Here is a 72,089-nt window from a genome sequence, read left to right as displayed (position 1 = left end):
TGTATGTATTATTATTGTTACCAGTTATGTATGTAGAGCACACATATTCCGCAGCACTTTACAGAGAATATTTGGCCACTCACATCTGTCCCTGCCCCAGTGGAGCTTACACTCTATATTCCCTACCACATGCTCACACACATATACACACACTAGGGTTCATTTTGTTGGGAGCCAATTGACCTACCAGTATACGTTTGGAGAGTGGGAGGAAACCGGAGTACCCGAAGGAAACCTAACCAGGCATAGGGAGAATATACAAACTCCACACAGTTAGGGCCGTGGTGGATATCGAACCGACGATTATGTGTATGTGTTAGTGTGTATATATGGATATATAATCCGAACCCCCCCGAGCCCCCCCGATCCGAGTCCGATCCGAGTCAGGCTCGACTTTTCCCGCCTGACTCGGATCTGAAATCGAGGCAAAACGTCATCATCCCGCCTTCCGAGTCTCGCGGGTTTTGGATCCTATATAAGGTACCCGCGTCGGCGCCATTTTCTCACTCGGCTGTGGACAGTGAAGAGGGAGGGTGGGAGTTAGGGCTGTGTAGTGTAGTGTAGTGTAGTGTAGTGTAGTGCTGCTGTTGTCCACTACTTCAAAGTCCATAGGGGCTGGCTGTGTTGTGCTGTGCTGCTGTTGCTAATAGGGGCTGTGTCCACTACTTCAAAGTCCATAGGGGCTGGCTGGACTGTGTTGTGCAGTCAGTTCTCCATAGGGGCTGTGTCCACTCCAAAGTCCTGTGCAGTGTCCCAGTCCTAAAGGAGTGCTGTAGTGTTGTCCAGGGGGTGCTCTGTCCATCAGGGGTGCTCCCCCCAAGTGCTAAAAAAATAATATATTTTCTGTGTTTGTGAATTGTGTGCGCACGCAGTAGCCGCACGTGCATCAACAAAGTAGTGCCAAGCGTGCGCCTGTGTCATAAGTAAAGGGCCGGCTGGCTTGACCGTTAAGGGTGCTGTAACCCCCGAAAGTACACTCCAGTCCAAACCAAAAAAAAAATTATTTTCTGTGTTTGTGAATTGTGTGCGCAGTAGCCGCAGGTGCATCAACAAAGTAGTGCCAAGCGTGCACCTGTGTCATAAGTAAAGGGCCGGCTGGCTTGACCGTTAAGGGTGCTGTAACCCCCGAAAGTACACTCCAGTCCAAACCCAAAAAAAAATTATTTTCTGTGTTTGTGAATTGTGTGCGCAGTAGCCGCACGTGCATCAACAAAGTAGTGCCAAGCGTGCGCCTGTGTCATAAGTAAAGGGCCGGCTGGCTTGACCGTTAAAGGGTGCTGTAACCCCCAAAGTACACTCCAGTCCAAACCCAAAAAAAAATTATTTTCTGTGTTTGTGAATTGTGTGCGCAGTAGCCGCACGTGCATCAACAAAGTAGTGCCAAGCGTGCGCCTGTGTCATAAGTAAAGGGCCGGCTGGCTTGACCGTTAAAGGGTGCTGTAACCCCCGAAAGTACACTCCAGTCCAAACCAAAAAAAAATTATTTTCTGTGTTTGTGAATTGTGTGCGCAGTAGCCGCACGTGCATCAACAAAGTAGTGCCAAGCGTGCACCTGTGTCATAAGTAAAGGGCCGGCTGGCTTGACCGTTAAGGGTGCTGTAACCCCCGAAAGTACACTCCAGTCCAAACCAAAAAAAAAATTATTTTCTGTGTTTGTGAATTGTGTGCGCAGTAGCCGCACGTGCATCAACAAAGTAGTGCCAAGCGTGCACCTGTGTCATAAGTAAAGGGCCAGCTGGCTTGACCGTTAAAGGGTGCTGTAACCCCCAAAGTACACTCCAGTCCAAACCCAAAAAAAAATTATTTTCTGTGTTTGTGAATTGTGTGCGCACGCAGTAGCCGCACGTGCATCAACAAAGTAGTGCCAAGCGTGCGCCTGTGTCATAAGTAAAGGGCCGGCTGGCTTGACCGTTAAAGGGTGCTGTAACCCCCGAAAGTACACTCCAGTCCAAACCAAAAAAAAATTATTTTCTGTGTTTGTGAATTGTGTGCGCAGTAGCCGCACGTGCATCAACAAAGTAGTGCCAAGCGTGCGCCTGTGTCATAAGTAAAGGGCCGGCTGGCTTGACCGTTAAGGGTGCTGTAACCCCCAAAAGTACACTCCAGTCCAAACCAAAAAAAAAATTATTTTCTGTGTTTGTGAATTGTGTGCGCAGTAGCCGCACGTGCATCAACAAAGTAGTGCCAAGCGTGCGCCTGTGTCATAAGTAAAGGGCCGGCTGGCTTGACCGTTAAGGGTGCTGTAACCCCCGAAAGTACACTCCAGTCCAAACCAAAAAAAAAATTATTTTCTGTGTTTGTGAATTGTGTGCGCAGTAGCCGCACGTGCATCAACAAAGTAGTGCCAAGCGTGCACCTGTGTCATAAGTAAAGGGCCGGCTGGCTTGACCGTTAAGGGTGCTGTAACCCCCGAAAGTACACTCCAGTCCAAACCCCAAAAAAAATTATTTTCTGTGTTTGTGAATTGTGTGCGCAGTAGCCGCACGTGCATCAACAAAGTAGTGCCAAGCGTGCGCCTGTGTCATAAGTAAAGGGCCGGCTGGCTTGACCGTTAAAGGGTGCTGTAACCCCCAAAGTACACTCCAGTCCAAACCCCCCAAAAAATTATTTTCTGTGTTTGTGAATTGTGTGCGCAGTAGCCGCACGTGCATCAACAAAGTAGTGCTAAGCGTGCGCCTGTGTCATAAGTAAAGGGCCGGCTGGCTTGACCGTTAAAGGGTGCTGTAACCCCCGAAAGTACACTCCAGTCCAAACCAAAAAAAAATTATTTTCTGTGTTTGTGAATTGTGTGCGCAGTAGCCGCACGTGCATCAACAAAGTAGTGCCAAGCGTGCACCTGTGTCATAAGTAAAGGGCCGGCTGGCTTGACCGTTAAGGGTGCTGTAACCCCCGAAAGTACACTCCAGTCCAAACCAAAAAAAAAATTATTTTCTGTGTTTGTGAATTGTGTGCGCAGTAGCCGCACGTGCATCAACAAAGTAGTGCCAAGCGTGCGCCTGTGTCATAAGTAAAGGGCCGGCTGGCTTGACCATTAAAGGGTGCTGTAACCCCCAAAGTACACTCCAGTCCAAACCCAAAAAAAAATTATTTTCTGTGTTTGTGAATTGTGTGCGCAGTAGCCGCACGTGCATCAACAAAGTAGTGCCAAGCGTGCGCCTGTGTCATAAGTAAAGGGCCGGCTGGCTTGACCGTTAAGGGTGCTGTAACCCCCGAAAGTACACTCCAGTCCAAACCAAAAAAAAAATTATTTTCTGTGTTTGTGAATTGTGTGCGCAGTAGCCGCACGTGCATCAACAAAGTAGTGCCAAGCGTGCGCCTGTGTCATAAGTAAAGGGCCGGCTGGCTTGACCGTTAAGGGTGCTGTAACCCCCGAAAGTACACTCCAGTCCAAACCCCAAAAAAAATTATTTTCTGTGTTTGTGAATTGTGTGCGCAGTAGCCGCACGTGCATCAACAAAGTAGTGCCAAGCGTGCACCTGTGTCATAAGTAAAGGGCCGGCTGGCTTGACCGTTAAGGGTGCTGTAACCCCCGAAAGTACACTCCAGTCCAAACCAAAAAAAAATTATTTTCTGTGTTTGTGAATTGTGTGCGCAGTAGCCGCACGTGCATCAACAAAGTAGTGCCAAGCGTGCGCCTGTGTCATAAGTAAAGGGCCGGCTGGCTTGACCGTTAAAGGGTGCTGTAACCCCCAAAGTACACTCCAGTCCAAACCCAAAAAAAAATTATTTTCTGTGTTTGTGAATTGTGTGCGCAGTAGCCGCACGTGCATCAACAAAGTAGTGCCAAGCGTGCGCCTGTGTCATAAGTAAAGGGCCGGGTGGCTTGACCGTTAAAGGGTGCTGTAACCCCCGAAAGTACACTCCAGTCCAAACCAAAAAAAAATTATTTTCTGTGTTTGTGAATTGTGTGCGCAGTAGCCGCACGTGCATCAACAAAGTAGTGCCAAGCGTGCACCTGTGTCATAAGTAAAGGGCCGGCTGGCTTGACCGTTAAGGGTGCTGTAACCCCCGAAAGTACACTCCAGTCCAAACCAAAAAAAAAATTATTTTCTGTGTTTGTGAATTGTGTGCGCAGTAGCCGCACGTGCATCAACAAAGTAGTGCCAAGCGTGCGCCTGTGTCATAAGTAAAGGGCCGGCTGGCTTGACCGTTAAAGGGTGCTGTAACCCCCAAAGTACACTCCAGTCCAAACCCAAAAAAAAATTATTTTCTGTGTTTGTGAATTGTGTGCGCAGTAGCCGCACGTGCATCAACAAAGTAGTGCCAAGCGTGCGCCTGTGTCATAAGTAAAGGGCCGGCTGGCTTGACCGTTAAGGGTGCTGTAACCCCCGAAAGTACACTCCAGTCCAAACCAAAAAAAAAATTATTTTCTGTGTTTGTGAATTGTGTGCGCAGTAGCCGCACGTGCATCAACAAAGTAGTGCCAAGCGTGCGCCTGTGTCATAAGTAAAGGGCCGGCTGGCTTGACCGTTAAGGGTGCTGTAACCCCCGAAAGTACACTCCAGTCCAAACCCCAAAAAAAATTATTTTCTGTGTTTGTGAATTGTGTGCGCAGTAGCCGCACGTGCATCAACAAAGTAGTGCCAAGCGTGCACCTGTGTCATAAGTAAAGGGCCGGCTGGCTTGACCGTTAAGGGTGCTGTAACCCCCGAAAGTACACTCCAGTCCAAACCAAAAAAAAATTATTTTCTGTGTTTGTGAATTGTGTGCGCAGTAGCCGCACGTGCATCAACAAAGTAGTGCCAAGCGTGCGCCTGTGTCATAAGTAAAGGGCCGGCTGGCTTGACCGTTAAAGGGTGCTGTAACCCCCAAAGTACACTCCAGTCCAAACCCAAAAAAAAATTATTTTCTGTGTTTGTGAATTGTGTGCGCAGTAGCCGCACGTGCATCAACAAAGTAGTGCCAAGCGTGCGCCTGTGTCATAAGTAAAGGGCCGGGTGGCTTGACCGTTAAAGGGTGCTGTAACCCCCGAAAGTACACTCCAGTCCAAACCAAAAAAAAATTATTTTCTGTGTTTGTGAATTGTGTGCGCAGTAGCCGCACGTGCATCAACAAAGTAGTGCCAAGCGTGCACCTGTGTCATAAGTAAAGGGCCGGCTGGCTTGACCGTTAAGGGTGCTGTAACCCCCGAAAGTACACTCCAGTCCAAACCAAAAAAAAAATTATTTTCTGTGTTTGTGAATTGTGTGCGCAGTAGCCGCACGTGCATCAACAAAGTAGTGCCAAGCGTGCGCCTGTGTCATAAGTAAAGGGCCGGCTGGCTTGACCGTTAAAGGGTGCTGTAACCCCCAAAGTACACTCCAGTCCAAACCAAAAAAAAAATTATTTTCTGTGTTTGTGAATTGTGTGCGCAGTAGCCGCACGTGCATCAACAAAGTAGTGCCAAGCGTGCGCCTGTGTCATAAGTAAAGGGCCGGCTGGCTTGACCGTTAAAGGGTGCTGTAACCCCCGAAAGTACACTCCAGTCCAAACCAAAAAAAAATTATTTTCTGTGTTTGTGAATTGTGTGCGCAGTAGCCGCACGTGCATCAACAAAGTAGTGCCAAGCGTGCGCCTGTGTCATAAGTAAAGGGCCGGCTGGCTTGACCGTTAAAGGGTGCTGTAACCCCCGAAAGTACACTCCAGTCCAAACCAAAAAAAAATTATTTTCTGTGTTTGTGAATTGTGTGCGCAGTAGCCGCACGTGCATCAACAAAGTAGTGCCAAGCGTGCGCCTGTGTCATAAGTAAAGGGCCGGCTGGCTTGACCGTTAAGGGTGCTGTAACCCCCGAAAGTACACTCCAGTCCAAACCAAAAAAAAAATTATTTTCTGTGTTTGTGAATTGTGTGCGCAGTAGCCGCACGTGCATCAACAAAGTAGTGCCAAGCGTGCGCCTGTGTCATAAGTAAAGGGCCGGCTGGCTTGACCGTTAAAGGGTGCTGTAACCCCCAAAGTACACTCCAGTCCAAACCAAAAAAAAAATTATTTTCTGTGTTTGTGAATTGTGTGCGCAGTAGCCGCACGTGCATCAACAAAGTAGTGCCAAGCGTGCGCCTGTGTCATAAGTAAAGGGCCGGCTGGCTTGACCGTTAAAGGGTGCTGTAACCCCCGAAAGTACACTCCAGTCCAAACCAAAAAAAAATTATTTTCTGTGTTTGTGAATTGTGTGCGCAGTAGCCGCACGTGCATCAACAAAGTAGTGCCAAGCGTGCGCCTGTGTCATAAGTAAAGGGCCGGCTGGCTTGACCGTTAAAGGGTGCTGTAACCCCCGAAAGTACACTCCAGTCCAAACCAAAAAAAAATTATTTTCTGTGTTTGTGAATTGTGTGCGCAGTAGCCGCACGTGCATCAACAAAGTAGTGCCAAGCGTGCGCCTGTGTCATAAGTAAAGGGCCGGCTGGCTTGACCGTTAAGGGTGCTGTAACCCCCGAAAGTACACTCCAGTCCAAACCAAAAAAAAATTATTTTCTGTGTTTGTGAATTGTGTGCGCAGTAGCCGCACGTGCATCAACAAAGTAGTGCCAAGCATGCGCCTGTGTCATAAGTAAAGGGCCGGCTGGCTTGACCGTTAAAGGGTGCTGTAACCCCCGAAAGTACACTCCAGTCCAAACCAAAAAAAAATTATTTTCTGTGTTTGTGAATTGTGTGCGCAGTAGCCGCACGTGCATCAACAAAGTAGTGCCAAGCGTGCGCCTGTGTCATAAGTAAAGGGCCGGCTGGCTTGACCGTTAAAGGGTGCTGTAACCCCCGAAAGTACACTCCAGTCCAAACCAAAAAAAAATTATTTTCTGTGTTTGTGAATTGTGTGCGCAGTAGCCGCACGTGCATCAACAAAGTAGTGCCAAGCGTGCGCCTGTGTCATAAGTAAAGGGCCGGCTGGCTTGACCGTTAAGGGTGCTGTAACCCCCGAAAGTACACTCCAGTCCAAACCAAAAAAAAATTATTTTCTGTGTTTGTGAATTGTGTGCGCAGTAGCCGCACGTGCATCAACAAAGTAGTGCCAAGCGTGCGCCTGTGTCATAAGTAAAGGGCCGGCTGGCTTGACCGTTAAAGGGTGCTGTAACCCCCGAAAGTACACTCCAGTCCAAACCAAAAAAAAATTATTTTCTGTGTTTGTGAATTGTGTGCGCAGTAGCCGCACGTGCATCAACAAAGTAGTGCCAAGCGTGCGCCTGTGTCATAAGTAAAGGGCCGGCTGGCTTGACCGTTAAAGGGTGCTGTAACCCACAAAGTACACTCCAGTCCAAACCAAAAAAAAAATTATTTTCTGTGTTTAGCCGCACGTATATATCAAATCGATATAACATAAATGGAGGACCAAACTTTCTCCGATAAAAATAAAATAGAGAAAGATCAAGAACCACTTCCTCCTAGTGCTGAAGCTGCTGCCACTAGTCATGACATAGACGATAACATGCCATCAACGTCATCTGCCAAGGCCGATGCCCAATGTCATAGTAGAGGGCACATACAATCCCAAATGACAAAGTTCAGGAAAATGACCTTAAAAAAAACATTTAAATCAGCTGAAGAGAAACGTAAACTTGCCAATATGCCATTTACGACACGGAGTGGCAAGGAACGGCTAAGGTCGATCCCTAGTATGTTCATGACTAGTGGTTCAGCTTCACATGACGATGGAAGCCCTCCTCCCACTAAAAAAATCAAAAGAGTTAAGCTGGCAAAAGCACAGCGAAGAACTGTGCTTTCTAAGAAGATATCACAAATCCCCAAGGAGAGTCCAAGTGTGGTGGTGGTTGTGATGCCTGACCTTCCCAGCACTGGACGGGAAGAGGTGGCTCTTTCCACCATTTGCACGCCCCCTGCAAGTGCTGAAAGGAGCACCCACAGTCCACTTGCTGATATGCAAATTGAAGATGTCACTGTTGAAGTACAACAGGATGAGGATACTGGTGTAGCTGGCGCTGAGGAGGAAGTTGGCGAGGAGGATTCTGATGGTGATGTGGTTTGTTTAAATCAGGCTCCGGGGGAGACAGTTGTTGTCCGTGGGATGAAAAAGCCCATCACGGTCATGCCTGGGCAGAAGACCAAACATTCCACCTCTTTGGTCTGGCAATATTTCTATCCAAATCCGGACAACAACTGTCTTGCCATATGAACCATATGTAAAGGTGAAATAAGTAGGGGTAGGGACGTCAACCACCTAGGAACATCCTCCCTTATACGGCACCTGCAGCGCGTTCATAAAAAGTTACTGTCAAGTTCAGAAACTTTGGCTAAGACCGTAAGCAGTCCAGGGACACCTAAATCCCGTTGTCCTGTTGTATCCAAGCGCCTGCAAACCACACCGTCAACTCCCTCCTCGTCAATTTCCTCCTTAGTCAGGATCGGAAGTAGTCCTGCAGGCCATGTCACTGGCATGACTGACTCTCCTATCCGGGATTCCTCTGGAGGATCCTGCATTGCTACGCCTACTGCTGCCGCTGCTGCTGTTGCTGCTGCTGGGAGTCGTTCATCATCCCAGAGAGGAAGTAGGAACACCACTACTTTTACTAAACAATTGACCCTCCAACAGTCCTTAGCGAGGAGGATGAAGTATGACAGCAGTCATCCTGAAGCAAAACGTATAACTGAGGCCTTGACTGCTATGTTGGTGTTAGACGTGCGTCCGGTATCCGCCATTAGTGCAGTGGGATTTAGACAATTGATGGAGGTAGTGTGTCCCCGGTTCCAAATCCCGTCTAGATTCCACTTCACTAGGCAGGCGATACCGAGACTGTACAGAAACGTCAGAAAAAGTGTCCTCAGTGTCCTGAAAAATGCCGTTGTACACAATGTCCACTTAATGTGGACAAGTGGAACAGGGCAGACTAAGGACTATATGACTGTGACAGCCCACTGGGTAGATGTATCACCTTACGCAGCAACAGCAGCAGCGTCACCAGTAGCAGCATCTCAGAAATGCCAGCTCGTTACAAGGCAGGCTACGCTGTGTATCACCGGTTTCAGTAAGAGGCACACCGCCGACAACCTCTTAGAGAAACTGAGGGAAATCATCGCCCAGTGGCTTACCCCACTTAGACTCTCCTGGGGATTTGTGATATCTGACAACGCCACCAATATTGTGCGGGCATTACATCTGGGCAAATTCCAGCACGTCCCATGTTTTGCTCACACAATAAACTTGGTGGTGCAGAATTTTCTGAAAAGCGACAGGGGCGTGCAGGAGACGCTTTGGGTGGCCCGAAAAATTTCTGGCCACTTTCGCCATTCAGCGACTGCGTGCCGAAGACTGGAGCGCCAGCAAACACTCTTGAACCTGCCCCGCCATCACCTGAAGCAAGAGGTTGTGACGCGGTGGAACTCAACCCTCTATATGCTTCAGAGGATGGAGGAGCAGCAAAAGGCCATACAAGCCTATACATCCACCTATGACATAGGCAAAGGAGGGGGTATGCACCTGACTCAAGCGCAGTGGAGAATGATTTCCGTGTTGTGCAAGGTTCTCCAGCCCTTCGAACTTGCCACACGTGAAGTCAGTTCAGACACTGCCAGCTTGAGTCAGGTCATTCCCCTCATCAGGCTTTTGCAGAAGCAGCTGGAGAAAGTGAAGGAGGAGCTAAGACGGAGCGATTCCGCTCGGCATGTGGGACTTGTGGATGAAGCCCTTCATTCGCTTTGCCAGGATTCCAGGGTGGTCAATCTGTTGAAATCAGACCACTACGTTTTGGCCACCGTGCTCGATCCTAGGTTTAAAGCCTATGTGGTGTCTCTCTTTCCGGCCGACACAAGCCTGCAGAGGTGCAAAGACCTGCTGGTGAACACACTGTCAGCTGAAGCGGAACGTGACACGTCAACGGCTCCTTCTTCATTTTCTCCTGCAACTGGGGCTGCCAGGAAAAAACTTAGGTATCCTAAGCAACCCGCTGGCGGTGATGCAGGGCAGGCAGGACCAAGTTTGGACATCTGGTCCGGACTGAAGGACCTGGCAACAATTTCTGACATGTCTACTGTCACTGCATATGATACTGTCACCATTGACAGAATGGTGGAGGATTACATCGGTGACAGCATCCAAGTAGGCATGGCAGACAGTCCATACCTGTACTGGCAGGAAAAAGAGGCAATTTGGAGGCCCCTGTACAAACTGGCTCTATTTTACCTGAGTTGCCCCCCCTCCAGTGTGTACTCCGAAAGAGTGTTTAGTGCAGCCGGGAACCTTGTCAGCGAAAGGCGTAGGAGGTTGCTTCCACAGAATGTGGAGAAGATGATGTTCATCAAAATGAATTATCAGCTCTTCCAGGGAGACCAGCCTCCAGAAGGTACAGAGGGACCTGTGGTGGTGGATTCAAGTGGGGACGAGTTAATACTTTGTGAGGATGAGGATGTACACACTGAAGAGGGTGAGGAATCGGTGGATGAGGAGGATGAGGATGACATCTTGCCTCCATAGAGCCAGTTTGTGCAGGGACACATTAATTGCCAGCTTGTTTTGTGGGGGCCCAAACGAACCAATCATTTCAGCCACAGTTGTGTGGCAGACCCTGGCGCTGAAATGATTGGTTTGTTAAAGTGTGCATGTCCTGTTTATACAACATAAGGGTGGGTGGGAGGGCCCAAGGACAATTCCATCTTGCACCTCTTTTTTTTCTTTGCATTATGTACAGTTTGGGGCCTAGTTTTTCAAACTGCCATCCTGTCTGCCACTGCAGTTTCACGCCTAGATGGGTCACGTGTTTGTGCCGCCCACTCGTGTCGCTTAGCATAGTCATCCAGCTACCTCGGTGCAACCTTTTGGACATAAAAACACTATTGTGAGGTGTGAGGTGTTCAGAATAGACTGGAAATGAGTGGAAATTAAGGTTATTGAGGTTAATAATAGCATAGGAGCAGAAAAACCTACAAATTCTGTGATTTTAGCTGTTTTTATGCTTTTTTAAAAAAAAATACAGATCCAAAACACAAAACCCAGAACCCAAAACACGGAAGGGTGGTTTTGGCAAAACCAATCCAGATCCAAAACACGAAGAAAGATCCAGATCCAAAACCAAAACACAAAACACGAAAAGTGGCCGGTGCACACCCCTAATATATATATATACAGGGCTGGATTATAGGGAGGTCCACACCTAGGACCGAAACGTTGATCCGGTTAATATTGTAATTTTTTTACCTATGGAATAAAGAATACCTTTTGTGAAGACTGGTGAGTGCACCCCTATTTTTCATTTTTATACATGCCAGCACCGAAGAACGAAGGCAGGGGGGGCGCGGCGCAGCGCCATGCTTCATTCGACAGCATGGCATCATTAACGATATTCTTGGATTGAGCTGCATGTACAGACGACTGGGAATATTGTTAACGATCCGTGGGAGCGTGTACCATTCATCGTTAAGTTCATACATACTGGACGATTTGAACGATGTATCGTTCAACAATATCAATATCATTCATAAATATCGGCCAGTGTGTATGTAATATGTAATATATACGTTTGCTACATACAGTATATACTGTATATATATATATATATATATATATATATATAAGCAGAAAACTGAGCACTCGCCATTTTTAAATCACTCACAATAATACATGAATAATCTCGTTTTGGTTGACAGATCATTGCATATAAGCCTGCAGCCCGCATCACGGGACCCCATTTCTCTGCAGGTCCTACGGTATCCGTCATACTGATGGGAACCTGATAGCTGCTGTCACAGAGTTTACACTGAAAACATGTTACCTGTGCAGTGGATTTTTTACTTTATTTGGTTAAGTTCTAATTAGCCTTTTTGTGATCACAGCTTCCTCATGCGCCCCTGTGCAACCTCATTTATACTAACCTGTGTCAGCTGCCTTTTTGGTAATATGATAGAAGCTATGTTTGGTGACTGTCTTGCCTGTAAAAGCCATAAGTTAGTTGACAGGTGAGCTTTCAACCAGTTAACATGTTTTCAGTTTAAACTCTGTGATAGCAGCTAGGACCTGCAGAGAGATGGAGTCCCGTGATGCGGGCTGCAGGCTTATATGCATTGATCAATCCATGAACCAAAACCCCATTATTTATGTATTATACCCCTTTTACACCGGAGCTAAAACCCGGGTTTTTGAAGGGTTAACCCGGGCAGTTCCCTGGTGTAAAAGGGCAGAGGGTTGGATCGCCGGGTCGAGTGACCCGGCAATCCAACCCAGGTAACTAGCAGGATTTAACACGGGCTATGGGGACAGCGCACTCCAGGTCACGAAGACCTGGAGTGCGCTGCTAGCCGGCCGATTGGTCCGGCTTCAGTGGCGCTTGGAGATGACGTCATCTCCAAGCGTCCACTTTCACTCCGCAAAAGCCGGGTCTATGCAGACCCGACTGCGGTGTGAGCGGCGCTGACTCGGGAATATCCCGAGTCTGCGCCGGCAAAATTCCGGGTCTGATCTGGATAGGAACTTTGGGCCTGATTCAGAGCCGGACGCAATTAGCGCTCGCTCGTCCCGAAAATAGGGGTGGCTATTCAAATGAACCGTTTGCTGTTTGCGGTCTGTTCACGCCTCTAGGTCTGAACGAGCGTACAAAACTTGCGGTCGTTTTTTAGGAAACTACGCCCCCTGGCCGCTCGCATCCTACGTCATGTCCGCTATTTATTAGATTAATCGAGTACATCGAACAGGGTATGAACTGCTCGCTATTCTTGTGGTTGGTTTTTGCTACCACAATTTTGCGAGCAGTTCTGGCTATAAAATAACCCAGTGACGTGGTCAATGACGCTGCTGTTTTAAATATGCACACCCATAAAACGCCCGTTTTGACCTTTTGGCACGCCTGCGTTCGGATGTCCACTCCCCGTTTTCAAGCACCTTCCCCTGTTACCACCCACATACGCCTCTTTCTGTCACTCAAATTAGCAGGCATTCGCAATTTTGCGAGCACATGAATTTCGGCCGCACTGACTGGTTCACGCATGCGTATAACGATCCGTACGCATGCGCAGTTGGGCAAACATCGCTCAGAGCGAACGAGCTGCCGCTTACGAGTGGCTCTGAATCAGGCCCTTTGTTCCAACTCCGGGTCAGACCCGGAATTTAGGTGGAAAAGGGGTATTATTGAGAGTGATTTAACAATGGTGAGTGCTGAGTTTTCTGTTTTTATTTATTTAAGCAATGTGGTCACAGGCCTGGGAATGGTGAGTGCTGTGGATTTTTGACTATATAGTATGTGTGTGTGTATGCATGTTTAACACACATGTATGTGTAATGTGTGTATGTATATATATATATATATATATATATATATATATCTCTACCCTCCAACATGACCCGTTCCATTAGGTACAAAACACTCTGCTACTGGACTTCCCACCTAATGTATGACTGCAGCCACCTGTGTTGAACTAGGTAATTGGTGACACAGGTGGCTGCAATCATACATTAAGAGGGAGCAGAGCATTTTTTACCTAATGGAACGGGTATTGTTGGAGGGTCTGATATATATTCTCACCAGAACAGAAAATACCTACATTTGCCTCTGCCCACATAGGGTCGGTGTGACCTTGATGAGGCTATGTGTGGCTTGGTGGGGGCCCTCCATAACATAGTTGCCCCAGGGCCCCAATAAGTCTTAATCCGGCCCTGCTTAGTATAATGTTATATAATATACTATAATGTAATGCAGTGTACTATAATATACCTTACTATAATGTTATATAATGTACTATAGCTATAATGTAATGCAGCGTACTATAATATACCTTACTATAATGTTATATAATGTACTATAGCTATAATGTAATGCAGTGTACTATAATATACCTTACTATAATGTTATATAATGTACTATAGCTATAATGTAATGCAGGGACCTCCAAATTGCTTCTTTTTCCTGCCAGTACAGGTACGGACTGTCTGACATGCCTACTTGGATGTTGTCACCGATGTAATCCTTTAACAGACAGACGCACGCTTGTCGCTGCTGCTTTGAGGATGCAGGTGCGGCTACAGCCCACACATTTCACAAAGACAGAAAAAAAAAATAATAATTTTTTTATTGTTTGTGGAGCGCACTTTGAGGGTTACACCACCCTTTAACAGACGGACGCACGCTTGTTGCTGCTGCTTTGAGGATGCAGGTGGAATCTAGACGGGATTTGGAACCGGGGACACACTACCTCCATCAATTGTCTAAATCCCACTGCACTAATGGCGGATACCGGACGCACGTCTAACACCAACATAGCAGTCAAGGCCTCAGTTATACGTTTTGCTTCAGGATGACTGCTGTCGTACTTCATCCTCCTCGCTAAGGACTGTTGGAGGGTCAATTGTTTAGTAAAAGTAGTGGTGTTCCTACTTCCTCTCTGGGATGATGAACGACTCCCAGCAGCAGCAGCAGCAGCGGCAGCAGTAGACGTAGCAATGCAGGATCCTCCAGAGGAATCCCGGATAGGAGAGTCAGTCATGCCAGTGACATGGCCTGCAGGACTACTTCCGATCCTGACAAAGGAGGAAATTGACGAGGAGGGAGCTGACGGTGTGGTTTGCAGGTGCTTGGATACAACAGGACAACGGGATTTAGGTGTCCCTGGACTGCTTACGGTCTTAGCCAAAGTTTCTGAACTTGACAGTAACTTTTTATGAACGCGCTGCAGGTGCCGTATAAGGGAGGATGTTCCTAGGTGGTTAACGTCCCTACCCCTACTTATTTCACCTTTACATATGGTACATATGGCAAGACAGTTGTTGTCCGGATTTGGATAGAAATATTGCCAGACCAAAGAGGTGGAATGTTTGGTCTTCTGCCCAGGCATGACCGTGATGGGCTTTTTCATCCCATGGACAACAACTGTCTCCCCCGGAGCCTGATTTAAACAAACCACATCACCATCAGAATCCTCCTCGCCAACTTCCTCCTCAGCGCCAGCTACACCAGTATCCTCATCCTGTTGTACTTCAACAGTGACATCTTCAATTTGCATATCAGCAAGTGGACTGTGGGTGCTCCTCTCAGCACTTGCCGTCCAGTGCTGGGAAGGTCAGGCATCGCAACCACCACCACACTTGGACTCTCCTTGGGGATTTGTGATATCTTCTTAGAACGCACAGTTCTTCGCTGTGCTTTTGCCAGCTTAACTCGTTTGATTTGTTTAGCGGGAGGAGGGCTTCCATCGTCATGTGAAGCTGAACCACTAGTCATGAACATAGGGAAAGACCTTAGCCGTTCCTTGCCACTCCGTGTCATAAATGGCGTATTGGCAAGTTTACGTTTCTCTTCAGATGATTTAAATGTTTTCTTCAAGGTCATTTTCCTGAACTTTGTCATTTGGGATTGTATGTGGCCTCTACTATGACATTGGGCATCGACCTTGGCAGACGACGTTGATGGCATGTTATCGTCTATGTCATGACTAGTGGCAGCAGCTTCAGCACTAGGAGGAAGTGGTTCTTGATCTTTCGCTATTTTATTTTAATCGGAGAAAGTTTGGTCCTCCATTTATGTTATATATATACGTGCGGCTAAGGCGCACACAAACACAGAAAATAATTTTTTATTTTTGTTGGAGACTAGTGCACTTTGTGGGTTACACCACCCTTTAAGAAATGAGCCAGCCAGCCCTTTAATGTAATGCAGCGTACTATAATATACCTTACTATAATGTTATATAATGTACTATAGCTATAATGTAATGCATCGTACTATAATATACCTTACTATAATGTTATATAATATACTATAATGTAATGCATCGTACTATAATATACCTTACTATAATGTTATATAATGTACAGTAATGTAATGCAGTGTACTATAATATACCTTACTATAATGTTATATAATGTACTATAGCTATAATGTAATGCAGCGTACTATAATATACCTTACTATAATGTTATATAATGTATTATAGCTATAATGTTATGCAGCCTACTATAATATACCTTACTATAATGTTATATAATGTACTATAGCTATAATGTAATGCAGTGTACTATAATATACCTTACTATAATGTTATATAATGTACTATAATGTAATGCAGTGTACTATAATATACCTTACTATAATGTTATATAATGTACTATAGCTATAATGTAATGCAGTGTACTATAATATACCTTACTATAATGTTATATAATGTACTATAGCTATAATGTAATGCAGTGTACTATAATATACCTTACTATAATGTTATATAATGTACTATAATATACCTTACTATAATGTTATATAATGTACTATAGCTATAATGTAATGCAGCGTACTATAATATACCTTACTATAATGTTATATAATGTACTATAGCTATAATGTAATGCAGCGTACTATAATATACCTTACTATAATGTTATATAATGTACTATAGCTATAATGTAATGCAGTGTACTATAATATACCTTACTGTAATGTTATATAATGTACTATAGCTATAATGTAATGCAGTGTACTATAGTATACCTTACTATAATGTTATATAATGTACTATAGCTATAATGTAATGCAGCGTACTATAATATACCTTACTATAATGTTATATAATGTACTATAATATACCTTACTATAATGTTATATAATGTACTATAGCTATAATGTAATGCAGCGTACTATAATATACCTTACTATAATGTTATATAATGTACTATAGCTATAATGTAATGCAGTGTACTATAATATACCTTACTATGTTATATAATGTATTATAGCTATAATGTAATGCAGCGTACTATAATATACCTTACTATAATGTTATATAATGTACTATAGCTATAATGTAATGCAGTGTACTATAATATACCTTACTATAATATATAATGTACTATAATGTAATGCAGCGTACTATAATATACCTTACTATAATGTACTATAGCTATAATGTTATATAGTGTACTATAATGTAATGCAGTGTACTATAATATACCTTGCTATAATGTTATATAATGTACTGTAATGTAATGCAGCGTACTATAATATACCTTACTATAATGTACTCTAGCTATAATGTTATATAATGTACTATAATGTAATGCAGCGTACTATAATATACCTTACTATAATGTTATATAATGTACTATAGCTATAATGTAATGCAGTGTACTATAATATACCTTACTATAATGTTATATAATGTACTATAATGTAATGCAGTGTACTATAATATACCTTACTATAATGTTATATAATGTACTATAGCTATAATGTAATGCTGCATACTATAATATACCTTACTATAATGTTATATAATGTACTATAGCTATAATGTAATGCAGTGTACTATAATATACCTTACTATAATGTTATATAATGTACTATAATATACCTTACTATAATGTTATATAATGTACTATAGCTATAATGTAATGCAGCGTACTATAATATACCTTACTATAATGTTATATAATGTACTATAGCTATAATGTAATGCAGTGTACTATAATATACCTTACTATAATGTTATATAATGTACTATAGCTATAATGTAATGCAGTGTACTATAATATACCTTACTATAATATATAATGTACTATAATGTAATGCAGCGTACTATAATATACCTTACTATAATGTACTATAGCTATAATGTTATATAGTGTACTATAATGTAATGCAGTGTACTATAATATACCTTGCTATAATGTTATATAATGTACTGTAATGTAATGCAGCGTACTATAATATACCTTACTATAATGTACTCTAGCTATAATGTTATATAATGTACTATAATGTAATGCAGCGTACTATAATATACCTTGTTATAATGTTATATAATGTACTATAGCTATAATGTAATGCAGCGTACTATAATATACCTTACTATAATGTACTATAGCTATAATGTTATATAATGTACTATAATGTAATGCAGCGTACTATAATATACCTTGTTATAATGTTATATAATGTACTATAGCTATAATGTAATGCAGCGTACTATAATATACCTTACTATAATGTACTATAGCTATAATGTAATGTACTATAATATACCTTACTATGTTATATAATGTACTATAGCTATAATGTAATGCAGATTACTATAATATACCTTACTATAATGTTATATAATGTATTATAGCTATAATGTAATGCAGTGTACTATAATATACCTTACTATAATGTTATATAATGTACTATAATGTAATGCAGCGTACTATAATATAAATATACCTTACTATAATGTTATATAATGTACTATAATATACCTTACTATAATGTTATATAATGTACTATAGCTATAATGTAATGCAGCGTACTATAATATACCTTACTATAATGTTATATAATGTACTATAGTAGGGGTGTGCATCGGCCACTTTTCGTGTTTTGTGTTTTGGATCTGGATTGGTTTTGCCAAAACCACCCTTCCGTGTTTTGGGATCTTGGTTTTGTGTTTTGGATCTGTATTTTTTTTTTTTAAAAACAGCTATAATCACAGAATTTGTAGGTTTTTCTGCTCCTATGCTATTATTAACCTCAAAAACCTTAATTTCCACTCATTTCCAGTCTATTCTGAACACCTCACACCTCACAATAGTGTTTTTATGTCCAAAAGGTTGCACCGAGGTAGATGGATGACTATGCTAAGCGACACGAGTGGGCGGCACAAACACGTGACCCATCTAGGAGTGACACTGCAGTGGCAGACAGGATGGCAGTTTGAAAAACTAGGCCCCAAACTGTACATAATGCAAAGAAAAAAAAGAGGTGCAAGATGGAATTGTCCTTGGGCCCTCCCACCCACCCTTATGTTGTATAAACAGGACATGCACACTTTAACAAACCAATCATTTCAGCGCCAGGGTCTGCCACACGACTGTGGCTGAAATGATTGGTTCGTTTGGGCCCCCACAAAACAAGCTGGCAATTAATCTGTCCCTGCACAAACTGGCTCAACGGAGGCAAGATGTCGTCCTCATCCTCCTCATTCACCGATTCCTCACCCTCTTCAGTGTTGTGTACATCCTCATCCTCACAGAGTATTAATTCATCCCCGCTGGAATCCACCACCACAGGTCCCTCTGTACGTTCTGGAGGCTGGTCTCCCTGGAAGAGTTGATAATTAATTTTATGAACATCATCTTCTCCACATTTTGTGGAAGCAACCTCCTACGCCTTTCGCTGACAAGGTTCCCGGCTGCACTAAACACTCTTTCGGAGTACACACTGGAGGGGGGCAACTCAGGTAAAATAGAGCCAGTTTGTACAGGGACCTCCAAATTGCTTCTTTTTCCTGCCAGTACAGGTACGGACTGTCTGACATGCCTACTTGGATGTTGTCACCGATGTAATTCTTTAACAGACAGACGCACGCTTGTCGCTGCTGCTTTGAGGATGCAGGTGCGGCTACTGCCCACACAATTCACAAAGACAGAAAAAAAAAGAATAATTTTTTTATTGTTTGTGGAGCGCACTTTGAGGGTGTCACCACCCTTTAACAGACAGATGCACGCTTGTTGCTGCTGCTTTGAGGATGCAGGTGGAATCTAGACGGGATTTGGCACCGGGGACACACTACCTCCATCAATTGTCTAAATCCCACTGCACTCATGGCGGATACCGGACGCACGTCTAACACCAACATAGCAGTCAAGGCCTCAGTTATACGTTTTGCTTCAGGATGACTGCTGTCGTACTTCATCCTCCTCGCTAAGGACTGTTGGAGGGTCAATTGTTTAGTAAAAGTAGTGGTGTTCCTACTTCCTCTCTGGGATGATGAACGACTCCCAGCAGCAGCAGCAACAGCAGCGGCAGCAGTAGGCATAGTAAAGCAGGATCCTCTGGAGGAATCCCGGATAGGAGAGTCAGTCATGCCAGTGACATGGCCTGCAGGACTACTTCCGATCCTGACAAAGGAGGAAATTGACGAGGAGGGAGTTGACGGTGTGGTTTGCAGGCACTTGGATACAACGGGATTTAGGTGTCCCTGGACTGCTTACGGTCTTAGCCAAAGTTTCTGAACTTGACAGTAACTTTTTAAGAACGCGCTGCAGGTGCCGTATAAGGGAGGATGTTCCTAGGTGGTTAACGTCCCTACCCCTACTTATTCCACCTTTACATATGGTACATATGGCAAGACAGTTGTTGTCCGGATTTGGATAGAAATATTGCCAGACCAAAGAGGTGGAATGTTTGGTCTTCTGCCCAGGCATGACCGTGATGGGCTTTTTCATCCCACGGACAACAACTGTCTCCCCCGGAGCCTGATTTAAACAAACCACATCACCATCAGAATCCTCCTCGCCAACTTCCTCCTCAGCGCCAGCTACACCAGTATCCTCATCCTGTTGTACTTCAACAGTGACATCTTCAATTTGCATATCAGCAAGTGGACTGTGGGTGCTCCTTTCAGCACTTGCAGGGGGCGTGCAAATGGTGGAAAGAGCCACCTCTTCCCGTCCAGTGCTGGGAAGGTCAGGCATCGCAACCACCACCACACTTGGACTCTCCTTGGGGATTTGTGATATCTTCTTAGAAAGCACAGTTCTTCGCTGTGCTTTTGCTAGCTTAACTCTTTTGATTTTTTTAGCGGGAGGAGGGCTTCCATCGTCATGTGAAGCTGAACCACTAGTCATGAACATAGGGAAAGTCCTTAGCCGTTCCTTGCCACTCCGTGTCATAAATGGCGTATTGGCAAGTTTACGTTTCTCTTCAGATGATTTAAATGTTTTTTTCAAGGTCATTTTCCTGAACTTTGTCATTTGGGATTGTATGTGCCCTCTACTATGACATTGGGCATTGGCCTTGGCAGACGACGCTTATGGCATGTTATCGTCTATGTCATGACTAGTGGCAGCAGCTTCAGCACTAGGAGGAAGTGGTTTTTGATCTTTCGCTATTTTATTTTTATCGGAGAAAGTTTGGTCCTCCATTTATGTTATATTGACATATACGTGCGGCTAAGGCGCACACAAACACAGAAAATTTTTTTTTATTTTTGTTGGAGACTAGTGCACTTTTTGGGTTACACCACCCTTTAAGAAATGAGCCAGCCGGCCCTTTACTTATGGGACACAGGCGCACGCTTGGCGCTGCTCCTTTGTTGATGCACGTGCAGCCACAGTGTACACAATTCACAAACACAGAAAATATTTTTTTATTTTGTTTGGAGTGTACTTTGGGGGTTACAGCACCCTTTAGCGGTCAATCCAGCCGGCCCTTTATTTATGGGACACAGGCGCACGCTTGGCACTACTTTGTTGATGCACGTGCGGCTACTGCGCACACAATTCACAAACACAGAAAAAATATTTTTTTTTTTGCACTTGGGGGGAGCACCCCTGATGGACAGAGCACCCCCTGGACAACACTACAGCACCCCTTTAGGACTGGGACACTGCACAGGACTTTGGAGTGGACACAGCCCCTATGGACAACTGACTGCACAACACAGTCCAGCCAGCCCCTATGGACTTTGAAGGAGTGGACACAGCCCCTATGGACAACAGCAGCACAGCACAGCACAACACTACACTGCACTACACTACACTACACAGCCCAGCCAGCCCTAACTCCCACCCTCCCTCTTCACTGTCGGCAGCCGAGTGAGAAAATGGCGCCGACACGGGTACCTTATATAGGATCCAAAACCCGCGAGACCCGCAAGGCGGGATGATGACGTTTTGCCTCGATTTCAGATCCGAGTCAGGCGGGAAAAGTCGAGCCTGACTCGGATCGGCCTCGGATCGGGGGGGCTTAGGGGTGTTCGGATTTCAGAAATCTGAACCCGCTCACCCCTATAATATACCTTACTATAATGTTATATAATGTACTATAGCTATAATGTAATGCAGCGTACTATAATATACCTTACTATAATGTTATATAATGTAGTATAGCTATAATGTAATGCAGCGTACTATAATATACCTTACTATAATGTTATATAATGTACTATAGCTATAATGTAATGCAGCGTACTATAATATACCTTACTATAATGTTATATAATGTACTATAATATAATATACCAGCCGCGGTCAGGATCGGGGCAGCTTAGTGTGAGAATGTGGGGCTGTATTGGGTTCATCGTACTAACAAATATTTACAGATCAGCAGAAACACAGAACATTAATAGGTAAATATCTCAGAAACCCTCAGATCCCCATAGAGATACATTGTTTAGCTTTAGGCAACTGGTTGATATCAATTATGTAAAAACATTCAAACCAAGAGAAAACCCCCCATAATGCAGGTGTCTCAGGGAGGTAACAAACCCCCCAGCCGCGCAGATGATTGCACCCAGGCTTTAAATTGTCTGATAATTTATTTCTTTATTCCACTTGTCTCTGAAATGCAGCTTTTATCCCACAGAACTTCCTCTGAGCCTGCGCTGCCCCCTGCTGGTCACCCAGCAGAAACTCATCCTATGCTCGTATATAAAAGTTCACCTACTTTCCCCATAGACATTATTCCCATAGAGGTCACAAAAACATCAATTCTGTCATTTTTTTAGTACAGTTCACAAAGTGACAACAATTTTCTGATCAGTTTCTATCTTTTTTACACTGTGTTCAAAGATGTCCCCAATAAATACAGAAAATGACTCTATCATGCTATGGACAGATTTTCATCAAAGCTTGGAGAGAGATAAAGTTCTAACCAATCAGCTTCTGTCACTTTACAGGCTGCGGGTTGAGAGGTACTAAGCCTTGGAGAGAGATAATGGCCCTCATTCAGAGCCGGACGCTCTGAGCAGAGCGCTCGCTCTGAATGAGGGCCAGCCTCCATAAAAATGGAGCGTCCTCCTGGATGCTCGTATAGCTGTGGGTCACCACCCACAGCCTATACGAGCGTGCAGTTTGATGGCCGCGATGGTCTTGACCATCGCGACCATCGCCAGTGCGACCATAAGCCTGTGGTCGGGGTTTTCGACCACAAGCCCTGGAGTGATTTTGGCTCTATCAGAGCCAAAATCACTCCCACTGACATCACTAGTGATGTCAGTGGGCCGGCTTCTGACGGTAGGCGTTCCCTTGGGAACGCCTCAGTCTGGGAGGCACGTCCCCGGCACGCCCACCAAAGGGGGCGTGCTGTCAATCAACATCGACAGCACGCCCCCTTTGATCAGACGCAACGAGCGAAGGAAAGTCCTTCGCTCGTCGCGTCTGGCGCATGCGCAAACGGAGCTCCCTCCGTCGTGCACATGCGGAGTGCACACCATCGACCCACTTGCGAGCGGACAGCCGCTTGCGACTGGGTCTGAATGAGGCCCAATGTACCAATCAATCAGCTCCTGTCATGTTACAGGTTGTGTTTGAAAAATGACAGGAGCCGATTGGTTGGTACTCTATCTCTCACAGCTTTAATAAATCTCCCTCAAAGTACCAACCAATCAGCTGTTATCTGTTATGTTACAGGCTGTGTTTTGAAAAATGACAGAAGCTGGAAGCTGATTGGTTGGTATTTTATCTCTCTCCGAGCTTTGATAAACCTCCCCCTATGTACCCTACAAACTGACACACAACCATTGACGTAGCGCCTGGTGGATTTGCAGGCCGCATTCTCAGGAGATAGGATCACCGTACAAAATGGCCGCCTCAGCTTTGTGAGAATCTTGCGAGTGACTTTCTATTATGTCACGTTGACAGTAATAGTTGCTCAGCAGAGCCTATAATCTCCAATTCCCTGGCCGTATGGTTTAATGTCTTCTCTGGAAGGCTGCTCGATGGTGTCCAATCGCTGGATTCCAAATAATTGCTTGGTAGGAGGGACTTGTCATCCAGAGGAGCTGTAGGTTGGTCCCCCTTAGTTCCTGACATGTAACGCAGATCTCCAGCCTGTTTCTTGTCATGGTTTCCCATTGGGATACGCGTGGCATCGCTTGGTCTCTCACTTCCTATTCTATCTGCAAACTTTATTTCTTTTCTTCCCCTGTAAACTGGCGATAACAGTCCATCTCTGGTGGTCTCCTCCAGGAGTTCAGACAGCGTTTCACCTCTAAGGCTCTCCCATGGGGTAGCATCATCCTTCGGCCGCTGTGGAGACGTGGACTTTCCATTGCCAGAAACGGGCTGGGAATTCCATGGCAGCTGGTGACCAGACTTACTAGTGTTCTTCTGCTTAGCTTCAGGTGAATAAATAACAGGACTAACTCTGTCAGGACCTCCAGGTTGTGTGACTTTTGTGAGTGGTGAATACATATTTTGTCTTGTGTTTTTTTCTGTAATATTTTTATCAAATGTCATATTTTGTCCTCCAACTGGAGAAGACCAATCTACCAATTTTGGTAACATGTTGGAGAATGTGAATCTTGGTTTGTTCTCATTATAAATACCTGACTGAAGACCCTGATTACTTGGGATGTTACGTTGTTCCTGGGGAAGGGGTATCTTGTTGGGTGGTCCGGTCACTGCAGTAGACCACATTGGTAGCTTGTTGGGGACAGTAGAGTAACCAGTGAAGCTTTCTGGTGTAACACGTCCTATGGCCAATGGCTGCTCTGTCCTATCCTGATGGAAGTGTTGAGTTGCGGAGTCATCTCCTGACCCGCTGATGCCAATATCAAATTGTCCCCCCAACTGTTTCTCACCAGGTTCTGTGGGTACAGCTAACTGTCCTGTGCTCTCCTGTAATCCACCCTTCAGCCCAGGAGAGGTTACTGGATATTTTCCATCTTGAGCTCCTTGGGTGTCAGGAGAAGCCGGGATGGAAGCTGTAGTCCGCCCTGTGTGCGCTGTAGTTGCCAGCGATGCCATCTCTTGCTCTGTCGCTTTGCCATGTGCTGTCACATCTGCAGACAATTCCCCCTGTGCGTTGGCTGTGGGACGCGGTCTTGGCTGGGTAACGCCTGGAGGTAATGCTGTAACAATACAATGTATGCATCACTGTCTGACAAGGCAAGTACAGCTGCTGCGGGCAGTGATATATATATATATATATATATATATTACCGCCTGGATATTACTAAGATAACACACTTACATAAAATAACAGAACTAAGAGGCTGATTTATCAAAAGGTGAAAAGGACTTTTTCTGGCTACAGAAAAAAGGACCTAATTCAGAGGCGCTCGCAAAATGCGAGCGCTCACTCTGAATGAGGGCGGCCGTATCTACTTTCTGACCTGGCCACTCGCTAGGCTTTAGCGAGCGGCCAGGTCGATGGTCGCGATGGTGAAGACCGTCGTGACCATCGGGGCTTGCGATAAGACCTTTGTGATAGGGTCTCATCTGCCACAAGCCCCAGTGAGCTTTTGGCTCTATTAGAGCTGGAAGCTCCCCACTGACCTCACGAGTGACGGCAGTGGGGCCGCCCCCAAACGGCACGCGTTCCGTCGGGAACGCCTCCATTTGGCAAGCCACCCTTCCGCCCCACCTACAAAACGGGGTGAGCTGACGATCATCATCGACAGCCGCCCCTTTTATAGTAAGCCCTGGAGCGAGAGAATTTTTCTCTCGCTGGGGCTTGCGCACACGCAGTGCGGCTGCTGCACGCAGGGCCTCTACATTGACCCGCTTGCAAGCGCATCGGCACTTGCGAGCGGGTCTAAATGAGACCCAAAGTGTGATAACTGTGCTAGATACTCAAAGAGAAAAGAGAAAAGGGGAAATCGCTCAGAGGTTATAAATGAGTATACAAGAATAAATCTATATAAGATACAATTTATTATGCTATGGCTGTTAGTCACAATAATTAATAAAGTGCTAGTTACAATGGGAGTAAGATACATCAGTAAATCTGTATAACAGCTAGTAAGGTACGTCAGTATATCTGTATAACAGCTAGTAAGGTACGTCAGTATATCTGTATAACAGCTAGTAAGGTACGTCAGTATATCTGTATAACAGCTAGTAAGGATGTCAGGAGAGAGAGCTGCGGAGATCCGCGAACTTGAGAGGAAAAGTAGCTTCTTTTTTCTGCTCCGTAGGGTGCCAGGTTCCGGTTGGCGTGGAGAAAGTGTCGATTTGCGGCGGGACCCTAGAATTAAGGTCCCCGCTGCTGTCGGTTGGTGTGGGGTGACGTGCTGTAGTGTTTGGCTCCGGCAAAATCACCGCATATCAGCGAGATAAATCAGAAGCTACTTTTCCTCTCAAGTTCTCGGATCTCCGCAGCGCTCTCTCCTGACACCGGTGAGATTCATGTCATTTATTCCTATAAAGGTTACAGAGCGCTAACATTGAGGGGCCTATGTATCAAAGCTTGATGTGAGATATGTGTATATATATATATATATATATATATATATATATATATATATACATATCACCTCCCAATCCGCTTCTAACTTACATTTTGCAGGCTGTGTTTAAAAAATGATAGAAGCTGATTGGTTGGTGATATATATCTCACAATTTTATCTCACATCAAGCGTTGATACATAGGCCCCTTAGAACGGGGAATACTGATCCCACTGCCCTAATAAGACACCCTGAGAACGCTTTGGAAATAAAGCAGGATTTCCCAGGACTTGATACATGAATGTCATACAGTGACTCTAATCTCAAGCTGTGAATACTGTATGTGATCTTTTATGTTTGCAACAAATGTATCTGTATACAGTATATATAATTATTGTTTCCATTCCACTTTGCTAAATTGCTATAATACGATGTAGTAAACGACTACTAGCAAATAACATAAAAGGTTAAACACGTGACACCCTTACTAGCTGTTAAACAGATATACTGACGTACCTTACTAGCTGTTATACAGATATACTGATGTATCTTACTAGCTGTTATACAGATATACTGACGTACCTTACTAGCTGTTATACAGATATACTGACGTATCTTACTAGCTGTTATACAGATATACTGACGTACCTTACTAGCTGTTATACAGATATACTGACGCCCCTTACTAGCTGTTATACAGATATACTGACGTATCTTACTAGCTGTTATACAGATATACTGACGTACCTTACTAGCTGTTATACAGATATACTGATGTATCTTACTAGCTGTTATACAGATATACTGACGTATCTTACTAGCTGTTATACAGATATACTGACGTACCTTACTAGCTGTTATACAGATATACTGATGTATCTTACTAGCTGTTATACAGATATACTGACGTACCTTACTAGCTGTTATACAGATATACTGATGTATCTTACTAGCTGTTATACAGATATACTGACGTACCTTACTAGCTGTTATACAGATATACTGACGTATCTTACTAGCTGTTATACAGATATACTGACGTACCTTACTAGCTGTTATACAGATATACTGATGTATCTTACTAGCTGTTATACAGATATACTGACGTACCTTACTAGCTGTTATACAGATATACTGACATATCTTACTAGCTGTTATACAGATATACTGATGTATCTTACTAGCTGTTATACAGATATACTGACGTACCTTACTAGCTGTTATACAGATATACTGACGTATCTTACTAGCTGTTATACAGATATACTGACGTACCTTACTAGCTGTTATACAGATATACTGATGTATCTTACTAGCTGTTATACAGATATACTGATGTATCTTACTAGCTGTTATACAGATATACTGACGTATCTTACTAGCTGTTATACAGATATACTGATGTATCTTACTAGCTGTTATACAGATATACTGACGTATCTTACTAGCTGTTATACAGATATACTGACGTATCTTACTAGCTGTTATACAGATATACTGATGTATCTTACTAGCTGTTATACAGATATACTGATGTATATTACTCCCATTGTAACTAGCACTTTTTTTATTATTGTGACTCTTGGCCATAGCGTAATAAATTGTGTCTTATCTTTGCCATAGATTTATTCTAGTATACTCATTTATACCCTCTGAGCGCTTCCCCCTTTTTCTCTTTAAGTTCTTATATACAGAGCCCCCATCACTCTAAAAGGGAAGCTGCTGCCAGGTATAGCTGCAATCATTAACAGCGCCCAAAGTGTACTCTATTGTGCCCACTACTTCTACTGATAACTCTATTGTGCCCACTACTTCTACTGATAACTCTATTGTGCCTACTACTTCTACTGATAACTCTATTGTGCCCACTACTTCTACTGGTAACTGCTGGACTCTGCTGGTGACGCCTGTTTAACTATTTGCTTATTATAGTGGTGATGATAGATGGAAATCATTAAAATAAATAAATACTTAAATAATAAAGCATTAACATATAAGATTTCATTTAAAAAAAAATCTATTTTTAAACATTTTGGAGAACTCAAATCTTACATCTGTGATTAGCTGGGTGACATAGACATATGTACATAGACATTGTATAGTTACTTGTATAGAGAGAGTACTGTACATCCCTCTAACGATGTGCCCATCACCTGTATCCCTTATGTCTATCTCACCTGTACATTCGTAATAGTTTTCCAGGGTCCAGTTCATTGGATGAGCTACTTCTGAGAACTCCAGCATCAGATCAATGCTGTAGAAGACTTGAATGCCACGGTCATTATTTCCCTCAGTATTACAGTCCTTCAACATAAAAGAAAATGCAACAATTCTTCCAGCAGAATGACTCTCTCATACGTTCTTCTACAGCAATGTTTCATTGTATCTATTGCTTTCTCCAGTCACCCAGCATACAGCCTAGTCTCTGTCCATGATGAGAGGTGGTGGTGGGGGGAGAGGTTGGGAGAGGTGGGGATAGGGGTGGGAGAGGTGGGATAGGGGCGGGAAAGGTGGGAAAATGGGAGTGGTGGGGATAGATGTGGGAAAGGTGGGAATAGGGGTGGGAAAGGTGGGGATAGGGGTGGGAGAGGCGGGAAAGGTGGGAATAGGGGTGGGAGAGGTGGAGATAGAGGTGGGAAAGGTGGGGATAGGGGTGGAAAAGGTGGAGATAGAGGTGGGAAAGGTGGGGATAGGGGTGGAAAAGGTGGGGATAGGGGTGCGAGAGGTGGAGATAGAGGTGGGAAAGGTGGGGATAGGGGTGGGAAAGGTGGGGATAGGGTTGGGAGAGTTGGGAAAGGTGGGGAGAGGTGGGAAAGGTGGGGATAGGGGTGGAAAAGGTGGGGATAGGGGTGCAAGAGGTGGGAAAGGTGGGGATAGGGGTACGAGAGGTGGGAAAGGTGGGAATAGGGGTGGGAGAGGTGGGAAAGGTGGGGATAGGGGTGGGAAAGGTGGGGATAGGGTTGGGAGAGTTGGGAAAGGTGGGGAGAGGTGGGAAAGGTGGGGATAGGGGTGCGAGAGGTGGGAAAGGTGGGGATAGGGGTGGGAGAGGTGGGAAAGGTGGGGACAGGGGTGGGAGAGGTGGGGACAGGGGTGGGAAAGGTGGGGATAGGGGTGGGAGAGGCGGGAAAGGTGGGGATAGGGGTACGAGAGGTGGGAACGGTGAGGATAGGGGTGGGAGAGGTGGGGATAGGGGTGGGAACGGTGGGGATAGGGGTGGGAGAGGTGGGGATAGGGGTGGGAGAGGTGGAGATAGAGGTGGGAAAGGTTGGGATAGGGGTGGGAAAGGTGGGGATAGGGGTGCGAGAGGTGGGGATAGGGGTGCGAGAGGTGGGAAAGGTGGGGATAGGGGTGCGAGAGGTGGGAAAGGTGGGGATAGGGGTGGGAAAGGTGGGAATAGGGGTACGAGAGGTGGGAAAGGTGGGGATAGGGGTGCGAGAGGTGGGAAAGGGTTGCGAGAGGTGGGAAAGGTGGGGACAGGGGTGGGAAAGGTGGGGATAGGGGTGGGAGAGGTGGGGATAGGGGTGGAAAAGGTGGGGATAGGGGTGGGAGAGGTGGGAAAGGTGGGGACAGGGGTGGGAGAGGTTTAGATAGAGGTGGGAAAGGTTGGGATAGGGGTGGGAAAGGTGGGATAGGGGTGGGGATAGGGGTGGGAAAGGTGGGGATAGAGGTGGGATAGGGGTGGGAGAGGTGGGATAGGGGTGGGAGAGGTGGGGATAGGGGTGGGAAAGGTGGGGACAGGGGTGGGAAAGGTGGGGATAGGGGTGGGAGAGGTGGGGAAAGGTGGGGACAGGGGTGGGAGAGGTGGGGATAGGGGTGGGAAAGGTGGGGATAGGGGTGGGAGAGGTGGGGATAGGGGTGGGAGAGGTGGGGATAGGGGTGGGAGAGGTGGGTAAGGTGGGGATAGGGGTGGAAAAGGTGGGGATAGGGGTGGGAGAGGTGGGAAAGGTGGGGATAGGGGTGGGAGAGGTGGGAAAGGTGGGGATAGGGGTGCGAGAGGTGGGAAAGGTGGGGACAGGGGTGGGAGAGGTGGGAAAGGTGGGGACAGGGGTGGGAGAGGTTTAGATAGAGGTGGGAAAGGTTGGGATAGGGGTGGGAAAGGTGGGGATAGGGTTGGGAGAGTTGGGAAAGGTGGGGAGAGGTGGGAAAGGTGGGGATAGGGGTGGAAAAGGTGGGGATAGGGGTGCGAGAGGTGGGAAAGGTGGGGATAGGGGTGGGAGAGGTGGGAAAGGTGGGGACAGGGGTGGGAGAGGTGGGGACAGGGGTGGGAAAGGTGGGGACGGGTGGGAGAGGTTTAGATAGAGGTGGGAAAGGTTGGGATAGGGGTGGGAAAGGTGGGATAGGGGTGGGGATAGGGGTGGGAAAGGTGGGGATAGAGGTGGGAGAGGTGGGGATAGAGGTGGGATAGGGGTGGGAGAGGTGGGGATAGTGGTGGGAAAGGTGGGGATAGTGGTGGGAAAGGTGGGGATATAAAGGTGGGGAAACTTCCTGATATTGTATTTTCTAGAAATGAGCAATAAAAAGATCTTTAATGCGCTGCCGTCACACTAATGACAGCAAAATCCTGATCGCTTCCTGGAAATTCCCCGGCGTGGCTTACTCCATGTGTATTCAACATGTAGCGCTCCAGCTGCTGTGGAACTACACATCCCAGCATGCGCTGCCAGAGTTTTAGCATGCCTAATTGCAATGCATGCTGGGATGTGTAGTTCCGCAGCAGCTGGAGCTCCGCATGTTGAATACCCCTGGTGTAATCCATAGAAGAACGACAGTAGATGGTGGGGGAGAGGGTTCTGGGACCTGGGGGTTACTCACCTGTCTTTGCAGAACGTCACCAGCAGGGACGGTAATCATGAGAAAGTGCCTGTTCTCAGTCACAGTGACCGTAACCGACGGCCTGGACGCTATGTTCCTCAGTGTCAGAGTTTCGGTGACATAGGAGCCTCTCTTTACTAAGCCCATGCGCTGCTTGGGGATGTGGAGTGTGACCTCGTCTCCTGGGTGCTGGGACACTGGGGAAAGAAAGCGACATCACTACAACCCAAAATCCCCTACATTGTCCTTAGTATAACATGATATAGAGGAATGGGATTGAAATACCGGCGGAAGGTGGTGCCTAACCCTAAGTCCCCCCGCAGGTGCCTAAATCAAACCCCCCTTCCCGCACCCTAAACCTCACCCTCCCGGGGGGTGCCTAACCCTAAACTCCCCCAGGTGGTGCCTAACGCTAACCCCCTCTGCCCCCCTAACCCTGCCCTGGAGGGTCCCTAACCCTAAGTCCCCCCAGGATATGCTTAAACCTAACCCACCCCCTCCCCCCGCCACGGCTAATACTTACCTGCCTCCGGTCTCTTGGGATCGGGATGCCGGCTGTCGGGATTCTGATGCTGGTATCCTGATTTGTGTAGAGATAGCAGCGTCGGCATTTTGCCCAGCGTCGGGATCCTGGCGCTGGTATATCGACCACCGGCATCTTGTCCGCCAGGTTTATAACTACATCCTGATATAGACAATGGAGGCACAACAGAGGCCACGTGTCCTCCAGTTTCTGGTAACTGCCCATTCTGTGTAGACCAGTTTGTGGGCAGCATCTCCTCACCCACATCTGTTTGCCGCTCCGTCTATCAGCAGATATAGGGCCTCATCTATCAATGAGTTTATCATACCCAACGACTGATAAAACTCGTGTGATAACGGTGCTCCAGCCAATCAGCTCCTGTCATCTGTTTGAAAAATGACAGTTGGGAGCTGATTGGCTGGAGCACCAATTACCATACACAGCGAGTTTTATCCCTCATTGTGTATGATCTCGTTTGTAAATGGGCCCCATAATATGAACACTGTGATCTGACGCTATTCCTCTGGCACTTACCCAGCGGGCAGGACGCTTCCAGTGAGTAGGCATAAAATCCACGCGCCATCCATAGGGGGAGAACATCCATCTGTCTGCCCAAGAACTGAAAGGAAAGTTTCCTCGTCAATAATCAGATATTGTGGATTTGCAGGACTAGGGTGATGAAAATCACAATAATCAGAATACTAAAACCCATTGATGGGCCCGTCACTCCGCGCTATTTGTAATAAAATGTATATTTCACTTTTAGTGCTGCTAAGTGTCCCCATCTCTGATAAGGTCCTGCCTCCTTTTCTTAGGACCTTAGAAGAGATGACTACACTTAGTGCACTAGTGCCAGTTTAGTGATGCTATGAAAACTGGTATAAACTGGCACTAGTGCACTATGAAAACACTGGTATAAACTGGCACTTGTGCACAATGGAAACACTGGTATAAACTGGCACTTGTGCACTATGAAAACACTGGTATAAACTGGCACTTGTGCACAATGGAAACACTGGTATAAACTGGCAGTAGTGCACCATGAAAACACTGGTATAAACTGGCACTAGTGCACTATGAAAACACTGGTATAAACTGGCACTAGTGCACTATGAAAACACTGGTATAAACTGGCACTTGTGCACAATGGAAACACTGGTATAAACTGGCACTTGTGCACAATGGAAACACTGGTATAAACTGGCAGTAGTGCACCATGAAAACACTGGTATAAACTGGCACTAGTGCACTATGCAAACACTGGTATAAACTGGCACTAGTGCACAATGGAAACACTGGTATAAATTGTACGGGGATGATGTTGATATACTGAGGGGGGCATTGGTGCTGCCTATCTCACTTACCAGGCAGACTCCTGACATTCGGCCATGGCTCTAGCTGTCTGAGAAATGTACCCAGTCCTGCTGTAATATATACTGTATGTAGTTTCCCTGCGGTGGCCGGGACCTCGCCTGTTATCACAGGGCACCTTTCCTATTGGAACCACAGCCACTATAGCGGCATATCGAATATTCTGTACTACAGAGTCACAACTAAAAGTGAAACCAGCACCCTGTGCAGGACTCTCCTCCCCCACTCGTTTCCCCTCCATAAGGGCATCATGCGGTAAGAGACTTATAACAGAACCTCCTTATTAAGTACCGTCTCTTGGACTACTGAGACATATTCTGGCTGTCAGCTGGATACAGTGTTGCCAATCAGTGGCGGGCTGGGCCAGGGGGCAGGGTACCATGTGCCCCCCGGGCCGCAGCGTCATGCGGGCCGCGGGCAGTCTGTGTCACTGTGACACAGACTGCACCGCGTGTGTAGCGCTGACCGGACGGAGTTCGGTCAGCGCTACACAAGTGACAAACACACAGCCGCCGGCTCCGGCAGCTGTGTGTTTGTTGTAAGCAGCAGCCAATATTAGCTGCTGCTGCGCCCACTGCAGGAGACGCTCCATCTTCCGGCTCCCGCAGTGGGCAAAGGGAGAGGCGTCATGACGTCATATGACGTCTCTCCCATAATGCCCGGGAAGGACAGACGGAGGAGCGGATGGCGACGGTGGGAGCGGGGATTCAGGTAAGTGGTTTTTTTTTACTACGTGTGTCTACAGGGGGGGAGGCTGGCACTACAAGGGGGGAACCACTACTGGAGGCACTGCAAGGGGGGGACTACTACTACTGGGGGCACTACAAAGGGGGAACCACTACTGGACTGGGGGCACTACAAGAGGGAGACCACTACTGGGGGCACTACAAGAGGGAGACCACTACTGGGGGTACTACAAGGGGGAGATCACTACTGGGGGCACTACAAGGGGGGGACCACTGCTGGGGATTATAACTGGGGGCACTACAAGGGGGGGACTACTATTACAAGGGGGGACTACTACTACTAGGGGCACTACATAGGGGGGGAGGGGACTACTACTAGGGGCACTACATAGGGGGGGAGGTGACTACTACTAGGGGCACTACATAGGGGGGACTACTACTGGGGGCACTACAAGGGGGGACTACTACTAGGGGCACTACATAGGGGGGGAGGTGACTACTACTAGGGGCACTACATAGGGGGGGAGGGGACTACTACTAGGGGCACTACATAGGGGGGACTACTACTGGGGGCACTACAAGGGGGGACTACTACTACTACTAGGGGCACTACAAGGGGAGGGGACAACTACTAGGGGCACTGCATAGGGGGGAGGGGACAACTACTAGGGGCACTGCATAGGGGGGAGGGGACAACTACTAGGGGCACTACATAGGGGGGAGGGGACAACTACTAGGGGCACTACATAGGGGGGAGGGGACTTCCACTGGGGGCACTGCATCGAGGGACCACTGCTGGGGGTTCTATAAAAAGGACAATACTGGGGGTATTGCATAGGGGGGAGACTACAACTGGGGCCACTATTTAAGGGGCACTGCATAAGGGTTACCACTATTGGGGGCACTGCATTGGGTGTGGACTGGTACTGGGGGCACTATATTAGGAGCACTGCATAGGAGGTACCACTAATGGGGCACTATATAAGGGGCTTACTACTGGGGGCACAAGGGGCACTGCACAGGGGGGACCACTACTGGGGGCACTGTATAAGGGGCACTGCATAGGGGGATCACTACTGGAGGCCTGCATAAGGGGATCCTCTCCTGGGGCACAGGGGGCACTGCATATGGGCACCACGACGGGGCTGTTCCTAATCTTTATATTTACTTTACATTAATCCCATATGGATCCTCCTCCTCCCTGACACACTAGGGGGGGGGGGCGCCGTAGCATGCATGTTCTTCGGGCACCCTGGCTACACGCTACCCCTCTGCCAGGGCCGCCTGCATGCATTTGCCCCCCAGGCTAAAAGTTGCCAGCCAGCCCCTGTTGCCAACACCTCTCTCTATGATACTGTGTCTGTAATAGTGTGACAGTTACTCAGTGCACAGATAATTACAACTGGAGCCATCAGTGAGGACATTTATGAATGGGATTTGTCCCTCAAGTGCACTGAGTACTTACATATTATATATGTATTACTACTGATGCAAGTTTAGATGCTGCTGATATATGTTTTAAATTGTCCCTTAATAAAAGGATACTTTTAACAGATTTATCAATCCTTCAGATTGAGGGCTCCATTATTTCCTTTATACATGATTGTTGCTGTGAGGATCAGAACCCACATTGTGAGCTGTCTCTTTTGATAGGAGGTCTTTGTGTTTAAGATCTAGCGCGCCTTCGCTTTCTGTGCCAGTCACATAAATGCTCTCTGTATTGTATGACAGTCACTAGGATGATCTCTGTTTTGTAAGCCTCTTACTAGGATGCTGTCTATATTGTAAGGTGATCACTAGCTTGTTCTATGTGCTTCATATAGGATCTGAATTCTATGGAGGTCCCAATGCTGCTCTCTATGTTGTATATAGGTCACTAGGATGCGGTGTAAATTGTATGATTGAAAGTAGGATGCTCTCTATATTGTATGGTGGTCACTAAGATGCTCTCTGTATTATATGGCTGCCACTAGGGTGATCTCTATATTGTATGACACAATTAGGATGCTCTCTGTATTGTATGGTATCACAATAATTCTATCCCCTCCCTTTTAGAGAAAGCTCTTACGAGCAGGGCCCTCTACCCTCTTGTGCTTCTCTCTACTTTAGTTTCATCTACTTCTTACCCCCACTACGGCACCTAACACTTGGTTACTTATGCTCTGTTGTTTATCTGGGTGTTATGGTCGCTAATGTAGCAATATATATTATCCATGTCCTGGTCCTGTATTGTATTGTTCTGTAAGTCGCTTGTCTACAACTTGTTTATGTACTTTGTAAGGCGCTGCGGAACATTTGTAGCGCCATATAAATAAATGATAATAATAATAATCTGTATTGTATATTGGTCACTTGGATGCTCTCTGTATTGTAAATCAATAGGATGCTCTATGTTTTGGGCAGAGGTTAAGAGGAAGCAATGGATTTCTATTTTTTTTCATTTACACTGCTAGAGAAAATGTATTTTAGCCCCACTTACCTGTGTATCGGCTCTGGCTACAGTTGATCAGCTCTCTCCTACATGAGGCCACTTTATGTTTCCAATCCCCCTGGTAAACCTCATATGTATAAATGTGTAGATGGAAAATATCCTAATGTTCTTGTACGGCTGAGCACATGAAACAATGCGTGTGCACAGATCAATATGGGAGCACAAACGGCTTCTGAGTGACATTGCCGCTTACTGGCACAGGATCGTCCATAAACAGTAACTGCAGTCCATGCACATGACCACTGAGCCAGTCTGCTCCTCCCTCTCTGCTTTATAAATCACATTGTGTCTGTGCATCATGTAAGCTGTAAAGGGTTTCCCCATTCCAAGAGCCTTGGACCTTGCAGGGTGTCTGATCTATTGGAATAGGGGGTGTGACCTATTGGAATAGGATGTGTGACCTATTGGAAATAGGGGGTGTGACATATTGGAGCAGGGGGTGTGGCCTATTGGAAATGGGGGTGTGGCCTATTGGAAATGGGGGTGTGGCCTATTGGAATAGGGGGTGTGGCCTATTGGAATAGGGGGTGTGGCCTATTGGAATAGGGGGTGTGGCATATTGGAATAGGGAATGTGACCTATTGGAATAGGGAGTGTGGCCTATTGGAATAGGGGGTGTGGCATATTGGAATAGGGGGGTGTGGCATATTGGAATAGGGGGTGCCTTATAAAGAGACAATCTTTTGCAATGCAAAGCTGAAATTAGTTAAGTGGCAGCACAATTATGCTACAAGCGTGCAATGTCTGGCTTAGCCATACATCTGTAGTCATTAGCTTGTGTCCCATACTGCAATGTGCTATCTATATGTGAGGTGATGCTATTTCACTATTTAGCATATTCCATATTTTATAAAAATTTTCACCAAGTGCTACTGTCCAGCTGTTACCTACCTCCTTGGTATCCAGCAGTGGCCCTCGTTGCCCTCTCACTGTTACACTGAGGTTACTTATCTCCACTTCCACACCCATCAAACTGGCATCATCCACTGAAACGAGCAGTTCCCCATGAAATAAGAGAGACCATTCCTGAGGAAGGGGAGAGGGAGAGGGAGAGGTCCAGGTTACTGAGGGAGAGCTGGTTTGTGAGAGGGGTGTGACCTTGGGACATTGTGGGAGTGGTTGGGCAGACATGGGGTGTGGTTGGGTGAATTGAGGGAGGAGTTTAGCTGATTGTAGGAGGTGTGGCTAGGGGGGGTCCTCGTTTAGTATATAGTAGCTGGGCCACAATCCCACAAGTAGTTACTGCTCCTTCCAGCCTCCGTTATGTATGAAGTGAATCACTACGTGGGACATTTGTACGATCTAATGTAACGGTCAGATGTAGCTTTCACAAAAGGTGCTCGTAGATGGTGCAAAAGGCGCCATACTGAGAGTACAGTGCTAGCACCCGGTGGGTCCCCATTGTGAGGGACTGATAGGCCGTGCTAGCACCCAGTGGGTCCCCATTGTGAAGGACTGATAGGCCATGCTAGCACCCGGTGGGTCCCCATTGTGAGGGACTGATAGGCCGTGCTCGCACCCAGTGGGTCCCCATTGTGAAGGACTGATAGGCCATGCTAGCACCCGGTGGGTCCCCATTGTGAAGGACTGATAGACCGTGCTAGCACCCAGTGGGTCCCCATTGTGAAGGACTGATAGGCCGTGCTCGCACCTGGTGGGTCCCCATTGTAAAGGACTGATAGGCCGTGCTAGTACCCGGTGGGTCCCCATTGTGAAGGACTGATAGGCCGTGCTAGCACCCGGTGGGTCCCCATTGTGAAGGACTGATAGGCCATGCTAGCACCCGGTGGGTCCCCATTGTGAAGGACTGATAGGCCGTGCTAGCACCCGGTGGGTCCCCATTGTGAAGGACTGATAGGCCGTGCTAATAACGGGAACATGTACAATGAGCACAGATGGGCTGAGGACATCACAGAGTGTCATTCTCATTGCTCTGATGAGGCAGAATACGGACATACTGTACTCGGTCATCTTGTATGGATGCTCCTATGTACAAGACTAGAGGATGACGCTCGTCTCTCATCACTTGTCGCATACAGAGAGGGGCTGATTCCGGGCTGCACAGAAATAAAGGCAGCAGCATCGCTCCCATCCATTCGCCTGCTCAGGTAGCCGCCATTACCATCAGCGCACACTTGCACGAGCCCTATACCTGGTCCCTCCAAAATCAGACGCAGTTCTGCACACGCTTGCGCAGTATAGGCCGCAATTTTGCCTGGAAACCCTCGAGGCGCCCTCAGAACTCAGTCTATGCGTAAACACCCCGTTGTGGCCCGATTACACCAACTCAGACACAGGTGCAGACGCCACCACTCTAATTCCCCTGTAGTTGCGCATAGTGGTGTCCGCTCAGCTGCGGAGCATGCACAGAGCCATAACGCTGCGGAGCATGCACAGCCATAACGCTGCGGAGCATGCACAGAGCCATAACGCTGCGGAGCATGCACGGAGCCATAACGCTGCGGAGCATGCATAGAGCTATAACGCTGTGGAGCATGCATGGAGCCATAACTCTGCGGAGCATGCATAGAGCTATAAAGCTGCGGAGCATGCACGGAGCCATGACGCTGCGGAGCATGCACAGAGCCATAACGCTGCGGAGCATGCACAGAGCCATAACGCTGCGGAGCATGCACAGAGCCATAACGCTGCGGAGCATGCACAGAGCCATAACGCTGCGGAGCATGCACAGAGCCATGACGCTGCGGAGCATGCACGGAGCCATGCCGCTGCGGAGCATGCGCGGAGCCATAAAGCTGCGGAGCGTGCGCGGAGCCATGAAGCTGCGGAAGTCATTACGCTGCGGAGCAGGCACAGAGCCATAACGCTGCGGAGCATGCACAGAGCCATAACGCTGCGGAGCATGCACGGAGCCATGAAGCTGCGGAGCATGTGCGGAGCCATAATGCTGTGGAGCATGCATAGAGCCATAACGCTGCGGAGCATGTACAGAGCCATGACGCTGCGGAGCATGCATAGAGCTATAAAGCTGCGGAGCATGCACAGAGCCATAACGCTGCGGAGCATGCACAGAGCCATAAATCACATGATCCTGCTGCTAAATGGAGTTTTATGGAAGTCTGAATATATCCAGCATTACCTGATCATCGGAGCTCCCCAAAGGCATCGGCCGAGACACCTGCAATAGCCGGAGACACCAGATATACAATAAATGACATAAATGACCTGATCTACAATCACTGCTAATAATACAAATATAAATGGTGTCTTATCTATTGGAAAGCGCAGAGCCTATAAATGATCATTCTCTCATATAATAGTAAGTGAAGCCCCAGCCTATACATATACCGCGACATCTATTTGTTCCAGAAAGTATTATTTTTATTTCACTATTGGTCCCTTTTCATAGCATTTTTTCCTCTGCTGACATATAATTCATATTAAGGCCCGTATTCAATAAGCTGCGAAAAGCCGAAATCCGCGAAAAAGTATCGTCGATTGTGACTTTGCCTCTGAAAAGTATTGCCGTATTCAATTCCATCCTACCTGCTTCTCTGTGTCTTCTCCTGCTTATGCTGACTGAGCTCTGATCTCTAAACACTGCAGTGCACTTCCTGGTCACATGACACATCCAAGGTGTACATCAGTGCTCAAGGTACGCCCCCCCCATACTAAGAGGCATGCCTCTATTAGCTCTCTTTCTATGCAGCTTACTGCCTGTGATGTGGCCCCGCCCCCAGCTCTGCAAACAGTGTCTGAATATACAGAAGCGAGGCTGAGCTGTTGCTGCCTCACCTCTAGTCTCCATGCAGTCCCAAGAAGCTCCACAAAGCTGGTGAGTGTTAACTATAAAAATGATTACAATAAACAAAGACAATGTTTATAAGTTATAATCATCCTCTTTGTATTATTCTAATAATTTTTATATGAAACCTCAGGAGTATGACAGGGGAGGCTCAGCCTCCCCTGCCTACAAGGACTGCTTGTCCCTGCTCTGCACATGCTACATGTGCCCCCCTGCAGTGCAGCGTGGTGGTACCACATGTGCCTCCTCTCCCGGTATGTCCAGGAACCTCTGGAGTCTTGGGCTACTATCCTGGATGCCTAGACAAGTTTCTTCACGCTCCATTGTACATTGTATAACAGGGTGTGGGGTCACAGCGGTGGGAGAGGGGCTACAAATATGGGTCAGAGTTTCTGCTGGATTTCAGGTGCATCCTAGTGAGTATGGAGGAAACATTTACCATAGGGATCAATAGGGATCACAGTCACCAATGATCTACATGGGAGGAAGTCAATTCAATGCCATGGATGCGATGTTGGCACTACTATATATGGTCGATATGTCCGCAGCCCGGCTTCCCGGCGGCACATCGTGCTGTATTGAACCCTATAGGACGTGCTTTCTAGCCATAGCGCTGGCATTATGCCGTCAGTCAGTACCTGCACATAGTTAGGGTCACATCGCACTCTCTCTCTTCCCAGTGCCTCCGTCATCGCCGGGCACCTCATGAGGTAACGGTCACTGTGACCTCCTCCCGCTGATGTCTTCTTTACCATGTGGATTTCTAAGACCCGGAATCCATTCTATAGAGACAAGAGCAAAGCAGATCACCGAGAGACCTATAGGTATCTGTGCCACAGGCCCCCACCCCAAAGCAGGAGAAGACGGGTAATTGGAGGATTACAGGCCAGACTATATCCGTATGTTATAGACCTCACCGGGGGCAATCGGTGAATGCGCACATTGCTGACCGTTACGGTAATATGACATAGGATATGTTTGTGACCACAAGGTGCTGAGAAAATGGTTCATGCTCCGGCAAGGCGCAGCCATCGCTTGTCATTGAGTTGCCCTCATTAACTGATAATAATTAGCAACACAACATAGTTATGCACCATAAAGTGAAACCGTTTCCGCCATATTTGGGCGCGGCGTACACACTAGTCTGCGGAGTTCGGTAACGCTGTAGGAGCCACCGTGATAGTGCTGGACATATTACTGGCCCCTGCTGTCAGGAAGGAAGAAGTATGAGGACTATGGGGGTCATTCAGACCCGGTCACAAGCGTTAATAGCTCGCAACTGGGTCAATGTTCCCCCACTGGGCATGCGCACGTCGGAGCCGGCTCCGACGTGCGCATGCGCGAGATCCGGCTAGCGACTGGCGCTCCATCGCTAGGGGTCTTGCACCAAAGGGGGCGAGCTGTCGAATGCGAGTGACAGCTTGCCCCGTTTGGGAGGCGGACAGGGGGCCTGGCCGGCCAAACGGAGGCGTTTCCGAAGGAACGCCTGCCGTTTGGGGGCGGCCCCACTGACATCAGCAGTGATGTCAGTGGGGAGCTTCCTGCTCGATCAGAGCAGGAAGATCCCTGAGGCTTGCGAGTGCCGAGACCCAACCTTAGGGTCTCGTCGCAAGCCCGATAGTCTTGACCATCGCGACCATCACCCTGGTCGGTCGCTAGAGCTGTGGGCGGTAACCCACAGCTTAGCGATTGACCAAGAGGCGACACTACAAGATGCAAGCGGCCGCCCTCATACAGAGCGACCGCTTGCATCTAACGACCGCCTCTGAATGAGGTCTTATGTGTGTACAGGGCATGTAGCTCAGGTTAGATAGGTGTCCCTGATGTCTACGCACGCCAACACCTCGTATCTTCCGTCCCATTGATGACTGACCTTATAGACTGCATCCTGATATTGTTTATTTTTTTACCTTAAATTTAACTCCTTTACGTATTAAGATTGGTCTGTGACTGCCATCTGGTTTCTGAACGAGAAAACCCATCTTTCTCTGATAATTCGGTACAGGGATGATTACGCCTGAATCCAACAGACTCTTTAAGGCCTGATGTACGTCGATACATGTCGGTCTGTCTGTCGGCCATCTTGCTGCAAAGAATCTTCTCTGAGTTGGAGCAGAGATGCTGATAATATAAACTCTTTCTATAATGTCTGTTACCACTTGTCTATGGAAGACGTCCTCCACTGCTCTCTGAATGACAGTAAGCGGGCACCTACCTGAGAAACCTCTGGGTGTATACCCCACTCCACCCTCCCATCAGACAGACATGTCCTGGGCCTCTGAAGTCCTACGTGCACTGACTGGAGGTGGCTTCCCATTGGAGGAGCTACCTGCCAGTCACACACAGGACAGGCAGCCCCCGGGGAGAGCGGTCTCCAGTTCCAGTGGAAGCCGCTGCTCTGCCTTTTGGTCAGCCCTATAGGGCTTCTCAGGGCTGCAGTCAATGCAGCCCACAGAAGCCCGGTGTTATGTGCATGAACAGCGCCACCACCGCTCATGCACATGCGCAGGTCTCAGCTTCTCATTGCGCAGGTGGCAGAACCCATCTGACCGCGTGCCAGACCAACAGCAGCGGCAGACCCCTCAGGTAAGAGAGCAGGAGCCTCTGCTGCTAACAACTAAGATTTAGAGGAACCCGTCTGGGTCCATCTACCAATATAGCAATCCAAGCTAACTCAGGGCTGACCTACTCCTTCAGCAGATAATGAATAACTGAGGAGAGGTTAGAGGGGGGGAGCTTTTATACCACTCAAAAATGAGCTCATTAAATGCTGACGCATCTTCCCACACTAACCCCATGGTCCTGACGTGTCCCACAGATGAAGGAGGGAGACACATGCAGGGGATGCCTGAAGCAGCGGCATAAGTATAATGTTCTCTCGCTGGACATTCGCAGCCTCACCTGGGTCTGCACATTGCAGGCTGTATAATGAGCTCGGAAGACAACATTTCCATTGGAATCCATGTCCAAGGCATAACGGCACCCGGAGATCAGGTGATTGGCGCGATCTAGGGAGCTGAGGCCGACTGTAACACAGGACAGAGCAAAGACAGAATATCATTCAGCTATGACCGGTCTATAAATAAGAAACCATACGGACAATATCACAGAAAATACATGTATTATGCGGCCAATTCATCATCACTAAGGGACCCGTTACACATGCGGAAACGCCCATTATAAGGCCGCCTAATGTTCAGCAAGCTTTGAAAATTTAACGTTTTTGGTTTTCATTTCCGAGAATCAACACCGTCTTCAGATGACGCTGACCATGACATGATCATAATCCACATCTATTACACTGTATACAGACATAGGACACTACACCCCCAACATGTCCTGTACATGACCATAATACACATCTATTACACTGTATACAGACATAGGACACTACACCCCCAACATGTCCTGACCACTGTACATGACCATAATACACATCTATTACACTATATACAGACATAGGACACTACGCCCCCAACATGTCCTGACCGCTGTACATGATCATAATACACATCTATTACACCGTATACAGACATAGGACACTACATCCCCAACATGTCCTGACCGCTGTACATGACCATAATACACATCTATTACACCGTATACAGCCATAGGACAGTTTGTTTAGAGCTTTGTATCGGGTTGGGTACTGGATGCCGGTGATCAGAATCTAGACATCTCAACAGGGTTAGGATACTGACACCGGTCGGTAATGTGATATAGTCGGGGTAGGGGGGTTCCTCTCCTGGGGTAGATGGACACTTCCTTACACACAGCAGCCAGGAAACAGCACACCAGTCCAGGGTTTTCAGGCAAGCTGGTTGGAACCAGTTTTGTTTATTTTGTTGTTTATATTACACAATAAAACATAAAAATAAGTCCTAACTAAACAGGTTATTCCCTCTCTACAAGTGGCAGGGCCTATTGCCTTACCACAAACACAACACTTCCAAATATCACAGTGTCTCTGAACAAACCTCAGTGTCTGTTCCCCCCAGGGTATGGGAGCCACTGAACCAAAACCTAACACAGCTATATGAACCACTTGCAGGTGCAACTACTAATCAGCGAATCTGGGACACACATATGCCATCCCAGACTTCTCCAGTGCTTCTACCACAGTAAGTATCCTAACTCTCCCCCTCCCTCCCTGCAACCTAAACCTAACCCTCGCCCCTGAGTGCCTAACCCTAACCCCACTACTTACCGTTGGGATGCTGGTGCCAGGATTATGACCACATCCCCATTGTATCATGTACAGGGGATAGAATACTGTATACAATTATTCCACATCAGTTGGAAATACAGGCTATTAGCGATATTCTAAACAGAGATGCAGATTTGAGTGAGAGACACAGGCCTTTTCTTATAGATTTTATTCCCTTCATTCTTACTCACAATTATTTACTTTTTTCTAACACTTTTTACCTCCAAACTATGGGGACGGCCATGGGAACTAGGTTCACACCGAGTTACGCCAATCTCTACATGGGGCAGGTCGAGGACCAGCTGGTGTGGGGAGGCGGACTCGGTGGAAGCCTAGTTCTCTATAGCCGTTATATTGATGATCTGTTTATTATTTGGGATGGGAATTCTGTGACAGCCTCCAATTTTGTTCATTCTCTCAACACCAACACTTCTAATTTGGTTTTCACACATTCTTATAACAGGAACAAGATCAATTTACTGGATGTGACCCTTGAAATTTGTGACAATATGATCATCACTTCCAACTATATTAAGGAAGTAAGCATTAGTGCCCATCTGCACATCACAGGCCATGGAAGACAAATATTCCGAAAGGCCAATTATTACGATTAAGGAGAAACTGCTCAACTGAAAAGCTATTTATTGAACAAGCAAAGGAGATGTTAGAATCCTTTGCAAGTAGAGGTTACCCTGCATATATTTTAGAGAGAGCTTTCAAGGAAGCTCTTTCTACAGATAGAGATTTGCTGCTAGTCTCCAAATCAAAAGTGGAGCAGAAAAGAATGAAATAAATGCTAATTCACCTGCCAAAGTTTCAAAGTTCAATAATGAGTCTAATGCAGTAAAACAAATTATTAAATCTAATTATAAAGTATTGAAAAGTGACCCAATACTCAGAGTTTCTTCCTTCTAATCCAGAATTTATATTTAAGAAAAATAGGTCCCTGAAATCAATATTAGCTCCCAGTCTTATGAAGCCTGCTACAAATGAAAAAACAAAAACACCTCTGATTTCCTGGCTAGCACCCAAACCTATGGGATTTTTTAGATGTGGGAATGGGAGATATACCACATGTAAATATGTCATTAATAAAACCTCCACCATAACTACGATGGCAGGAGATGAGAAGATCACAAGTTTCATTAATTGTAATGCCTACTGGGTAGTTTATATTTTACAATGTGGTTGTCATTTGAAATATGTAGGACGAACAACTATACCACCTAAGGTACGTTTTATGGAACACCGCAGAAATATTTTAAAGAAACTACCCAATCATAGTGTTCCTAAACATTTCGCAGAATATCAAAGAGGTGATCCTGATTCTCTGACGGTAATGGTTCTTGAACATATCCCCTGACCTTACAAGGAGGAGACAGATTTAGGAAGTTATGCCAGAAGGAGATCTATTGGACCTTTCAGTTAGACTCTCTGTTCCCTAGTGGATTAAATGAGGCTCTAGAACTCAATGTAGTATTATAATGAATTATGATTATATTTTATATGTTTTATTTTTTTATCCTCAATTTTCTCACCTTTCATGTGTTTAGCATATATGTTTTGGTCCTTGATACATAATTCCAGCTATTTCTAGGATTGGGTTTCTATTGATGCACTATGTACAATTATGGATTTATTTTTACAGTTAAAAACAATAGTAAGATACATATTGCTTAATAATTGTTTGCTATCTGCATCATTTACTTATATATTGCTGGTTTCCAATAGACAAGTCATCTGTTCTTACAGTGGTAGATAACTCTATATATTTCCAGAGGTTATATCACGTGACCCAATGTTTGATAGATCATCTATAATGGAAAGTGTGTGTGGAACGCAGCGAAGGCCATTGCTGTGCTCCATCACCACATCCGGGTTGAGCATGTGATCTAAGGAGAATGATCACGAGGACTCCCGAATAGACGGAGCCATACAGAATCCAGCGCTTGGCGCCACATGTGGAACGCAGCGTCAGTTGCCGCTGCGTTCCACTTACACTTCCTGGTTGACGGCTCTAAACACTCCAAAAAACGGAGGTGTACAGCTATGAATTATACTTATTGAAGTGAGTACTATGAATCTTGAATAGAATGTTTTATTATATGTGAAGGTTTTGCCTCTTATGTGTGATTTTGCATCTGATATAGAATGTTGATGTATGATGAAACTGACTTGATTGAGCTCACCTGTGAGCAATTAATGGTAGTAGAAGGTACTACATAAAGAGGGATATGTGGCCATATAGACACCTTGAAAAAGCTGCCAACAGGCAGTGAAACGCGTTGGTGGAGATATCCTGTTTTTATTGGCACTTCACACTTGGCCCCTGGCACCTGACATCTACGCACCAGCACGCTGTGAGATTTGGGAACAGCATTTGGACTTGGGACATTATTTGGAATATCAACGACTGATCCAACATCTCAATACAAAGGATTGCTTCCATCTCTGCGTTGGAGAATACCTCAGTGTGGGACCATCGCTAATTCAGGACAATCTTGAGGCTACACTTCAGCCGGTAATTCCATTGTCATTCCCATGCGGGTACTTATCAATTGCCCACTCACAAACAGTGCTTGTACTCTTATCTTTATCTACATTGGTGCATTAGGGCCCATCTACAATTGTGTCATTTCATAATTATCAACATATGTTGGTGATAACTAGACCTATTGTCTTTTTAACAATTCATTAAGTTTTAATTCCTGTGTACAGGTTTAATAAATTGTAATTTTTACGATTCTCTAGCGCTGCAATTATTCAATTATATTAGAATTCTGTAACCTGTCTGGACCACAACATGTATTAGTACCTGGGAAGTGCAGGACTTGTGACAGCCAGAGTAATAATCCATTTATCTGTCTTCTCATCACCCAGAGCTCCATAAAGTCCAGAAAACACTCAACATTATCTGTGGAGCAGAAATCAAGTTATGAGAGAGCCAGAGAGAGGGAGAGCGAGAGTGATGAGTTAGATAGATAGATAGATATGAAAGATAGATATGACATAGATAGGAGATAGATAGATATGAGATAGACAGATATGAGATAGACAGATATGAGATAGATATGAGATAGATATGAGATAGATAGATAATTAGATAGACAGATGGTTAGGCATAAATAGAGTGTTTGGGCACTAACTGGTATGTATTTATATGCTTTGGATGTAAACATTATGTAGTCTTTATGACATATATTTTCAGAGTGCATATATATCACGGAATTTACCATGTATGGCACTTGGTCTAATGACATCATATTTAGGCAATAAATGCGCATTGAACTACAGCAGCCAATCAGCAGTTAGGTCCTATGAGGTAATTAATGGGCCCATTTGTCATAAATATTTGTGGCATATTCCCAGAAAACACCTGTTTTCGGGTAACACAAACAAATATCAAGGCGAAAATTTACTAAGAATCGTGTTTGGTCCCAGTTTACTTGAGAACAACACTCTGAGCTTCGCAGTAATTCAGGAGAAGTTTGTAAACACAAAAACGCAAATTTTCTAAGATTCGAGTTTTGCCTGAACAAGTCTCCTGATTCTGTATGCGATCGTGTTTCTTCCCGAGTTTCCTGTGTCTGACTGACACCCGACTACTGGAGAAGAGCACCGACCTGCGCCAGGAGGTAGGTAAGTATTTTTTTTTTTAGCGTGTGTATTGTCATTATTTTACTATTTTCTTAACAGTGGGGGTATGGGTGTCGGCTGCCTGCTGGCACTTATACTTCCACAAGTGCCATGAGGCAGGCACGCTGGCACCTGTAGTCCCACTGTAAAAAAACAATAGAAGACATCTATTATGCACCCACCAATCAGGGGTGCAGGGAAGAGCCCAGAGCTTCAGCCTAGGCCTAGGGTGCTCAGGAGAGGGGGGACTCCTTTATTTGGGGTCCCCACCTCCCCTGAGATTTGTGGCCTGAGCTGACTAGCCTGGGGTGTTAATGCTTTGGCCTGCGTGATCCGGTGAAAGGGTCCCCTGGCTGTGGCATTATACCCTGGCTAGTTTGAGTCCAGTGCTGTGGACCCCCCGCGCCATTTTTTTCCTTGTGTTTTTAATACGGACTGGCTGACACAGCCCAGTGCTGGTTCATAAAACGTGGGGGAACCCTACACATTTTGTCCCCTGTATTTTTAGAACCAGGACTGGCTGAAGAGCCTGGGGCTGGTTATGCCTTGTAGGTGAGGGGAGGGAACCCAACTTTTTTTTAATTTAACACTTTTTAGGCTATTCACAGGCGAAACACACACAGATCACACTGATGTGTGTATGTTTCTGACAAAAACTCAGCTCAGGAGGGGCTCTATTTGAAACATCTATTCAGGACCGAGTTTGCTAAAATTACGGCCGTGATTATAATCACATTTCTTGGTAAATTCCCAAGTTGTATTCCTGGCTATGAAAAGTATGTGCGAGTTTGGCCCATGGTGGATTTATCTGTATTTGTGTTTTTCACTCGTTTTTTAAAAAGAGTTTTATGATTTCTCACCCGAGTTCTAAAAAATGTCCAAACACCACCGGAGATTGCAATCTCCACCAGACATGGAGCTTAGTAAATTTGGGGCATTTTCAATTAGGTGCGAAAAGGCCGTTTCTGTGGAAAAGCATTGCCGGTGACATTAATTCGCCAGGCGAAAACTTATCCCCGAATTAAATTCCAAAGACTTTTCGCCTGTGTGTAAAGTCAATGCATTGGAATCGTCGAAAAAGATTTGCCTATGAAAGCTGTCGAAAAAAAGTCCAGAATTGAGGTTTTGGGGTGCAAAATTGCAGGAACGACACTGCAGCCTTGGGACAGCCCCCCAAAGGTAAATTGTTTAAAAAAATTTTTTTTTTAAACTTAACAACACCCCAAAAAAATAGTTTGAAAGAGGGGGCTAAAAAGACTCCAGGGGGGGGCCCCAAGTATGCCCCAGGTGGTTTTAAGTTTGCAGATGCTAGTGGAAGGTGGATTTTTTAGGTTTTCTAAAACTTCACTTTAGCAACTTCAAAATATGCTAGCACCCATTTTCTGCTACCCCAAATTTGCTGGGACTGCTTAGTTTCTGCAAAAAAACCTTCTAAATGCTATTCTTCACCACTACTGCAAAGACGCTAATAATGAGATAGATAGACAGGAGATAGATAGATAGATAGATAGATAGATAGATAGATAGATAGATAGATAGATAGATATGAGATAGATAGATAGATAGACATGAGATAGATAGATAGATAGATAGATAGATATGAGATAGATAGATAGATAGATAGATAGATAGATAGATATGAGATAGATAGATAGACATTAGATAGATAGATAGATAGATAGATAGATAGATAGATAGATAGATATGAGATAGATTGATAGAAGACTGCGGACCTGATTGAGACCCGCTCGCTAAGGCGTGATCGCTCGGTCTGAGCAATTTTTGCCCATCTACGCATGCGTATAATTCACAGTGCGTGTGCGCAAGTCATTCATTGCGATCTGATTTTGGTTGCTGGTAAGCTACTATCAGGTCGCTGCTCTGAGTGACAGATAGCGCCATCTGTGGGTGGTAACAGGGGAAGGTGCATGTGAACGGGGGAGTGGTTTTGCGAACGCAGGTGTGTCTGCCCGCCAAAACGGTGTTTAAAGGGCGTATATAATTAGCAAAGTAGCGTCATTGTACACGTCACCTGCATGTATTTCAGCCAGCACTGATCGCTGTGCTTGCAGCAGGGAAAGGCAACCCCAAGGGCTGCGAGCTGCTTCGATGGCTCACGATGGTCCCGATTAATCAGACATTTCCCGAAGATGACGTGTGTTGTGAGAGGCAAGGGGGCGTCTTCAGACACTTGCGAGCGCACTTTGCCGTAGGTTGCTAACATACAGTGGGCATCCTTACACGACGCAGTGCGAGCGCTTAATTTAAATATCCGGTCCTTTTTTGCCAGCGAGCGATCGCATCTTGCGAGCGGGTCTGAATGAGCTTCTGTGTTATAATTGAATGTGGGGAGCGTGCAGACAACCTGTCCTTATAATATTGCTAGAATCAGCTGGAGATTTTCTCTGCCTGTTGGGACTTAGGGCCTGATTCAGACCCACTCGGGAGCGCATAGCGCTCGCAAGCGGGTCGATGGTTGGGCAGTGCACGCGCGTGGCGTGCGCGAGCCCTGTAGCGAGTGAGAAATCACTTGCTCCAGGGCTCGCTACAAGACGGGACGGCTGCCGATGTTGATCGACAGCTCGCCCCGTTTTGTAGGCGGGTCGGGGGGTGGCTGCACAAAAGGAGGCGTTCCCGAAGGAACGCCTGCCGTTTGTGGGCGTCCCTACTGACATCACACGTGATGTCAGTAGTGAACTTCCTGCTCTATTAGAGCAGGAAGTTCACTGGGGCATGCAGTGGACGAGACCCTACCACAAGGGTCCCGTCGCAAGCTCGATGGGCGTGATAATCGCGCCCATCGCCAGGCCGCCCGCACAAGCAGTGGGTGGTCACCCACAGCTATGCGAGTGGCCTGGAGGCGGATTTTTTTGAAAAATTTTTTAAATCCGCCCTGATTCAGAGCGAGCGCCTCTGAATCAGGACCTTAAACTGCTGCATAAAGACATAACGGTCCGTTTCTTTAGATCTAAGTAAATGCAGACAGCTATATACGGTAACAGCGTTATTAGAGTCATCAGGAGTTTTCTGGGCTGTTGGAACACAAATTGATACATAAGATTCCACTATACTTAAAGAACAGCTACTTTGTGCGGCTAAAACACCAAATAATGTGAAGCAAGGTTGTAAATGGAACTTTTTGGTTATTATGTGTATTTTTCAAGAATGAAACTACTGCTATAGAAAAATAGTCTTTCTGTGGTTTTACATTAATAAGAATTTTAAAGTATCTTAAATGAAGGTATAATATAAAAAAAGACTTATATTAGTAATTTTTAGATCTGTTTAATGTTTGCAAGTCTGAATATTTTGGCCCATTAATGTTTGCTAAGTAGCTGGTGTTACCTTTTCATTAAAGAAAGGAATAAATAAATTCTTCTTGTCCTATATATAAGAACTGTGTGTTAGCGCTTTCTATGTGATAATAACCATCTGTACCTGATGAAGACTCCGGGATAGGGTCCAGCTCACTCCTACGAAATGGGAAGGAACCAGCGGGTACAGGAGACAGGAGAAACATGAAAGCGCTGGAGGATAGATAAAGGTGTATATAGGTAATATAGGTATACATAGTACGCTATATACAGTTACAAGGTATCTGAGAGAAATCCTTATACATTGGCTCCTATACTACTAAAATCATCTCTCTCTTATCAAACCATCTAATAAGGGCAGGTGGAGGTGTGGTCTTAATAACCAATCCGATTCAAGCTGCCATTATATAGAATAAGTAGATAAATGATAGCTAGACACTGATTGGTTGCTATGGGTAACACATGGGTTAGCATTGCGGTTACTAGTGTTTTGCCACGATCTACTGTTAATAGACTATGTATATACTTTATTCTGCGGAGCTTTATAAACTCTATGGGGATTAATGCATATGATACTGCAAAGTGGCAGAGATGTGCTGTAGCCAGAGGCAACCAATCAGGTATATGTTTTTGTGTGTTTAGACTGATGAAAGCTGACTTCTGAGTGGTTGCTCTGGGTTACAGCACTGCTCTTGGCACAATTCTGTGTATTCTGGGGGTCATTCAGACCCGTTCACTTGCAAAGGATGCTCGCAAATGGGTCGATGTTGCCCCACTGCGCATGCGCACGACAGAGGGAGCTCCGTCGTGCGCATGCACGAGACCCGGACTGCGACAGCCAAGGTGTCGCTCCGGGTTTCACACCAAAGGGGGCGTGCTGTCGATGTTAATTAACAGCACGCCCCCTTTGGTGGGCGTGCCAGGGGCGTGGCGGCCAGACGGAGGCGTTGCCATGGGAACGCCTACCGTCTGAAGCCGGCCCCACTGACATCACTAGTGATGTCAGTGGGAGTGCTTTTGGCTCTGATAGAGCCAAAATCACTCCAGGGCTTGCGGCAGCGAGACCCTACCGCAGGGTCTCCGTCGCAAGCCCGATGGTCGCGATAGTCTTGACCATCGTGACCATCATCATGGACGCTCGCTATAGCTGTGGGTGAGCACCCACAACTATATGAGCGTCCAGGAGGACGCTCCATTTTCATGGAGGAGGGCCCTGATTCAGAGCGAGAGCTCTGGTCAGAGCGTCCGGCTCTGAATCAGGCCCTCAGCCCTCAGGGGAATGCAATGAATGGACGCTATTTACTTTTCTATCTTTTTTTCTCAATAAAATAGACCGTTATTGCTTGTAAAACCAATTGTAAGTGCTGTACAATAGATGACAGATCCAGCGCTGAGTGATGAACGCCAACATCACTACGCGTCCCCAGCCTCAGACCGCCAACATCACTACACGTCCCCAGCCTCAGACCGCCAACATCACTACGTGTCCCCAGCCTCAGAGCGCCAACATCACTACGTGTCCCCAGCCTCAGAGCGCCAACATCACTACGTGTCCCCAGCCTCAGAGCGCCAACATCACTACGTGTCCCCAGCCTCAGAGCCCCAACATCACTACGTGTCCCCAGCCTCAGAGCGCCAGCGTCACTACGTGTCCCCAGCCTCAGAGCGCCAGCGTCACTACAGCGTCCCCAGCCTCAGAGCGCCAGCGTCACTACAGCGTCCCCAGCCTCAGAGCGCCAGCATCACTACGTGTCCCCAGCCTCAGAGCGCCAACATCACTACGTGTCCCCAGCCTCAGAGCGCCAGCGTCACTACGCGTCCCCAGCCTCAGACCTCCAGCGTCACTACGCGTCCCCAGCCTCAGAGCGCCAGCGTCACTACGTGTCCCCAGCCTCAGAGCGCCAGCGTCACTACGTGTCCCCAGCCTCAGATCGCCAGCGTCATTACGTGTCCCCAGCCTCAGATCGCCAACATCACTACGTGTCCCCAGCCTCAGAGCGCCAGCATCACTACGCGTCCCCAGCCTCAGAGCGCCAGCGTCACTACAGCGTCCCCAGCCTCAGAGCGCCAGCGTCACTACAGCGTCCCCAGCCTCAGAGCGCCAGCGTCACTACGTGTCCCCAGCCTCAGAGCGCCAACATCACTACGTGTCCCCAGCCTCAGAGCGCCAGCGTCACTACGCGTCCCCAGCCTCAGACCTCCAGCGTCACTACGCGTCCCCAGCCTCAGAGCGCCAGCGTCACTACGTGTCCCCAGCCTCAGAGCGCCAGCGTCACTACGTGTCCCCAGCCTCAGATCGCCAGCGTCATTACGTGTCCCCAGCCTCAGATCGCCAACATCACTACGTGTCCCCAGCCTCAGAGCGCCAGCGTCACTACGCGTCCCCAGCCTCAGAGCGCCAGCGTCACTACGTGTCCCCAGCCTCAGAGCTATGGGAAAGGGGGGCACCAGGAATACTGATAATCACAATATTTATAATAAACATGGATTATAAATAAGGTCCTTAGCACATGTCTGACCAAAAATATATTGTATGCCCACCTACCACGTCATGGTGATCCTCATCAGGTGGGTCCCTAACAGTAATCAAGACTTAGCTATAATAGTGTCCATTACAATGTGTAGACCGCAATGCAAGGATCTAGACCAACTACAATCACCCAACACCCAAGGGCAGGAGGGAAGGCAGGAAGGAGGGTAGAAGGGAGCGCAGCAGGAGGGAGCGTAGCAAGAGGGAGGGCAGGAGGGAGGGCAGCAAGTAGGGCAGGAGGGAGGGCAGGAGGGAGGGCAGCAAGTAGGGCAGGAGGGTGGGCAGGAAGGAGCACAGGAGGGATGCAGGAGGGAGCGTAGGAGGGAGGGCAGGAGGGAGCGCAAGAGGGAGGGCAGGAGGGAGCGTAGGAGGGTGGGCAGGAGGGAGCGTAGGAGGGATGGCAGGAGGGAGCATAGGAAGGCAGGAGGGAGCGCAGCAGGAGGGAGGGCAGGAGGGAGCGCAGCAGGAGGGAGCGCAGCAGGAGGGAGGGCAGGAGGGAGCGCTGCAGGAGGGAGCGTAGGAAGGCAGGAGGGAGGGCAGGAGGGAGGAAATAACTTGTAGCAACAGAATAAAAAAATAAACTCTTGCAAAAATAAATTGATGATGGTAATATGATTATATCCCATCTGTCTGAAAGTAAGTAATGTGTCTATTTACTAAGCCTTGGATGGAGATAAAGTGACAGGAGCTGATTGGCTGGTACATTATCTCCAAACTGCCATGTCGCAAACTGGGTTTGAAAAATGACATTTGGGAGCTGGTTGGTTGGTACTTTATCTCCATCCAATGCTCAGTAAATAGACCTTTAAATCACTTACCCAGCAATAACATAGAGATGTTTCATTCTGTATCTTCTCTCCCTGTCCCCGGCTGACGTATAATCCAAATGCCCGAATCACTGATGTCCGTCCTTTATAAGCCCTGGCAGCCCCCAGTGTGAGCTGCCAGTAACACAACATGTCCTCAGGCTGCAGCTGGGAGACCCAACAGGTGTCAGTCACCATCAGCTGAGTCTCCATCCTGCAGCCACCAGTACATGAGCAAACAGGAAACCTGCCCACAGATACTGCCCCACACCTCACATAACAAAGGCTGACACTGTCCTAAGGAAGCTCAGCACCAGGAGACAGGAACTGGGGGCACTGCTCAGAGGCTGGCACCCTGCCGAGTTCTGTCTACAACCATGTGTGACTGGGTACCAGCAGGTTTCACTCTTCTGTCTCCATGACGATAGAACAACTTCAGTTTAATGTTCTTTATTCCTTGTGCTATATGGAATGACAGAGAGACACATAAGGACAGGGTGACACTGATCTGTCATCAGTAGGATAGAGCAGGGTGTTACGACCAGCCTTGCTATAGACATGATAAACATGGCAGCCACTTAGAGGGCCTGATTCAGCAAGGATCGCAACTGCGATTAAGCATGCAATCGGCCGAATGTTGCGTGGGAGAACCAGCCCCTGCGATCCCAGTGACTGCGCAGACCCATCGCAGAGTGTACGACAGGAAGGGCCATTTGGGGGAGGTGATGGGGGGGAAAAGGCAGGCGTGTCAGTGTATATGAATAAATTATCCACTGCGATTGTAGTAAATAGAGCCCTGTGTGTGATGAGGTTAGTAATTCCTGAGTAAGGTCAGAGCCTGTGTAAGTGTGTGTGAGGATGTGATGGTACTCCATGTTACTGCTGGTATCTCAGTCTTGTGTAGTCACTGTGTGTGATGAGGTTAGTAATTCCTGAGTAAGGTCAGAGCCTGTGTAAGTGTGTGTGAGGATGTGATGGTACTCCATGTTACTGATGGTGTCTCAGTCTTGTGTAATCACTGTGTGTGATGAGGTTATAGTAATTCCTGAGTAAGGTCAGAGCCTGTGTAAGTGTGTGTGAGGATGTGATAGTACTCCATGTTACTGATGGTATCTCAGTCTTGTGTAATCACTGTGTGTGATGAGGTTAGTAATTCCTGAGTAAGGTCAGAGCCTGTGTAAGTGTGTGTGAGGCTGTGATGGTACTCCATGTTACTGATGGTCTCTCAGTCTTGTGTAGTCACTGTGTGTGATGAGGTTAGTAATTCCTGAGTAAGGTCAGAGCCTGTGTAAGTGTGTGTGAGGATGTGATGGTACTCCATGTTACTGATGGTGTCTCAGTCTTGTGTAGTCACTGTGTGTGATGAGGTTAGTAATTCCTGAGTAAGGTCAGAGCCTGTGTAAGTGTGTGAGGATGTGATGGAGCTCCATGTTACTGATGGTATCTCAGTCTTGTGTAATCACTGTGTGTGATGAGGTTAGTAATTCCTGAGTAAGGTCAGAGCCTGTGTAAGTGTGTGTGAGGCTGTGATGGTACTCCATGTTACTGATGGTATCTCAGTCTTGTGTAGTCACTGTGTGTGATGAGGTTAGTAATTCCTGAGTAAGGTCAGAGCCTGTGTAAGTGTGTGTGAGGATGTGATAGTACTCCATGTTACTGATGGTATCTCAGTCTTGTGTAATCACTGTGTGTGATGAGGTTAGTAATTCCTGAGTAATGTCAGAGCCTGTGTAAGTGTGTGTGAGGCTGTGATGGTACTCCATGTTACTGATGGTCTCTCAGTCTTGTGTAGTCACTGTGTGTGATGAGGTTAGTAATTCCTGAGTAAGGTCAGAGCCTGTGTAAGTGTGTGTGAGGATGTGAGGGTACTCCATGTTACTGATGGTGTCTCAGTCTTGTGTAGTCACTGTGTGTGATGAGGTTAGTAATTCCTGAGTAAGGTCAGAGCCTGTGTAAGTGTGTGAGGATGTGATGGAGCTCCATGTTACTGATGGTATCTCAGTCTTGTGTAATCACTGTGTGTGATGAGGTTAGTAATTCCTGAGTAAGGTCAGAGCCTGTGTAAGTGTGTGTGAGGCTGTGATGGTACTCCATGTTACTGATGGTATCTCAGTCTTGTGTAGTCACTGTGTGTGATGAGGTTAGTAATTCCTGAGTAAGGTCAGAGCCTGTGTAAGTGTGTGTGAGGATGTGATAGTACTCCATGTTACTGATGGTATCTCAGTCTTGTGTAATCACTGTGTGTGATGAGGTTAGTAATTCCTGAGTAAGGTCAGAGCCTGTGTAAGTGTGTGTGAGGCTGTGATGGTACTCCATGTTACTGATGGTCTCTCAGTCTTGTGTAGTCACTGTGTGTGATGAGGTTAGTAATTCCTGAGTAAGGTCAGAGCCTGTGTAAGTGTGTGTGAGGCTGTGATGGTACTCCATGTTACTGATGGTGTCTCAGTCTTGTGTAGTCACTGTGTGTGATGAGGTTAGTAATTCCTGAGTAAGGTCAGAGCCTGTGTAAGTGTGTGTGAGGCTGTGATGGTACTCCATGTTACTGATGGTATCTCAGTCTTGTGTAATCACTGTGTGTGATGAGGTTAGTAATTCCTGAGTAAGGTCAGAGCCTGTGTAAGTGTGTGAGGATGTGATGGAGCTCCATGTTACTGATGGTATCTCAGTCTTGTGTAGTCACTGTGTGTGATGAGGTTAGTAATTCCTGAGTAAGGTTAGAGCCTGTGTAAGTGTGTGTGAGGATGTGATGGTACTCCATGTTACTGATGGTGTCTCAGTCTTGTGTAATCACTGTGTGTGATGAGGTTAGTAATTCCTGAGTAAGGTCAGAGCCTGTGTAAGTGTGTGTGAGGATGTGATAGTACTCCATGTTACTGATGGTATCTCAGTCTTGTGTAGTCACTGTGTGTGATGAGGTTAGTAATTCCTGAGTAAGGTCAGAGCCTGTGTAAGTGTGTGTGAGGATGTGATGGTACTCCATGTTACTGATGGTGTCTCAGTCTTGTGTAATCACTGTGTGTGATGAGGTTATAGTAATTCCTGAGTAAGGTCAGAGCCTGTGTAAGTGTGTGTGAGGATGTGATAGTACTCCATGTTACTGATGGTATCTCAGTCTTGTGTAATCACTGTGTGTGATGAGGTTAGTAATTCCTGAGTAAGGTCAGAGCCTGTGTAAGTGTGTGTGAGGCTGTGATGGTACTCCATGTTACTGATGGTCTCTCAGTCTTGTGTAGTCACTGTGTGTGATGAGGTTAGTAATTCCTGAGTAAGGTCAGAGCCTGTGTAAGTGTGTGTGAGGATGTGATGGTACTCCATGTTACTGATGGTGTCTCAGTCTTGTGTAGTCACTGTGTGTGATGAGGTTAGTAATTCCTGAGTAAGGTCAGAGCCTGTGTAAGTGTGTGAGGATGTGATGGAGCTCCATGTTACTGATGGTATCTCAGTCTTGTGTAATCACTGTGTGTGATGAGGTTAGTAATTCCTGAGTAAGGTCAGAGCCTGTGTAAGTGTGTGTGAGGCTGTGATGGTACTCCATGTTACTGATGGTATCTCAGTCTTGTGTAGTCACTGTGTGTGATGAGGTTAGTAATTCCTGAGTAAGGTCAGAGCCTGTGTAAGTGTGTGTGAGGATGTGATAGTACTCCATGTTACTGATGGTATCTCAGTCTTGTGTAATCACTGTGTGTGATGAGGTTAGTAATTCCTGAGTAAGGTCAGAGCCTGTGTAAGTGTGTGTGAGGCTGTGATGGTACTCCATGTTACTGATGGTCTCTCAGTCTTGTGTAGTCACTGTGTGTGATGAGGTTAGTAATTCCTGAGTAAGGTCAGAGCCTGTGTAAGTGTGTGTGAGGCTGTGATGGTACTCCATGTTACTGATGGTGTCTCAGTCTTGTGTAGTCACTGTGTGTGATGAGGTTAGTAATTCCTGAGTAAGGTCAGAGCCTGTGTAAGTGTGTGTGAGGCTGTGATGGTACTCCATGTTACTGATGGTATCTCAGTCTTGTGTAATCACTGTGTGTGATGAGGTTAGTAATTCCTGAGTAAGGTCAGAGCCTGTGTAAGTGTGTGAGGATGTGATGGAGCTCCATGTTACTGATGGTATCTCAGTCTTGTGTAGTCACTGTGTGTGATGAGGTTAGTAATTCCTGAGTAAGGTTAGAGCCTGTGTAAGTGTGTGTGAGGATGTGATGGTACTCCATGTTACTGATGGTGTCTCAGTCTTGTGTAATCACTGTGTGTGATGAGGTTAGTAATTCCTGAGTAAGGTCAGAGCCTGTGTAAGTGTGTGTGAGGATGTGATAGTACTCCATGTTACTGATGGTGTCTCAGTCTTGTGTAGTCACTGTGTGTGATGAGGTTAGTAATTCCTGAGTAAGGTCAGAGCCTGTGTAAGTGTGTGAGGATGTGATGGTACTCCATGTTACTGATGGTATCTCAGTCTTGTGTAATCACTGCGTGTGATGACGTTAGTAATTCCTGAGTAAGGTCAGAGCCTGTGTAAGTGTGAGGCTGTGATGGTACTCCATGTTACTGATGGTCTCTCAGTCTTGTGTAATCACTGCATGTGATGAGGTTAGTAATTCCTGAGTAAGGTCAGAGCCTGTGTAAGTGTGTGTGAGGCTGTGATGGTACTCCATGTTACTGATGGTCTCTCAGTCTTGTGTAGTCACTGTGTGTGATGAGGTTAGTAATTCCTGAGTAAGGTCAGAGCCTGTGTAAGTGTGTGTGAGGCTGTGATGGTACTCCATGTTACTGATGGTATCTCAGTCTTGTGTAATCACTGCGTGTGATGACGTTAGTAATTCCTGAGTAAGGTCAGAGCCTGTGTAAGTGTGAGGCTGTGATGGTACTCCATGTTACTGATGGTCTCTCAGTCTTGTGTAATCACTGTGTGTGATGAGGTTAGTAATTCCTGAGTAAGGTCAGAGCTGTGTAAGTGTGTGTGAGGATGTGATGGTACTCCATGTTACTGATGGTCTCTCAGTCTTGTGTAATCACTGCGTGTGATGAGGTTAGTAATTCCTGAGTAAGGTCAGAGCCTGTGTAAGTGTGTGTGAGGATGTGATAGTACTCCATGTTACTGATGGTATGTCAGTCTTGTGTAATCACTGTGTGTGATGAGGTTAGTAATTCCTGAGTAAGGTCAGAGCCTGTGTAAGTGTGTGTGAGGATGTGATGGTACTCCATGTTACTGATGGTCTCTCAGTCTTGTGTAATCACTGTGTGTGATGAGGTTAGTAATTCCTGAGTAAGGTCAGAGCCTGTGTAAGTGTGTGTGAGGCTGTGATGGTACTCCATGTTACTGATGGTGTCTCAGTCTTGTGTAATCACTGCGTGTGATGAGGTTAGTAATTCCTGAGTAATGTCAGAGCCTGTGTAAATGTGTGTGAGGATGTGATGGTACTCCATGTTACTGATGGTCTCTCAGTCTTGTGTAATCACTGTGTGTGATGAGGTTAGTAATTCCTGAGTAATGTCAGAGCCTGTGTAAATGTGTGTGAGGATGTGATGGTACTCCATGTTACTGATGGTATCTCAGTCTTGTGTAATCACTGTGTGTGATGAGGTTAGTAATTCCTGAGTAATGTCAGAGCCTGTGTAAGTGTGTGTGAGGATGTGATGGTACTCCATGTTACTGATGGTGTCTCAGTCTTGTGTAGTCACTGTGTGTGATGAGGTTAGTAATTCCTGAGTAAGGTCAGAGCCTGTGTAAGTGTGTGTGATGATGTGATGGTACTCCATGTTACTGTTGGTATCTCAGACTTGTGTAGTCACTGCGTGTGATGAGGTTAGTAATTCCTGAGTAAGGTCAGAGCCTGTGTAAGTGTGTGTGAGGTTGTGATGGTACTCCATGTTACTGATGGTCTCTCAGTCTTGCTAAGGATTACGGATGTGTGTAAGTAAGGTGGGCATCCTTATGTAGTGCTGCGACGGTATATCGATCGCAGAGGATTAGCGTACTATCGCAGTGAGACGTGTGTAATCGCAGTTACGATCCTTGCTGAATCAGACCCAGAATCAGGAGGGTGAGGTGCAAAGATGCCAGCTGCCTGGGTCCTGTCTTAGTAACGGGGCTCCGGCGTTCATAATGATACCCATTAGGGTCTTCTTTGTCCTCCGGTTCAGCTGGACATCCAATGGATAAACTGTAATATGCTGACGGTCAATCCAAGAGTACATTTATAAGTACAATGAGTCTGTGTGAGAGAGTAATGCCCCTTCACCAAAAGTCCCCCTCCCCCCCCCCCCCCATAGTGCTGCGCTAATGGCGGATCCTCTGGTTTCCAACTGTAGGATTATTCCCAAAGTCTGGATTTCTCTACATGTGCCCTGACCATGCACCTTTCCAATGAAGCCTTCCAGCCCTCCTCTTACCCACCTTGTGTCATTCCTAGTTCTCCCTCCAAATATTCACCCCTTCCTCTTACAATGTAAGCTCTAACAGGCAGGGCCCTCCTCCCGCTTTTTTCATTCTCTGCACTATCCATGCCAGCAGTGCTCCTAGATCCCTTTCCTCCTCCATATGGCCCATTAGAGTACACTTGATACTATATTGTACCTTTGGGTTCTTGAGACCCAGGTAGTTGATTTTGCATTTTTTTTGCATTAAACTGTAGTTGCCACGTTCTTGACCTTTCCTCGTCTACCCAGATCCTCAGTCATTTGTTTTACCCCGCAAGGTGTGTCTACCCTGCTGCATACCTTTGTGTCATCTGCAATAAGGCATACTTTCCCTTTAATACCATTTGTAATGTCACAAATAAAGATATTAAAAGCACTGGTCCAAATACAGAACCTTGGGGTACACCACTTGTCACAATTGGCTCCCGAGACTGCACTCCGTTTATTACAACTCTCTGTTTCCTATTCTGTAACTAAGTTCTTATCAATTCAACCATCTTAGAATCCAATCCCAAGTTTATTTATCAGTCTGCGATGTGGGACCATGTCAAAAGCCTAAAGCTGGATACACACAAAGATTATCTGTCCAACCATCCAACTAGCTGATTGGTTGGAATGAGAATCTGGTAATGTATGGGAGTATCTGATGATCAGCAATTTGCTCCTAAATGCTAGAAAACAGGTGAAAATGGCGTCAGACAAGTGTAGATGAAACATTTCACAAAATTTGTTCAAACTTATCTGACGCCATTTTCACCTGTTTTCTGGCATTTAGGAGCAAATTGCTGATCATCAGTTACTCCCATACATTACCAGATTCTCATTCCAACCAATCACCTAGTTGGATGGTTGGACAGATAATCTTTACTTGTGTACCCAACTTTACTAAAGTCTAGATAAGCTACATCTACAATTTGTTTGGCATGATCTCCCCCCGGTAAATCCATGCAGTTTGGGATCCTGTAAATTGTTGGATTTGAGATGTTCCAAAAGTCTTTCTTTTAAGAGTGTTTCCATCATTTTCCCTACTACTGATGTCCGGTCACTGGTCGCTAGTTACTTACCTTCTCATTGCTTCCACTTTTGTGCAGTGGGACGTTTGCTCTTTTCCAGTCCTCTGGAATTCCTCCAGTAGCTAGTGACTGGTTGAATAATTCCGTTAATGGTGTAACCAGCACCCCTTTAATCTCATTAGTATCCTTGGATGTAGCCCATCAGGCCCCATTCATTTGTCCACTTTCAGAAAATTGTCAGTTCTGCTAGGACCTTCTCCTCTGTAAGTATATACAGTATGTATCTACCTCATGTATCTCCTTGTCTCTACCTCATGTATATCCCTGCAACTTAATTATGGCCCCTTTCCCTCTCCTTCTGTAGTAAATAAGGCCATGGCGGTTCATCTAAATGGTTGTCTCCCTCCACAAGAGACTCACTGTCTGTCTTCATTCTTATTATTCCACCATTTGATTTTCTTATTTTCATTTATATACTTAAAAAATGTTACTTACAGTAGTGACTGGGCCATTTTCTCCTCAGCCTGAGCCTTCACACATCTAATCACCTTCCTGAGAAGATACATCTCCTTGTCTTCATTATTCTGATCCTGCTTATATTTCCTAAATGCCCCCAGTGTTTGCTTTTACACTAGCTGATACATCTTTTGGACGGCGATTCCACATTCTGTGTTTTCCCACTTACAGGATTTCCCCAGTTACAGGGAAGTGTGACCGGGATCAGGGGCGGCGTTTCCACGTTCTGTGATTTCCCCGGTTACACGGTGAGAGAGTGGCAGCGATACCACACATCGTGGAAGCTCTTCCCCTATAACGGGAAGCAGTGTTTCCCATTTACCGCTAGCACCATATTGAGCGTCTATTACTTTTCTGGTGGGCAACATCCTACAGAGCAGAACAAGGACATTATAGTGAGAGGTGAGAACAAACCTCCTGTCGTAAAACACACAATAACAGACACAAGAACAGGTCTTTATTTTACTTGAAAAAAAATCTAATCGCAATGTACAAAACAGTAACTATTTATATTCTTGTAGTGAAATTGAGGAAGTGATGACATCACCAGAACATTATTTGTTTAACGCCGATATTTCGGATTGAGAAAATGTTTACGACATCTCAGAAATGTGAGAGAAGCACCAGGTCCAGTCTGCTCACACTACACCACGCCCCCAGCGAGTCCAGTCTGCTCACACTACACCGCGCCCCCAGCGAGTCCAGTCTGCTCACACTACACCGCGCCCCCAGCGAGTCCAGTCTGCTCACACTACACCGCGCCCCCAGCGAGTCCAGTCTGCTCACACTACACCGCGCCCCCAGCGAGTCCAGTCTGCTCACACTACACCGCGCCCCCAGCGAGTCCAGTCTGCTCACACTACACCGCGCCCCCAGCGAGTCCAGTCTGCTCACACTACACCGCGCCCCCAGCGAGTCCAGTCTGCTCACACTACACCGCGCCCCCAGCGAGTCCAGTCTGCTCACACTACACCGCGCCCCCAGCGAGTCCAGTCTGCTCACACTACACCGCGCCCCCAGCGAGTCCAGTCTGCTCACACTACACCGCGCCCCCAGCGAGACCAGTCTGCTCACACTACACCGCGCCCCCAGCGAGTCCAGTCTGCTCACACTACACCGCGCCCCCAGCGAGTCCAGTCTGCTCACACTACACCGCGCCCCCAGCGAGTCCAGTCTGCTCACACGACACCGCGCCCCCAGCGAGTCCAGTCTGCTCACACGACACCGCACCCCTAGCGAGTACAGTCTGCTCACACAACACCGCGCCCCCAGCGAGTACAGTTTGCTCACACGACACCGCGCCCCCAGCGAGCACGAAGGCACAATAGCAATAAGGCATAATTGTCAGTAATTCCGTCTACCGCTAGCATTGGGGATATCACTCACATGCTCTCTGTAGCCTTTTCTAGCTCCTGTCTGTGCTTTCCAGCCAAGTATTTATATAATAAAGAGATTTAACTTTACAGTCCCAGGATACTGCACATTTCAAATGAGCTGAATAAATTATATGTATATATATATATATATATATATAAACATATGGCTGAAAACCAAAGACTAAAGCTGGGAAGGGTAATGCAATCCTCCGCCTCACATATACTGGTGATTATTCTAGGTAATAAGAGGTATTCCCGTCTTATCGGTACGGCACAGCGAGCATGAGGAAGATCCGCGCTCCATTACATCTAGCAGCCTCTGCATACTGAAAAACGCAACGCTACTGAAATCAACGGGACTGACAGCGAATCCGTGTATTCGCGGTTGACATACAGAGATTATAGCGGTGTTTTACCTGCACGTCGAACATCAACATAGCCAGAAAACTGCTCAATACTCAGAGTAAAGAAATGTACGTAAGAGACACGATGAGCCTCAGCCAGGAGCCCAGACCGCGAGGCGCGTGATCCAGATGTGCGCTGTGCTGTCCATGTTTTCAAGTATTTGTCAATCAGTAAAGGACTCCTCCGCCGGGCCTGTCTGAATGAATGAAATATACAGGTGCGGCAGAATCTAATATCGGCGGTTCTGAGAATCGGAGCGTATTCAGTGTCCCATATGACCTATATACCCTCATCACAGACTGCAGCTGACCCACGACCAGTGATCGGCCATACAGGTACATGGGGAGCATTGCCATGCAGGAGAAGCAATCTTTCATTTACATATAGAGCGAATGCCGTTTCCATTGCTATATACAGACCTAGAACGTCAGGGAACATCTACATTGTGTTCACCTCGGACAATGGCAATTTATCAATTAATTGGGTTTGTTAGATAACAAGTTCTCAGGGGCTCAGCGGGGACCTGAAATCTGAAATGATAGTTACTAATGTTCCGGGTAATCACCACCTCTCTAATACTTTATCAGTGTTACATTGTAACGTCTCCAGTGTTTCTGTAAGACATCTTCCACTTAAGGGTCCACAAAGGAGACTGCGATGTAGCGGGTTCCTTTTGTAGTACGGAGTCCTTCATGGTAATGAGTCAGTCGTCCAGGGTGCATCAAGGCCCAACCTTTCCTCGGGGCTGTAACGGAGCAATTGTAACGCAGGAATCTACAGCCGCCTCCCTGCAGAAGAGAAGGCGTTAGATATACAGGTCGTCCTACAGAAGAGGCACTGTCACCCCACAAAATGTCTGCCTACGCCGTGTGCCTGTGATGTCATTGGTTCCTACAGAAGAGGCACTGTCACCCCACAAAATGTCTGCCTACGCCGTGTGCCTCAGAGATGTCATTGGTTTCTAGAAAGTATTTAGATAAATCTATGTATTATTAATAGGAGTGTAGAAAGAAATGTATGTGGACACACTGGCCGCAGACACTCAGAGGACAATGCTGACAGGACAGTACATTGGAAGTCATGGCTTATTTTATAATCTGATCCAAAGAGCGCATTTGTGCTGTAACCCTTAGCGACCACTGCTGCCGTACATGTCACTGACCTCGTAGTCCTGCCCCACACCGTTCAGGGCTATGTTAATGGTGAAGGTGGATGCGTCATGGTGAGGTTCCAGCAATGGCTGCTCATCCGGTTTGTATCGGACCACAAAGGCCAAATCAAACTGAACCTGTACGTGATAGAGCGCAAACAGTCAGCGACTAGGAGGGGACGTCACACAGATATCTGTGCGGCTCCATTTCACAGTAAGACCATTATAATTATTATTATTAACACCAAGCAAGAGTCGCCTGTATCCTCCTGATCCCCTCAGGGCTGGTTACACGGTAATGACCAGGCCGAGCTTTTGTGGCTTCCGATCACTTTTCTTGGGGATTATATACGAATTTCTCATCCTACCCAGTGGCGTAACTAGGGCAGGGCTGCTGGGGCTCATGCCCTGGGCACCGTGGGACCGGCGGTGCACTGGGGGGACGCCAAGGTACTGGCCAGTCCTAGTAGGCCAGTGAGTGCGGTCGCACTACACATTTACACACATCACCGCGGCGATGTGTGTGTTTCAGCAGCCAATGAGAGTCAGACAGACTCTCATTGGCTGCTGCTGCGCCCCCGGCAAAAAGCCGGGCTGGAGTCAACTCATAAGCTCCGCCTTCCGGCCTCTGCAGTGGGTGATGGGAGAGACGTCATGACGTCTCTCCCATAATGCAGAGCGCGCCAACCCGGGAGGATTGAGGTGCGGACGGCGGCGAGAGCAGAAGCTACTACTGGGGGCACTGCACCGGGGGGGAGGGAAATGCCCACTGTAGCACTACATCAGGGGGACAACTTCTGGGGGCACTATATAAGGGGCTCACTACTGGGGGCACTATATAAGGGGCTCACTACTGGGGGCACTATATAAGGGGCTCACTACTGGGGGCACTATATAAGGGGCTCACTACTGGGGGCACTATATAAGGGGCTCACTACTGGGGGCACTATATAAGGGGCTCACTACTGGGGGAACTATATAAGGGGCTCACTACTGGGGGAACTATATAAGGGGCTCACTACTGGGGGCACTATATAAGGGGCTCACTACTGGGGGCACTATATAAGGGGCTCACTACTGGGGGAACTATATAAGGGGCTCACTACTGGGGGCACTGCAGTGGGGGGCTCACTACTGGGGGAACTATATAAGGGGCTCACTACTGGGGGCACTATATAAGGGGCTCACTACTGGGGGAACTATATAAGGGGCTCACTACTGGGGGCACTGCAGTGGGGGGCTCACTACTGGGGGCACTATATAAGGGGCTCACTACTGGGGGCACTGCAGTGGGGGGACCATTACTGGGGGCACTGCAGTGGGGGGACCATTACTGGGGGCACAGCATAGGTGGAACTGTATAAGGGTCACTGTGTTAAGGTGCATATGGAATGTTCAGAGTGACGAGAAAGGGGTGTGTCATGTCTACACGCCCCATTATACCCTAGTTATGCCACTGATTCTACCTGAGCAGGTTTTGTGTCTCTGACATGAGCTAAGGAAAACGAGACAAATATATATTTTTCCTTAGTCCCCAGAAAGCATTTTGGAAGTTCTCCTGGAGGAAGAGAGTTATGGACTTATTGGGGGTCGGTAAGGAGACTAAGGGACGGGGACAGGATCTTTGGATGTTTTATGTATTTTTTTGCCATTATTTTCCATCACGTCCGGTCTTAGCCAGGAGAAGCGCCTTTAGGTGAGACGGGCGTATTTATGCGGAGTTCCCCTACCTGGGTGTAGTAACCGGGGTACATCTTCTCAGTAATGGGGGCCACAAAGTCCAGCAGCAATTTCTGCCATTCATTCTGAAAGTTGATCTGGGTCATGTGGATGTCAATGGTGGGGACGTTCTCGTAGCCTCCCTGCAGCCGCTGGTCCTGGAATATAGCGAGGAGGATGGACAGGTTACTACAGACATGACAGTCCTATGACTCCGCACAGACCGCAGCTGCTATAACGTGTTAATGCCTGACAAAGCGCAGCCGCCATAATGCCGCCTTCTCACATGCATACGTCATCGCTGACCTGCAGAAAAATCGGTACCATGGACGCACATCGGCCAGTCACGCTGTATTTACACCAGGTCTGGCCAGTCGCACCCACCACAAGTCTCCTCGCACGCAGGGGGCACTCAAGCTGCACATGCAATCGCAGAGGCTAATTTATGCACGCGCAAGCAGCCGCAGTCACACGGACAGGCACGCCTGCGTTTTTCCGACCACTTCCCCATCACCACCCCCATAAGCTCATAGCCTGTCACTCACTCTGCGTTGGACTCCTCTGTGCTTCTGTAATCGCAGCGTGATCCGGGCGCACGCGTAGTGCAGCTTATACACATGCGCAATGGCTAACAATCGCTTTATCTGAGTACGTAGTTGCATTTGCGAACGCTGCTGAACCAGGCCGTGTTACATTTAGGATGCAGTGCACGGCAGCTGCCTGTAGGTGGTGCTGTGTAAATTGGTTATTTAGGTCTCACTGGCTTTGCCCTTTAATCCCAGGGACGGGGCTCTCAGGCTCTGAGGCCGATTACATCCAGGTGACATCCCGGTATTTAGAAATTTATGTGTTTCCCCGGATTAAAGGAATATTATGACAAAGTTACTGTATGTCTCGCACTGATAGCTAGGAACACAAGAGTCCCAGCCATCAGGGCCTATGGAGTTAGTTACTCCACTTACAGGCAGCTCATGGGAAGCTCATCTCCATACACCCATCACACGATTACTAGTGACGCAGATTTATATTATACATGGACTCCTGTATGCGCAAATCTGTACTGCCGGAGGCTCTCACTGACTGACATAACAAGTCTGGGCGGGCATAATAACGCGGCATGAATATAGTGATAGGAGCTGTACAGTTCAATCCACAATTAAAGGACAATTTGATACTAAACTGTACGTCACCCCAACAAATATTCAGAAGTGTAACCTCACGGCTAGCGCTCTCAAAGGAAGGGCGGCCCCGATAGTCGCCCGAGTAACTACCCCGGCACTCACCTGGAATGATCGCACTCTCCAAGCCACGGATTCACACATTCACGCTGCACAAGGAGCAGACAATGCGCCTATCTGACTCTGCGCCATCATCTGGCGCCTGGCTAATCTCCCGCCTCACTCCCTTCCCCTGAGGAACGTCAGGTCTGTGTGTAATGAGCTGGTCTCTGTCCATGACCCCATAATCTCCACCTCGCTCACTGAGACCTGGATCTCCCACTACTCTCTCCTTTCCCTGCACCCTACGCCCTGTACAGACAGGCAGGTGGCATTGGCGGGATGCGGTTAAGATACCACTGCCCTGAATGCCGTCCGTCGGAATCCCAACGCTGGAAGCTCGACCAGTGACAGAAGGTAGGAGTCTAAACCAAACGCCTGTCTTTAGCCCCACGCCGAAATCCTAATGCCCGGCATCCCGACCGAAGGCGAGCTGGGGCTTTCTAGCGTATGGGACGTAGGGTGAGGCACCACTGGGGGGAGGTTAGGGCTAGGCACACCCCAGGGAGGGTTCAGTTTAGGGTGGGGGAGAGGGGAAGGTTAGGGTACTTACCAGCCCTAGTCGGGATCTTCACTGTTCGGGCTTCCGGCGTCGGTATTTCGTCCATCGGGAATAGATCCGCTGGCATTACATACCGATTCCGGCATTGGCATTCCCCTCTGGTATCATTCTGCCAGGGCATTCCCTCTCCTTCATGTTGTGGTCATCTACCGTTCCCCAGGTCCCTCCTCAGCCGTCCTCTATAAATTCACCACTTCCTTTGGACCCCCTCCTCAGACCTGGGCGACTGATGATTCAGCGGGTTCTACGGCTTCTATACGTCTCTGCCTCAGCCGTACACAATGGGCCCTTCTCACCTCACTCCAGCGGGCATAGCACGTCTATACCCACCATTGTGGTATCTCTGATATCACCATCTTCCCCTACTCTCTGCACTGCAGGGGGGCAGATGGAACATGTGCAGATACATTTAGATTTGGGAAGGACGTGTCCAAACGGAAACCTGAATTCCGGCTGTCCACCATTTGTAGGCTACATGTAAAAGCAGCCAGTATTTACCCCACATGCAATAAATCTATGTATTTGCCCCCCTTGCATTGCAGCATGATTTGTCCAGATACAGTTACTGGCTCTATCTTACTCTATTCCCAAATCTGAATCAAATCTGTGCTTTTCATCCAAGCTTTCATCAGGCAGAGCTGTTTCTTTTTACTGCACCGGTACATGGCCTCGGTATGAACGGTGTAGAGCTTTGTGCTATTCCAATTCTGATAATATAATGACTTGGCTCACAGGCACAGAAGAAAGCTTGCAAGGAAAACACAACAATGGTATCTCTGTATACAGTGACATATGGACGCAGAGCAATGCTGTACTGTGCATGGTCACATCGCGGGCGTAGCCGGGGGAATCAGGGCGTGCGATGCATGGGGAACCCAATCACTGACATTCACCTGCAGGTGGGAAACGCTTTATACGGAAGCCCTTTAATTTATCCACAAGCTTAGTACTGCGCGGAGCCGTCCAGTCCTTACCGTCTTACTTCCAGATGACCACTGACCGAAACGTTCCATCTCTTCCACCAGCTCGTCACAGGCGGTGTCTGTAAATAGCGGGAACCAGTACACGTCTGGGCATGGCTGGGAGACAACGCACAGATTATTACACACTAATAAGAGAACAATGTGCTCAGAAACTAAACTAAATATATACAGGTGACCACATATAGCGATCCTCCGTACGCGACAAGTCGCGTTACACAATGAGTCAGCGCTGTAAGTCTCTGTAGTGCAGATACCGATACGTGACTGTGACTGTCAGTGGCTGCGACCCTGTAATGTAGCGTTTCACATGCAGATACAGCGGCAGCCACACACAGAATATACTGTTGGCAGTCACATATCACTGTAACCAGCAGCAGCGCCTGTTCACATCGCTGTGCAAATAAGATGCATTATGGGAAAAAGTTGCACTAAAAAGACTGAGTGTCAGAGTTACGCCACGGCATGGTACGACTAGAAGGGCGTTTAACACGCAAGGCGGCTAACTATAGGAGGATACATCTGTATACATTTCCCCTTTACAGCAGGTTCAGGCTGCACACAGCCACCCCAGCGCCTTATACAGGGTCACACTGTTGCCTCATGCACACAGCCGCCCACAGCGCCCTATAGAGGGTCAACACTGTTGCCTCATGCACACAGCCGCCCACGGCGCCCTATAGAGGGTCAACACTGTTGCCTCATGCACACAGCCGCCCACGGCGCCCTATAGACACACAGTATCAGAGAACACTGACAGACACACACAGTATCAGAGGACACTGACAGACACACACAGTATCAGAGAGCACTGACAGACACACACAGTATCAGAGAGCACTGACAGACACACACAGTATCAGAGAACACTGACAGACACACAGTATCAGAGAGCACTGACAGACACACAGTATCAGAGAACACTGACAGACACACAGTATCAGAGAGCACTGACAGACACACAGTATCAGAGAACACTGACAGACACACAGTATCAGAGAGCACTGACAGACACACAGTATCAGAGAACACTGACAGACACACAGTATCAGAGAACACTGACAGACACGCACAGTATCAGAGAACACTGACAGACACACAGTATCAGAGAGCACTGACAGACACACAGTATCAGAGAGCACTGACAGACACACAGTATCAGAGAGCACTGACAGACACACAGTATCAGAGAACACTGACAGACACACAGTATCAGAGAGCACTGACAGACACACAGTATCAGAGAACACTGACAGACACACAGTATCAGAGAACACTGACAGACACACAGTATCAGAGAACACTGACAGACACACACAGTATCAGAGAACACTGACAGACACACAGTATCAGAGGACACTGACAGACACACAGTATCAGAGAGCACTGACAGACACACACAGTATCAGAGAACACTGACAGACACACACAGTATCAGAGAACACTGACAGACACACAGTATCAGAGAGCACTGACAGACACACAGTATCAGAGAGCACTGACAGACACACAGTATCAGAGAGCACTGACAGACACACAGTATCAGAGAGCACTGACAGACACACAGTATCAGAGAACACTGACAGACACACAGTATCAGAGAGCACTGACAGACACACAGTATCAGAGAGCACTGACAGACACACAGTATCAGAGAACACTGACAGACACACAGTATCAGAGAGCACTGACAGACACACAGTATCAGAGAGCACTGACAGACACACAGTATCAGAGAACACTGACAGACACACAGTATCAGAGAACACTGACAGACACACACAGTATCAGAGAACACTGACAGACACACAGTATCAGAGGACACTGACAGACACACAGTATCAGAGAGCACTGACAGACACACAGTATCAGAGAGGTCTATTATTCTCCCTGTAATGACGCCACTGGCCGGGGACGGGTTCAGGATCACAAACAGCAGCCACAAATCACACTTAGGTGACATCACTGCAGCAGGGAGACAAATAACATTCTAGGAAAAATACATCTAATGGCGCATACACACGGTCAGATTTTTCATCAGATTTGAACGATAACGATTTTAAAAATCGATGAATAATGCGCGTTCACGTTTGTTAGAGAATGATGTCTGACATGTTTGCAGTCAGATTTCGTTCTTTTTCTTCAGATATCGTTCGAATCGTTGAGTAAATCGTTCACACGATATCGTTCAAAAGAAAAATCTGACCGTGTGTATACTCCATAAGTAACACAATCTTTCTAATTGAAGCTGTATTTACCGATTCGATGATTTCCCCTCTGAGCACGGCCGTGTGATTGGGGTGTATGTACTTCTCTCTCCAGTCCTGTCAGGCGAGAGAAAGTGTTAGGAAGAGAAGAACTCTGTATTTGTGTCTAGTATAAGAGAAGATACCTGTCTGCTCTAATCCATAGGAACCGCTCAAGTGTAACTACCCTGAATATCTCTGTCGCCCCCTGCAGATGAAGCAGCCTGTATTGCAGCATTACCACATTGGGATTGCGCTG

General features: G+C 46.8%; 2 protein-coding genes across 2 annotated transcripts; both read right to left on the bottom strand.

Moving 5' to 3' along the window:
- Positions 1 to 23,221: 23,221 nt before the first annotated feature.
- Positions 23,222 to 54,259, bottom strand: CIROZ (ciliated left-right organizer protein containing ZP-N domains). Its single transcript, XM_088464217.1, has 11 exons — positions 54,197 to 54,259; positions 50,973 to 51,061; positions 46,714 to 46,812; positions 42,593 to 42,717; positions 40,330 to 40,473; positions 39,026 to 39,064; positions 36,817 to 36,951; positions 31,912 to 31,996; positions 30,855 to 31,051; positions 28,220 to 28,346; positions 23,222 to 24,724 (listed from the first exon to the last, which is right to left on the bottom strand). The coding sequence occupies exons 1-11, from the start codon at positions 54,220 to 54,222 to the stop codon at positions 23,502 to 23,504; spliced, it is 2,289 nt and encodes a 762-aa protein (XP_088320343.1). The 5' UTR covers positions 54,223 to 54,259; the 3' UTR covers positions 23,222 to 23,501.
- Positions 54,260 to 62,555: 8,296 nt separating this feature from the next.
- On the bottom strand, positions 62,556 to 71,908 carry LOC148442115 (procollagen-lysine,2-oxoglutarate 5-dioxygenase 1-like; the record flags this gene model as incomplete). Its single annotated transcript, XM_088464216.1, has 5 exons — positions 62,556 to 64,684; positions 65,059 to 65,184; positions 66,777 to 66,923; positions 69,579 to 69,683; positions 71,843 to 71,908. Coding segments are annotated over 5 exons (600 nt in total), but the record flags the coding sequence as incomplete, so codon positions are not given.
- Between the last annotated feature and the right edge of the window lie 181 nt (positions 71,909 to 72,089).

Source organism: Taudactylus pleione, unplaced genomic scaffold (assembly GCF_031769625.1).
Source record: "Taudactylus pleione unplaced genomic scaffold, aTauple2 ptg001613l, whole genome shotgun sequence".
Classification (NCBI taxonomy): domain Eukaryota; kingdom Metazoa; phylum Chordata; class Amphibia; order Anura; family Myobatrachidae; genus Taudactylus; species Taudactylus pleione.
Note: the sequence above shows the minus strand (reverse complement) of the source record. Positions and strands in the feature narration are given on the sequence as shown.

Coding starts and splice junctions, on each gene's coding strand:
- CIROZ (XM_088464217.1), bottom strand. CDS start 54,222: ATGAAACATCTCTATGTTATTGCTGG. Junction 40,474..42,592: donor CCTGCAATGTGCAGACCCAG/GTGAGGCTGCGA, acceptor TTGTCTCTATAG/AATGGATTCCGGGTCTTAGA. Junction 31,052..31,911: donor GGAAGCGTCCTGCCCGCTGG/GTAAGTGCCAGA, acceptor TTCTTTCCCCAG/TGTCCCAGCACCCAGGAGAC.